At 46.6% G+C, this 70,061-nt stretch overlaps 2 protein-coding genes and 2 long non-coding RNA genes across 10 annotated transcripts; 2 read left to right on the top strand and 2 right to left on the bottom strand.

Annotated features, from left to right (window-relative positions):
* Nucleotides 1–9,419: 9,419 nt before the first annotated feature.
* Nucleotides 9,420–11,357, bottom strand: LOC135969382 (uncharacterized). The gene is made up of 3 exons (XR_010584608.2): nt 11,180–11,357; nt 10,343–10,460; nt 9,420–9,553 (listed from the first exon to the last, which is right to left on the bottom strand). It is a non-coding gene; the product is annotated as an uncharacterized lncRNA (long non-coding RNA).
* Nucleotides 11,358–11,412: 55 nt separating this feature from the next.
* COPG1 (COPI coat complex subunit gamma 1) lies at nt 11,413–38,999 on the top strand. Its single transcript, XM_005571734.4, has 24 exons — nt 11,413–11,559; nt 12,404–12,456; nt 13,230–13,310; nt 13,572–13,643; nt 13,825–13,904; nt 15,880–15,955; nt 16,196–16,288; nt 17,279–17,365; nt 18,674–18,831; nt 18,931–19,064; nt 21,563–21,630; nt 21,849–22,037; nt 25,719–25,814; nt 27,365–27,608; nt 29,057–29,132; nt 29,962–30,065; nt 30,521–30,646; nt 30,959–31,027; nt 32,704–32,846; nt 33,181–33,352; nt 33,740–33,837; nt 36,069–36,207; nt 36,425–36,523; nt 38,513–38,999. The coding sequence occupies exons 1-24, from the start codon at nt 11,523–11,525 to the stop codon at nt 38,641–38,643; spliced, it is 2,625 nt and encodes an 874-aa protein (XP_005571791.1). The 5' UTR covers nt 11,413–11,522; the 3' UTR covers nt 38,644–38,999.
* LOC123571788 (uncharacterized) lies at nt 38,826–39,969 on the bottom strand. The gene is made up of 2 exons (XR_006696017.2): nt 39,515–39,969; nt 38,826–39,380 (listed from the first exon to the last, which is right to left on the bottom strand). It is a non-coding gene; the product is annotated as an uncharacterized lncRNA (long non-coding RNA).
* Nucleotides 39,970–40,023: 54 nt separating this feature from the next.
* HMCES (5-hydroxymethylcytosine binding, ES cell specific) lies at nt 40,024–69,166 on the top strand. Of its 7 annotated transcripts, none has more exons than XM_005571731.4 (7): nt 40,024–40,137; nt 40,920–41,125; nt 51,279–51,422; nt 52,786–52,911; nt 61,726–61,907; nt 64,975–65,167; nt 67,625–69,166. In XM_005571731.4, the coding sequence occupies exons 2-7, from the start codon at nt 40,943–40,945 to the stop codon at nt 67,859–67,861; spliced, it is 1,065 nt and encodes a 354-aa protein (XP_005571788.3). In that variant the 5' UTR covers nt 40,024–40,137; nt 40,920–40,942; the 3' UTR covers nt 67,862–69,166. The 7 variants fall into 7 exon arrangements, with proteins under 7 accessions (XP_005571788.3, XP_065395128.1, XP_073889224.1 ...); XM_065539056.1 differs by having other exon boundaries at nt 51,261–51,422; XM_074033123.1 differs by having other exon boundaries at nt 40,024–40,275.
* Nucleotides 69,167–70,061: the final 895 nt, after the last annotated feature.

Genomic DNA, 70,061 nt, shown 5'->3' with positions numbered 1-70,061 from the left:
AAGCGATCCACCTTCAAAGTGCTGGGATTATAGGCATGAGCCACTGTGCCCAGCCTTATTTTTAAACTTAAAAAAAATTTTTTTATCAAGAGGGGTCTCAATATGTTGCCCAAGCTGGTCTCAAACTCCTGGCCTCAAGCCATGCTCCCAATTTGGCTTCCTAAAGTGCTGGGATTACAGGTGTGAGCCACCATGCCTGACCATTTCTTTTCTTTTCTTTTCTTTTCTTTTTTTTTGAGATGGAGTCTCGCTCTGTCGCCCAGGCTGGAGTGCAGTGGCATGATCTCCACTCACTGCAAGCTCTGCCTCCCAGGTTCATGCCATTCTCCTGCCTCAGCCTCCCGAGTAGCTGCGACTACAGGTGCATCCACCACGCCCGGCTAATTTTTTGTATTTTTAGTAGAGATGGGGTTTCACCATGTTAGCCAGGATGGTCTCAATCTCCTGACCTCATGATCTGCCCGCCTTGGCCTCCCAAAGTACTGGGATTACAGGCGTGAGCCACCGTGCCCAGCCCATCCCTGGTCATTTCTAACCATTTCTTTTCTTTTCTTTTTGAGACGGCATCTCGCTCTGTCACCCAGGCTGGAGTGCAGTGGCACAATCTCAGCTCACTACAACCTCCGCCTCCCAGGTTCAAGCGATTCTCCTGCCTCAGCCTCCCGAGTAGCTGGGACTACAGGCGCATGCCACCGCGCCCGGCTAATTTTTTGTATTTTTAGTAGAGATGGGGTTTCACCATGTTAGCCAGGATGGTCTTGATCTCCTGACCTCGTGATCTGCTGCCTCGGCCTCCCAAAGTGTTGGGATTACAGGCATAAGCAACTGCGCCTGGCCCATTTCTAACCATTTCCAAGAGTACACTTTGGCCACCCATGGGGGCTCAGGCCTGTAATCCCAGCACTTTGGGAGGCCAAGGCAGACGGATTGCTTGAGCCCAGGAGTTCAAGACCAGACTGGGCAATATAGCAAAAGCTTGTTTCTACAAAAGTAAATACGAAAATCAGCTTCACATGGTGACACAAACCTATAGTCCCAGCTACTTGGGAGGCTGAGGTGGAAGGATCACTTAGGCCCGGAGGCAGAGGGTGCAGTGAGCCGAGATCATGCCACTGCACTCCAATCTGGGTGATCAGAGTGAACTTTGTCTCAAAAAAAAAAAAAAAAAGTACACTTCAGCAGCATTAGCTATGTTCACATTGTGGTATAAGAGATCTTCAGAACTTTTTCATCTTGCAAACTGAAAGTATATACTCATTGTTCAACAATTTCCATTTCCCTCCCTAAGTCCCTGGTAACCACCATTCTGCTGTTTCTTTGAGTGTGACTACTTTATATACTCAAATAAATGGAATCATACAGTATTTGTCTTTTTATGGCTGGCTTATTTTTTTTTTTTTTTTTTTTTTGAGACGGAGTCTGGCTCTGTCACCCAGGCTGGAGTGCAGTGGCGCGATCTCGGCTCACTGCAAGCTCCGCCTCCCGGGTTTACGCCATTCTCCTGCCTCAGCCTCCCGAGTAGCTGGGACTACAGGCGCCCGCCACCTCGCCCGGCTAGTTTTTTTGTATTTTTTAGTAGAGACGGGGTTTCACCGTGTTAGCCAGGATGGTCTCGATCTCCTGACCTCGTGATCCGCCCGTCTCGGCCTCCCAAAGTGCTGGGATTACAGGCTTGAGCCACCGCGCCCGGCCTTATGGCTGGCTTATTAACATAACATCCTCAAGGTTCATCCATATTGTAGTATGTGAATGATTTCCTTCTTTTTAAGACTGAATAATATTTCATCATATGCCATATTTTTCTTATCTGTGTATCCTTCAATGGACACTTGTCTTGCTTCCACATTGTGGCTACTGTGAATAATATAACAATGAATGTGAGTATGCAAATATTCTCGTTGACATCCTGCTTTCCATTCTTTTGGGTATATATCCAGAAGTGGGATTGCTGCATTACATGATAATCCTATGTTTAATTTTTTGAGGAGCTGCCCTGCAATTTTCCAGAGCAGTTGTACCATTTTATATACCCTTCAACAGTGTAAAGGGAAGGCCAGGTGTGGTGGCTCACGCCTGTAATCCCAGCACTTTGGGAGGCTGAGGTGGGTGGATCACCTGAGGTCAGGAGTTTGAGACAAGCTTGGCCAACATGGTGAAACCCCATCTCTACTAAAATACAAAAAATTAGCCAAGCATGGTGGTGGGCACCTGTAATCCCAGCTACTCAGGAGGCTGAGGCATGAGAATCGCTTGAACCCAGGAGGTGGGTTGCAGTGAGCTGAGATCGTGCCTTTGCACTCCGGCCTGGGCAATAGAGTGAGACTCTGTCTCAAACAAAACAAAACAAAACAAAAAACAAAAAACAAAACAAAACAAAACAGTGTAAAGGGTTCCAATGTCTCTACATCCTCACTAACAATTGCTATCTTCTGTTTTTTTGGCAGTGACCATCCTAATGGGCATAAGGTAGCATCTCATTAAATGTGCGGGGATTTTTGTAGGGTCTATTTGTGTGTGTGTGTTTTTTTTGTTTTGTTTTTTTGTTTTTTTTTTTTTTTTTGAGGCAGGGTCTCTCTGTCTCCCAGGCTGGAGTGCAGTTGTACAATCATAGTTCACTGCAGTCTCTACCTCCTGGGCTCAAGCAGCCCTCCTGCCTCAGCTTCTTGAGTAGTTGGGACCATAGGCGTGCACCCCCCTGCCCAGCTAATTTTTTACATTTTTTCGTAGAGATGGGGTCTCACTATGTTGCCTGCTCTCAACTCCTGGGGTCAAGCGATTCTCCCTCTCATCTTGTCCCCACAAGCGCTGGGATTACAGGGATGAGCCACCACACCCAGCCCCAGCTTTCTCTTTCTGATGACTCCGGGGGAACTTTGTTTCACTTCTCTTGCTCAACCTTTCAGCAACATTTGAAACCAATGACCACACCCTTCTTGGAATTCACCAAAGGAAATGGTATGTTACTTATCTATTGCTACTTAAAAATGATCTCAAAACTTAGTTGCCTAAAACAACATATGGTTGGGCACATGGTTCATGCCTGTAATCCCAGCATTTTCAGGGGCCAGGGTGGGAGGATCAATTGAGCCCTGGAATTTGTGACCAGCCTGGGCAACATAGCAAGACCCCATCTCTACAAAAAATACAAAAATTAGCCGGGTATGGTGGTATGCGCCTGTGGTCCCAACTACTTGGGAGGCCGTGGTGGGAAGGTCACTTGAGCCTAGGAGCTGAGGTTGCAGTGAAACATGATTGAGTCACTGCCCTCTAGCCTGGGTGACAGATCCAGACCTTGTCTCAGTAAATAAATAAATAAGATAAAATACAAAAGAGAAGGCTGGGGACATTGGGCAGAGCAGATCCTAGTGGAGATGTGGGGATAGTGGCTGGCCTAGAAGAGGCAGAGACAGGGAGTGAGTAAGGGCTGCTCTTTTTAAGGAGCCATCCCTAGAATTTTTATAGGTTGTCTATATTCTTTCTTGTGAAGGAGAGAGAAATGAGGAGTAGAAGATAGTGAGAGAGAGGGTTTTGTTTTCTTTTTATTTTTATGATGGGAAAGAAACACCTCTGGCAAGGGCATGGACCACAACCCAGGCTGGATGGCTCCGGAGCTTGCACGTTACCCAGGATGCACTGTTAACTTCCCTAGTTCTGAAGCAAAATAACGACTAACATAAACCAGCAATATCCTGATATTTTTTCCTGATGGCTACTTTGAGTCTTTTTTGGGGAGTAAATATCAAATATTTAATTACTTCAAGTATTCTCCCTCCCTTCCTTGCTCTCTCGTCTTGGTTCCCCTGCTTCGCTGGGGTGCAAATACTTGTTTACTGTGTCTCTTGGGCAATCTAGCTCTGTGCCCTTCCTCCCGTACCCACTAACTCCTATTTAGGGCTCTTCCAGTCCCCAGTGACATGTTTTGCATGAGAAAACAGTCACCCAGTGGCTGCACTTCCTGGGGACTTCTAAGCTCAAGGCCCTTCCCAAATTGCTTCATAAACACCCTTCAGGGAGCTGATGGAATGGGATCGAAGTGGGCAGGCCTTGCACAACAAATGCACATTGCTTTATTCACACGAAGTGATTTGTGTACACTCCTGATGGAATGGCAGCGAAGTGGGCAGGCCTTGCACAACAAATGCACATTGCTTTATTCACATGAAGTGATTTGTGTACACTCCATGATATCAGGCAGATTTTAGCTATTATGGAAAAGCAGACTTGTTCCAGGAGATTTTGACTACAAAATGTATTGACCCAGGTACAACCCAATGTTTACTGTGTACGATGGTTTAAACAAGGAAGCGCTACTGAGGGGTTGGGGTGGGGGGCATAGGCCTGGAAGACCTTATCATAGACACTCCCTTTTGGTTTTTTGGACTGTCATTATTCTCAGTCTGCTGGTGGGTGGAGATGTTCCAAACCCTTCCTATTCATTGTCACCAGCTCCTGGTGAGTCACTAATAGCTATTCCACCACACCAGCCCTTCAGTCCTCCTGGAGGGTGGGGAGAGCTTGCAGACAGCTGCTTCTCCTACTCTACAGTGGCAGGAAAGCAGGTTCTTAGGAACCTTGAAGCTTTGCTGCAGCCTCTTCAGCTTACAGTCACACACTCAGAAGAGCAGGATGGTGTTAATTTCGTTGCTTCAGAACTTAGGATCCATAAGAAGCCGGGTAGGTAGAGTGCCCTCAGATCCCCACACCAGGGCTCTTTCAACTTTATCACATGAAAAGAAACTCAACCATTTGCACATAGATACTGATTAGACTTTACATGTCATATTATGTTTTTCTTCTTAGTAAAACTAAAGTGATCAATGTAAAGGAATTTCTGTTTTTTTTTGTTTTGTTTTTTTTTTAGAAAAAGGGTCTTATTTTGTCATTCAGGTTGCAGTGCAGCAGCAGGATCACAGTTTACTGCAGCCTTGAATTCCTAGGCTCAAGTGGTCCTCCCACCTCAGCCTCCCAAGTAGGTGGGACTACAGGCACATGCCACCACACTTGGCTAATTTTTAAAATTTTTGTATGAATGAGTTCTTGCCATTTTGCCTAGGCTTGTCTTGAACTCCTGGGCTCAAGCGATCCTCTTGCCTTGGCCCCCTCAAAGTGGTGGGATTATAGGTGTTAGCCACTGCAACCAGCCTGGAATTTCTTTTTTTTTTTTTTTTTTTTTTTTTTTTGAGACAGAGTCTCGCTGCGTCACCCAGGCTGGAGTGCAGTGGCGCAATCTTGGCTCACTGCAAGCTCCACCTCCCGGGTTCACGCCATTCTCCTGCTTCAGCCTCCCGAGTAGCTGGGACTATAAATGCCCGCCACCACGCTCGGCTAATTTTTTTTGTATTTTTAGTAGAGATGGGGTTTCATTGTGTTTGTCAGCATGGTCTCGATTTCGTGACCTCGTGATCTCCCCACCTCGGCCTCCCAAAGTGCTGGGATTACAGGCATTAGCCACCGTGCCTGGCCCCAGCCTGGAATTTCTTATTGCAGAAAAAGAATAAACCTGTAGTTGCTCAGACCACGGGGCTGGAATCTTGGTTCTGGCATTCATTCATTTAACTGATGTGTATTGAGTACCTATTTTGTGCCATGCCTTGTGGATACGCAGACAAGGAACTTACATTCCAAAGGTAAACAGAAGAAGATAAAAAACAAACACTGACTTTGGGAGGACAAGGCGGGTGGATCGCCTGAGGTCTGGAGTTTGAGACCAGTCTGACCAACATGGAGAAACCCCGTCTCTACTAAAATTAGCTGGGCATGGTGGCACATGCCTGTCATCCCAGCTAATCAGGAGGTTGAGGCAGATTTGCTTGAACCCGGGAGGCGGAGGTTGTGGTGAGCCAAGATCACACCATTGCACTCCAGCCTGGGCAACAAGAGAGAAACTCTGTTTCAAAATAATAATAATAATAATAATAATAATAATAATAATAAGTGGAGCATGATGGTGCGTGCCTGTAATACTGGGGAGGCTGAGGCATGAGAATCTCTTGAACTTGGGAGGTAGAGGTTGCAGTGAGCTGAGATGGGGCCACTGCACTCCAGCCTGGGTGACAGAATGAGACACCATCTCAAAAACAAACAAACAAAAAACAAGTGCAGTTAATTTTATGTGTCAACTTGCCTAGATATTTGATCAAACATTATTCAGGGCAGGGCATGGTGGCTCACGCCTGTAATCCCAGTATTTTGGGATGCCAAGGCGGGAGGATGGCTTGAGGCCAGGAGTTCAAGACCATCCTGGGCAACACAGCAAAATCCTGTCTTTACAAAAAAATGAAAACAAACAAACAAAAAAACTCGAACTCCTGACATCAGGTGATCCACCTGCCTTGGTCTCCCAAAGTGCTGGGATTACAGGCGTGAGCCACAGCGCCCAGGCCCCTGTCTCTATTTTAAAAAATAAATAAATAAGGCTGGGCGTGGTGGCTCATGCCTGTAATCCCAGCGCTTTTGGAGTCAGAGGCGGGCGGATCACGAGGTCAAGACCATACTGGCCAACCAACATGGTGAAACCCCATCTCTACTAAAAATACAAAAATTAGCTGGGTGTAGTGGCGCACACCTGTAGCCCCAGCTACTCAGGAGACTGAGGCAAGAGAATCGCTTGAACCCAGGAAGGCGGAGGTTGCAGTGAGCCGAGATCGTGCCACTGCACTCCAGCCAGGGCGACAGAGCGAGATTCTGTCTCAATAAATAAATAAATAAATAAATAAATGCATACATACATAAAAGGGGAAAAAAGAAAAATAGTGTAAGGAAAACATGTTTATGAGGCTGATGGGACCCCCCAGGTTGTCTAATAACCATGTGTCCAGGTCAAACCTTGATTTCACCCCGAGCTCTCCTTTTAGTTGATGGCTTGTGATTCAGGGTAAGTAGCATTCTGTGGAAACCCAAGAAACTGGTTTGATTCCCAGCTGTGTCATTCAGTTGGCATGTGTCCTTCATCAATGTACATAATGTCTCTGAGATTCAGGTTTGTGCCAGTGAAGTCAGCATGTTTACTTTGAACTTTCATTAGGTGGGCTCAGGATAAAATACATGAAGTGCTTCTCGTCTGGTGAGCCCTCGATAAACGCTAGCACTTGTATTGTGGTCCTCCTGCCCTAATAATGATCACACCTTAGCACAATGTTGCCCTTCACAGTTTGCAAAGGCGGGGGCGCTTATATTGATGATCTCATCCTAAAAAAGTTGAATTTTTGTTAACAACAGCTTATATGTATAGAGTACTTGCTATTTTTACAAGTATTATGTAACAGTGAGTGCTCAACAAATGCCGAATGAGCGAGGGCATGGTTTCAAAAGTGGGTGTGGGTGGAGAAAAAAACAGGTGACTGCTACTTTGACTAGAAAACTTATTTTATGAGGCTGGAAGCTGCCCCTAAAGCAAGAGTAGCCCTGAGTTTCCCTGTTATACTGAGGGAATGCTCAGGTTAGTCCCCGGACTCTGAAACTGCCCTGGGTCACTCTAGTGGACAGACAGAGCCTGGCATGGGGGCTTCAAGCCTCTTCCAGCTGTGCCGTCTCTAAAAAACTAGAGGTAAAAATAGAGAGTTGGTGCCACCTAGAGGGCAAGAGAGTGCATCTCAGAGGAGGGCTGGGGAAATCCTTAGAGTATGGAAGGTGGTGGTCATTGGAAAGTATCATAAAAATAATCTCTGCTGGCCTGGCATGGTGGCTCATGCCTGTGATCCCAACACTTTGGGAGGCCGAGACGGGAGGATCACTTGAGGTCAGGAGTTCAAGACCAGCCTTGCCAACACGGTGAAACCCCATCTCCACCAAAAATACAAAAATAAGCTGAGCCTGGTGGCATGCGCCTGTAGTCCCAGCTACTAGGAAGGCTGAGGGATGAGAATTGCTTGAACCTAGGAGGCAGACAGGTTGCAGTGAGCTGAGATTGCGCCACTGCACACCAGCCTGGGTGACAGAGCTACACTCTGGAAAAAAAAAAGGGGGTCTAGACTTAAATTACTCATACAACTCTAATAAAAAGATAAAATAATTTCAAAATGAGCAAGGGATATGAACAGATATTTTTTCAAAGAAGATGTACAAATGACCAATAAGCACATGAAAAGACGCTCAACATCAGTAGCCATCAGGAAAGTGCAAACTGAAACCTCTTCACACCCATTAGCATGGCTATAATAAAAAAGACAGTAACAAGTGTTGACAAGGATGTGAAGAAATTTTTTTTTTTTTTTTTTGAGACGGAGTCTCGCTCTGTCACCCAGGCTGGAGTGCGGTGGCCAGATCTCAGCTCACTGCAAGCTCCGCCTCCCGGGTTCACGCCATTCTCCTGCCTCAGCCTCCCAAGTAGCTGGGACTACAGGCGCCCGCCACCTCGCCCGGCTAGTTTTTTGTATTTTTTAGTAGAGACGGGGTTTCACCGTGTTAGCCAGGATGGTCTCGATCTCCTGACCTCGTGATCCGCCCGTCTCGGCCTCCCAAAGTGCTGGGATTACAGGCGTGAGCCACCGCGCCCGGCGGGATGTGAAGAAATTGAAACCCCCATACACTGCTGGTGGAAATGTAAAATGGTGCAGCTGCTTTGGAAAAGCAGTTAGGCAGTTCTCAAAAAGTTAAACATAGTTACCATATGACCTAGTAATTCCACTCTGAGGTATAGACCCAAGAGAAGTTAAAACATAGGGTCACACAAAACCTTGTATATTAATATTCCCAGCATTCACAGCTTTGTTCACAAGAGCTAGACTGGAAACCACCCAAATGTCCATCAACTGATTAACAAACAAAATATGGTAAATCCATAAAATGGAATATTATCCAGCTACAAAAAGAATGACTCATGCTATAACATGTCTTGAAAATATGCTAAATGAAAGAAGCAAAACACACAAAAGACTACATAGCATATGATTCTGTTTATATGAAATATCCAGAATATGCAAATCTATAGACAGAAAGTAGATTAGTGGTTGCCAGGGACTGGGCAGATGGGCAAATGGGGAGTGACTGCTAATGAACAGGTTTCTTTTTGGGGTGATGAAAATGTTCTCCAATTAGTGCGGACAGGTGCATAAACTTTTTTTAGTATACTAAAAGCCACTGAATTGTACACCTATGTGTGTGTGTGTGTGTGTGTGTGTGTGTGTATACATATTTTTTTTGAGACAGAGTCTTGCCCTGTCATGTAGGCTGGAGTGCAATGGCCCAATCTTGGCTCAGGGCAACCTGTGCCTCCAGGGTTCAAGCAATCCTCCTGCCTCAGCCTCCCGAGTAGCTGGGATTACAGGTGTCTGCCACCATGCCCAGCTAATTTTTGTATTTTTAGTAGAGATGGGGTTTCACCATGCTGGTCAGATTGGTCTCGAACTCTTGACCTCAGGTGATCCACCCTCCTCGGCCTCCTGAGTGCTGGGATTACAGGCATGAGCCACTGTGCCTGGTCATGCCTATATATTTTTTGAGACAGGGTCTTACTCTGTTGCCCAAGATGGAAGTACAGTGGCATGATAATGGCTCACTGCAGCCTTGACCTCCCAGGCTTAAGCGATCCTCCCATCTCAGGCTCCTGGAATAGCTGAGACAAGACAAAAATCAGAGTTTAGTCCTCAGATGTACCATAATTTCCTTAATCATCCCTTTATTGATAGACATTTAGGGTGTTTACAATTATTTTGCTGCAAACTGCATTTTCATTTTCTTTCTTTTTTTTTTTTTTTCAGATGGAGTGATGGAGTTTCGCTTTTGTTGCCTAGGCTCCAGGCTGGAGTGCAATGGCGTGATCTCAGTTCACTGCAATCTCTCTGCCTCCCAGGTTCAAGCGATTCTCTTGCCTCAGCCTCCCAAGTAGCTGCGATTACAGGCATGCACCATCACGCTGGGCTAAGTTTGTTGTGTTTTTTTGTATTTAGTAGAGACGGGGTTTCACCATGTTGGTGAGGCTGCTCTCGAACTCCTGACCTCAGGTGAGCCACCCACTTCAGCCTTCCAAAGTGCTGGGATTACAGGCTTGAGCCACCACACCCGGCCTCATTTTCTTCTTTTGAACAATTTTCTCCTGATTAGGGGTGGGGTTACTGATAAAAGATTTTGAACATCTTTCTGACTCTTGACAATTTTACATGTTGTAAGATCTGTTGTCCCTGGCCTTAGCCTCTGCAAAGCCAGACCCTAAAGGCTGGCCCCAGCAATATCTTCCCCTCCACCAGCTTTGTGGTCACCCTTTTCACCTGGGGCCTCTGTCTCAGCCCCCGGCCTCTCCTCTCCACAAGCCCACTCCTCCTGCCCACAGGGCTGCCAGCTTCCCCTCCCCAGATAAGCTTGGGCCGTGTCTCAGCACTTGTCTGGCTCCTTGGTATGCACTGACCTTAGCCTCAGGGTGTCCTGCATAGGTCCCCAGGAAGATAAACCCTGGGTGATGCTTCATTTACAGCCCTTCCATCTCCCCGCGTAGGCAGTGGATCTAGTTAGCACTCCATAAACATCTAAAGTATTTACAAAATAACGTTGAAGTTCCATGCTGTTTAGTTAGATCTCTTAAAGTTGATAACGTACAAGACAATTTGCATCAGGAGCAGACCAGATAGGGCAGATATAAATTAAAAATGCAATTTCATGCATTCATTCAATGAGAACTCACTGAGCAACTACTATGTGTCAACGTTATCCACTGAAGTGAATAAAAGACAAACCAAAAAACCCCAAAAGAGCAAGAAAGTTGCCGGGTGGCTCACCGCTGTAATCCCAGCACTTTGGAAGGTCGAGAAGGGAGGATCGCTTGAGCCCACGAGTTCAAGACCAGCCTGGGCAACATCATAGTGAGACCTCGTCTCTACCAAAGTTAAAAAATTAGTCGGGGGTGGTGCGCCCAGCTCTACTCGGGAGGCTGAGGTGGGAGGATCGCTTGAGCCAGGGAAGTGTAGGCTGCAGTGAGCCGAGATTGCACAATTGCACCACAGCCTGGGCAGCAGAACGAGACCCTGTTTCAAAATAAATAAAAACCAGAAAGCAAAAATAAAGTGTTAGATGGCGATTCGAGCTGAGAAGGAAATCAGGCAGGGGAAAGAAACTGAAAGCGAGGAGTGGCTGGCAAGGCTCCCTCGGAAGGTGGCAATAACAGTCATAGACCGGTCACATCAACTGGGTGTTTACTGCGGGCCAGTGTGTGCCACCAACCTCACATCCCAAAGCCACAAAGACTCACGCCACAGCGCAAAGAGGCAGGGGCTCCTCCTCCTCCCTTGGTACACGGAAAGAGGCGTAGAGAGCAGAGTGGGGACGCTCGTCAGTAGCCCCCGCACCTAGCCCTCGCCCCTCCCTCTGGCTTTCCCCACTCCCGCTGCGGCGGACGCCGGGTTAACTTTTGACGTGGCTGCGGCGACAGAAATGAGCGCAGGCGCAGAGCGCGGAAAGCGCCTGCGCAGAGCGCAGGGCGACGTGGCCAGCTGGGGCCCGGAAGTGGTCCCTGTAGAATCACTGTCGCCCCGCTGCTCCGTGCCGCGCCCGTCGAGCATTGCGTTGCTGCATTGCGCCCCACCGACTCCACTATGTTGAAGAAATTCGACAAGAAGGACGAGGAGTCAGGTGAGGGGGCCAGGCCTGGGTCTGAAGGAGGCCGGGCCCCCACCCGCCAAGCCTTCCTTGGGGTTCTCTGTCCTGACCCGGAGGCTGAGGCCCAGTGAGGGGCAGGGGCTTGTGCCAGGGTCCGCAGCTAGTCAGTGGCAGGCCTCGGAGAGCCCGAGCATGCTCGGCTGTCTCACGCTTGTAAGCTCGGACTGCAATTTTCTGGGTGACCTTGGGCGCGTCACCGCCTCCCCCCGGCCTCAATTTACTCATCTGTCAAAGGAGGGGACCAGGCCGAATGCTCTCTTGTTACTTTCTTCTTCCAACCTCTTGGGATTCGCTGGGGCTACGTTGGTGCTGGCCATACTGGGGCGTAATCCGCGGAGCCAGCGTCCTGTGACTGGAAACTCTGACCCCATCATTCATTTATTCAGCAAAGTATATTGAGCGGTTACTATACGCCGGGCACTGTACGGTGTCCTGGATACTGCAATAGAGCAAGTAGGACACTCAGTGCCTAAGCTGGGAATATTAGAATGGTTGCACCCACGGTGGAGGAGACAGACATCAACCACATAATCACACGTGTAATTATTTGCAAATGTGTCATCTGCTATGAAGGAACTAGTTACAGCCAGATGGTGGTCCCTGGCACATAGGGACTTAGTTAATTACAAGTTATATAAATGAACACAAGACATGGCACTATGAGAAGCACAGGACTGTACTAGGGCTGCTAGGAGATTGTGAGTGGTTTGGGGTAGAGTGGAGCCCGCCTAGAAAGGGACATCTTCCCTTTACTATGTCTGGGAGAGTTTTGAAGTTCACAGTCACAACCTACCTTCTCCATTGTCCTTGACTGTAGGTGGAGGCTCCAACCCATTCCAGCACCTCGAGAAGAGTGCCGTACTCCAGGAGGCAAGTGACATTTGCTCCCCTCTAGCTTCCATCATAAGTATTCACCATCAATGCCACTGAAATACCAACACATTCAAAATGTTGTTTTAAAGAGCAACACGGGAGAAAACTTGTGCCTGGAAGACAGGAAACCTTTGTTCCTGGAGAGAGAGAGTTATGCTTACTTCTTTTTTTTTTTTTTTTTTTTCGAGATCGAGTCTCACTGTTGTCGGCCTGGGCTGGAGTGCAATGGCATGATCTCGGCTGTCTGCAACCTCTGCCTCCCAGGTTCCAGCAATTCTCCTGCCTCAGCCTCTCGAGTAGCTGAGATTACAGGCACCCACCACCACGCCTGGCTAATTTTTGTATTTTTAATAGAGATGGGGTTTCACCATGTTGGCCAGGCTGGTCTTGAACTCCTGACCTCAGGTGATCCACTCCCCCCACCCCTGCCTCCCAAAGTGCTGGGATTACAGGCGTGAGCCACTGCATCCAGCTGCTGCTTTCTTGATTGTTGTCATTCATTGTTTCTGTTTCCAGTTAGTAGATGTTTGCTATCTATCTGCTAGTCAATAGGTTAGCACATCCCTAACTAATATTTACACGAGAGTTCAAGAATAATTAGTAGTTGAGTAAAGAAAAACAAACCCTTTCCTTATGAAAATAAGCTTGTTGCATACCCAGAAAGCCCTGTTTAGGCAAGTCAGTTTACCCTGAGACTTCTCAGACATTGAATATACTTGAAGGGAAATGAACTAGGCTAGAAGGTAACATCCTTGGTCACTTCTTCTTAGGCCCGTGTATTTAATGAAACTCCCATCAACCCTCGGAAATGTGCCCACATCCTCACCAAGATTCTTTACCTCATAAACCAGGTAACAGGGTGAAGCTTGGGGGTAGGGAGAATGGTGCTGGGGGATTGGAGGGGAGTGGACAAATCATGATCACTCTCAGGCTATTGGACAGCCTCTATGTGGTTGTAGACAACAGCTCAGCTCTGGGTCCCCTCAGCATCCAAGTCTCATATGTTGCCCTTGAGCCTCTTTAGGGTCTGGGGATCTGGTATGGGCTGATCCTGCAGGAATTGCTGTCTGACCCTCTGTCCCAAGCTGAGACTTCTTTCTTGATTAACACAGGGGGAGCACCTGGGGACCACGGAAGCGACCGAGGCCTTCTTTGCCATGACCAAGCTCTTTCAGTCCAATGATGTAAGTGCCTCGACCCAGCTTTCCTTGAGAGGTGGCAGCTGTGACAAGGTGGTGGGAGGGCCAAGGAGAGGTGGCCCCACCAGTTAGTGTGGGCTGCCTTTGTGGAGATAGGAGGTATCTTCTCCCAACTCTGGCCCTTGGTGAGCCCGGGCTGATAGGGCTTTTCCCACCTGTCTCCCAGCCCACACTCCGTCGGATGTGCTACTTGACCATCAAGGAGATGTCTTGCATCGCAGAGGATGTCATCATTGTCACCAGCAGGCAGGTCATGGGGTTGTGGGTGGCTCCTCTGATGGGTTCCATTGACAGACCATTTTTTCTTGTGTGTACCAGACAGACTTTTGGTTGCATATTGCCAGCTGCCCACCCCATGGCAGCTTCCCTGTTATTGCTGCCCACCCCGTGGCAGACACAAATGCTTCCTTTTCTTGATTTGTTTTAGTCAACCAAACCAGCTTAGAACTTTCCCAAAGACTTTCTTGAGTATAAAAAAAGAACACACAAAAAAAACAGAGTAGAAGCGGTATACTGCTTACTAAGTGACTGGTGTCTGCTTTAAGCTAAATGATTCAGGGACAGATGTGACTAAAGTGTAATCACTGCCCTTAAGAACTGGGGCTCAGTTCTCTTATTTCTTCCTGCCACAGTTTAGGGTGGGGGGGTCATACATTGATTTGTAGGTTCAGTTAGAAAATATTGTCTGTCAGTCCCTGTGTGTAGCTCTGGGGATGTAGCAGCAACAAAGATAGACATAGCCTCTGTAGCCCCAGAATTTATGGAGAAATAACCAGGCATCAGGCCATTAAGGTAGGGTGTAATATGGTTTATCACGGAAGTATTATGGGCTATGAGAGGAGACCAGAAGAGCATCCAGCTGGATTTGAATTAGGAAAGTCCTCCTAGGGGAATGATCCAAGTAGAGTCCTGAAGGATGAGTAAGAAGAAATAGGACAGGCCAGGCGCAGTGGCTGACACCTATAATCCCAACACTGTATCCACAGTGTAATCCATAGGCCGCAATGGGCGGATCACTTGAGGTCAGAAGTTTGACACCATCCCGGCAAACATGGTGAAACCCCGTCTCTACTGAAATAAAAATTAGCCAGGTGTGGTGGCGTGCACCTATAATCCCAGCTACTGGAGAGGCTGAGGCAGGAGAATTGCTTGAACTGGGGAGGTGGAGGTTGCAGTGAGCTGAGATTGTGCCACTACACTCCAGCCTGGGTGATAGAATGAGATTCCGTCTCAAAAAAAGAAGAAAAAAAGAAGCCCGGCACGATGGCTCATGCCTGTAAACCCAGCAGTTTGGGAGGCCGAGGTGGGTGGATCATGAAGTCAGGAGTTTGCCGGGTGCGGTGGCTCAAGCCTGTAATCCCAGCACTTTGGGAGGCCGAGGCGGGCGGATCACAAGGTCAGGAGATCGAGACCACAGTGAAACCCCGTCTCTACTAAAAATACAAAAAATTAGCCGGGCGCGGTGGCGGGCGCCTGTAGTCCCAGCTACTCAGGAGGCTGAGGCAGGAGAATGGCGGGAACCCGGGAGGCGGAGCTTGCAGTGAGCCGAGATCGCGCCACTGCACTCCAGCCTGGGCAACAGCGTGAGACTCCGTCTCAAAAAAAAAAAAAAAAAAAAGAAGTCAGGAGTTCAAGACCAGCCTGGCCAACACAGTGAAACCCTGTCTCTACTAAAAATACAAAAATTAGCCAGGTGTGGTGGCACACACCTATAATCCCAGCTACTGGGGAGGCTGAGGCAGTAGAGCTTGAGCCTGGGAGGCAGAGGTTGCAATGAGCCAAGACCGCGCCCCACTGCACTCCAGCCTGGGCGACAAAGTGAGACTCTGTCTCAAAAAAAAAATTAAAAAAAAAAAAAAAGAGTAGGACAGAGTGGAGGTGAGGGGTGAGGAGTGCTATAGGCTAAGGAAACAGCACATGCAAAGGCTGGAGAGGGGTGAGCATAGCCAGTTGGGGAAATTCAAGGAGTTACATTCAGGTCACTGGCAGTAGGAAGCTATGGAAACTTTTTAGCAAAAGCAGGGGGATGACCTGTTTGGTTTTGAGTTTTATGAAACTCCCTCCAGCAGCTGTGTGGAGTTAGACTTAGAGGGGCAAGAATAGAGGGAGAGCACTGGTTAGGAGGCTTGTGTAGTAATCTGGGCAAGGGTGGTGATGGGAGCTGGAGAGGAGTGAGCAGGCTCAGGCTTTCTGCATGCTGACAATGCCTTCTTCCTTGCAGCCTAACAAAAGACATGACTGGGAAAGAAGACAACTACCGGGGCCCAGCCGTGCGAGCCCTCTGCCAGATCACCGATGTGAGTCATGCCGGTCCTTCCCTGCTTCCTGGCCTCTCAGTTGAGGCTCTCGGCATCATCTTTTGCATGCTTTGGGGTGTCCCCTATCTCACTGAGCCAGGTGATGTGGGGTGGAGGTGGTGTGCAGGAGCACATGAGAAACACTTCCTCCTCATACTCCTATCTGCCCCCATTTCTGCACTCCTGAGAGCTGCCAAGGACTGACTGGATCTCCTTCCACCCTGCTTCTTTTGCCCACAGAGCACCATGCTGCAGGCTATTGAGCGCTACATGAAACAAGCCATTGTGGACAAGGTGCCCAGTGTCTCCAGCTCTGCCCTCGTGTCTTCCTTGGTGTGTAGCTGCTGCTGGAGCCCTGCTGGGGGTGGGGTAGAAAACTGAAGAAAATTTCAGAGTCACATTCCAGTAGGAAAAAAGAAAGTGTTTCCTTCTTTTTTATTTTATTTTATTTTTTTAACTGAGACAGAGTCTTACTCTCACCCAGGCTGAAGTGCAGTGGCACGCTCTCGGCTCACCAACCTCTACCGCCAGGGTTCAAGTGATTCTCCTGCCTCAGCCTCTCGAGTAGCTGGGATTATAGGCACCGGCCACTGTGCCCAGCTAATTTTTGTGTTTTTAGTAGAGACAGGGTTTCATCATCTTGACCAGGCTGGTCTTGAACTCTGGATCTCGTGATCCACCCACCCCCCTTGGCCTCCCAAAGTGCTGGGATTGCAGGCGTGAGCCACTGCTGCTGGCCTTTTTTTTTTTTTTTTTTTGAGACAGAGTCTCACTCTGTTGCCTAGGCTAGAGTGTAATGGCTTGATCTCAGCTCACTGCAACCTCTGCCTCCCTGGCTCAAGCCATTTGCATGCCTCAGCCACCTGAGTAGCTGGGATTGTAGGGGTGCACCACCACGCCCAGCTAATTTTTGTATTTTTGGTAGAGATGTGGTTTCACCATGTTGGCCAGGCTGGTCTTGAACTCCTGACCTCAGGTGATCCACCCGCCTTGCCTCCCAAAGTGCTGGATTACAAAGCATGAGCCACTGCACCTGGCCAAAATAAAGTATTTTTGTATCTGTAAGCCTGAGAGTCCCACCCTTCTCCGTGAAGAGAGCCAAGGAACTCTGGGGTGATTGAAGAGGGTCGTGGGTGGATGGCGTTGACCCATGCCTTGGGCAGGGACAATGAGGGTGGGAGCATCCTGAGTTTGTCCATGGTCTCTGAAGACCAGGACAGTGGCGAGCCCCTGAGCTATGTCTGAGGGAGGACCAGAACTGGGCCCAGAAGGTGTGATGGGGACACTTCCTACCTGCCCCTTAATGTGCCCTGTTGCCCACAGCACCTGCTGAAGTGCAGTTTTGATGTGGTCAAGCGCTGGGTGAATGAGGCTCAGGAGGCGGCATCCAGTGATAACATCATGGTCCAGGTGAGATGTGAGCAAGGGAGTGATATTTAAAACACTCAGGCAGGTGGTAAGGCACTGGCCGGTTGGCATGGCCACTTGCCACTGAGATCCTTGTGACTCCTGGCCATAGCAGGCTTTAATCTTTTTGTCATTGGATCATGGGAAGAATTGGGAGGTCCTGGGTTAGAGAATCCAGGGTACCACTTCGGGGGCTTGGGTTAGAGACTGCTTACCAGCTGGTGCTGAAATATTCAAGTGTTTTGATAACCAGTTGAGTATTGTTTTGGAGCAGATGATGTGGCAAACTTGGCCAAGGCAGGCAGAGGGCTGCCTAAATTTAGGCCTTTGCCAACTTGGCTTTGTTATGATGTGTGGAATTATCTTGATGAGGCTTTCATCCACTTTACTCTTCCTCGGTGACCTAGGCCAGCCGTTCCTTTTATCTCTCTGGGTCGTGATTTCCTTGTCTGTAAAATACAAATGAAGGTTACTGCCTCACAAAGCAGCAAGGATGAGCCGAGATCATGCATGTAACACATGACCCATCTGGGGCCTGCCTGTCGGCGCTCCCTGTGTGTTTATGTATTCCCTTCATCTCTCATCTGTCTTCTCATCCTTTGCATGAGTCTTGTCTTCAGGGCCAGCTGTGGCCCCTTAAAACACTTATGAGGGCCAGATAAGCTTCCCACATAGAAGGCATCCACAGCTGCCATAACTTCGCCCTCAAATGTCGCTTCTTTAGGAAACAAAGAGTATCGAGGACAGGAAATAACTATGAGACCTCACATCTTTAGAAAGGGAGTCCCTGGACTTCTGGCCCTCCAGACCTAGCTTTGTCAATACCAGCCAGGAGTCTTTGGGCAAGTCAGCAGAGATAAAACTGTCTACCTTCAGGGTTGTTGTGGGTAATGCAAGATTTCATGGCTAAGGTGTCCCACACAGTGACTTATAAAACATGACGGTGCTCGGGGTCTGGCTCCCACCTTCTCTCTCTCATTGTCTGATTGAAAGCACCAGGTCTCCCACATTGCTTTCATCTTTGTGCTGTTTGTTATCCCTTTCCATATTTGTATTTATGCTGCCTGTTAGGGCTCTTGCCGAAGTGGGGGTGGGAACAAGAACCACAGTTATAATTCTGTGGTTTGTGAAGCATTGTGCGGAGAGCTGTGTACAAAGAGTACCTGGGGCAATTGGCATAGCCGCTCTGTGTAGTAGCTGCTACGGTGCCCATCTTAGAAAAGAGAAGGCTGAAGGACCCACCCAAGGCCACACGGCCAGTATACCCAAAACTGATACATTTGTACTCTGTTGCTGTCTCCTGTCCTATAGTACCACGCATTAGGGCTCCTGTACCATGTGCGTAAGAATGACCGCCTGGCTGTCAATAAGATGATCAGCAAGGTCACACGGCATGGCCTTAAGTCTCCCTTTGCCTACTGCATGATGATCCGGGTGGCCAGCAAGCAGCTGGAAGAGGAGGATGGCAGGTAACGGCTCTCATCTCTCACCAGCTAGATGATGCCTCACTCATCCTACCATGCTGGGCCATCCCCAACATTTTATTGCCGTGCTATGTTCTTTTGTAGCCGTGACAGCCCACTCTTTGACTTCATCGAGAGCTGCTTGCGCAACAAGCACGAGATGGTGGTATATGAAGCTGCCTCGGCCATCGTCAATCTGCCAGGCTGCAGTGCCAAAGAGCTGGCCCCGGCTGTGTCAGGTCACTGGGCGTTCCTTCACCCAGCCTCCCATGTTTATGCTTGCTGGGAACTAGGCCTGGGTCAGGGGCTAGGGGAAAGAAAGAAAATGCTCTCAAATAAGCCACACACTGGTGTTAAGGAGTCCATACCTAGGAAGCACCTGCCCTAGACACTATGCTGGGGCCCCACTTGTGTCACGTTTTGGGGGTGGGCTGCTGTTAGTTCACCTGACCGCTGAAGAGGCTAAGGTAAGGCTCAGGTCCACTCTGGAGTCTGTTGGGTTGGCTGGCCATAGGAGGAGGCCTGGTGGAGGAACCCAGGATCTATGAAACTGGTGCATGTGAACTGGGGCTGAGCTTTTCCAAGTGAAGGAGAGAATAGTATAGAGGGTCGTTCTGAGCCTCTAGCTCTAGCACTGGAGCAGGGCAGCCTGGGATAGAGCCCTGGCTCTGCCCCTTACCAGCTGGGCAAGCCTGGCAAGGCCACCCATTCTCTCCATGCCTTCCTTTTCTTTTCTCAGATGTGGATGATAGATCATGCCTATTACATAGGGTTATATAGCCAGAAAATGTGTGATCTAGACAAATTGCTTAGAAGGCAACATGTTTGTTGTTTGCTGTTTGCTGTTTTTTGTTTTTGCTTTTTGAGGTGGAGTCTCGCTATGTCGCCCAGGCTGGAGTGCAGTGGCGCAATCTCAGCTCACTGCAACCTCTGCCTCCTGGGTTCAAGCGATTCTCCTGCCTCAGCCTCTTGAGTAGCTGGGACTACAGGCGCCCGCCACCACGCTTGGCTAATTTTTATATTTTTAGAGAGACAGGGGTTTCACCATATTGGCCAGGCTGGTCTCGAACTCCTGACCTTGTGATCCGCCCTCCTTGGCCTCCCAAAGTGCTAGGATTACAGGTGTGAGCCACTGCGCCCAGCCGTTGTTTGCTGTTATTAAGGGGAAGCCAGCAGCCTTGAGTCCTGGAGTCTTTGGTGTCTCTGTTCAGGGCCCTGCTCCCGGTGTGGGAATCCCCCTGTCAGGGAGGAGAAAGCCTGTGAAGAGGTGCAAAGTGGTTGGTACTGGAAAGTGGGTATGCTGAGAGGCTAGAAAAGGAGAGGCACTCAGGGTGAGAAACCTGGATTCAGAGTGGAAGAGAATCTCCCTGGTGGTCTAGTGGCTAGGATTCGGCACTTTCAAAGTGGAAGAGAAGTGGGGAGTGTTTTAGAACAGGCCAATGGAAAGCAAAGATGTTGTGGCAGGAGAGTTAGATTTCCAGGTTTTGAGAAATGATTGGGCCTCCTGTTTTTCTATTATTCTCTACTATAACAGTGTAAACTTGGTCAGGGAAACAGATGGAGTTCATGTTTGGAGAGAGAAGTCTCCCTTCCTCTTTAGAAATGAAGAAAGAATGAACTGCTAGGCACAGTGGCTCACGCCTATAATCCCAGCACTTTGGGAGGCCAAGGTGGGCAGATCACCAGGTCAGGAGTCTGAGACCAGCCTGACCAACATGGTGAAACCCATCTCTACTAAAAATACAAAAATTAGCCGGGTGTGGTGGCACACATCTGTAATCCCAGCTACTCAGGAGGCTGAGGCAGGAGGATCACTTGAACCTGGGAGGCGGAGATTGCAGTGAGCCGAGATTGCACCACTGCACTCTAGCCTGGGCAACAGAGGGAGACTCTATCTCCAAAAAAAAGAAAAAAGAATTAATGAATTCACTCACTGATTTGGGTATTCATTCATTCTTATTATATCCCCCATATTTCCAGAGTAATGAAAGATATAAATAAAGTAGGGTTTTCAAAATAAACATTACGAAAAAAAATTTTTTTAAGTATTAGAGAATAAAAGCCAAGTTATGAAGAAATGAACATAGATATTCCAGAAAACAGTAGTCATCTTCGCTCCTGTGATTGAGTGCCAAATTTAGCTCTGAGCTTCCTGGCAGCCAGGGCAAGGGAGGGATATGGTACCCGAATGGCTGTCATGTAGTTAAAGGAAATAAACCATTTGTTTAAGAGAGGACTTAGTGCCGAGGGAGAAGTTCTGTTGGATCCTGTAGACACAATAGGAGACAGGTGTAGAATGTTACTTCACAGAGGTTAAGTGCTCAGGCTGCAGGTGCAGGCAGTCTTAGAATTTAATCTTGGTTCTGCCACTTACTGGCTGCCAACCTAAAGTTTGCTTTCCCCTTTGTACCTCAGTCTCCTTACCTGTAAAGTGGGCTAGTGGTGGCTGCAAGCTATAGAAGTGAGGCATGTCCACTGTATAGCACAGCACCTGGCACACAGCAGATGCCCAGTGAATAACAGCCCTCACGGGAACCCCTGGGCACTCACAGACATTATGGCCTCTGTCCATGGCTCAGGTGCATAGGGTGAGGGGAGCTCTCTGTCTTAGGTCGGGATGGGGGTGTCAGCAGGGAAATGAACTGAGCAGAGGATTTGAGTCAGAACAGCTGCCCCTGGTTTTCCCAGCTGTCCAGCAGTGAAGGCAGCCTGACATGTGGCATCCATCTCCCCACAGTGCTCCAGCTTTTCTGCAGCTCACCCAAGGCTGCTCTCCGCTATGCTGCTGTTCGTACCCTCAATAAGGTAAGAGTCCAGGTTGGGGATTGGAGGAAGCTGTCTGATCCAACTGGAGGTGTGTCCTAGCCTCTGACCTGGCTGGGAAGGATAATAGCCCTGGTCACAGTTACTTTCTTCTGGATGGTGAGATGATCTCATCCAAAGGACTTCTGACTGGGCCAAACCATCAAATGTAGTGACAGCATTGGGGTCCTGCCCTCTCTGTCACTGTCCTCCCAAAACAGGTTGCCATGAAGCATCCGTCAGCTGTGACAGCTTGTAATCTGGATCTGGAGAACCTGGTCACAGATTCAAACCGCAGCATTGCCACGCTGGCCATCACCACCCTCCTTAAGACGGGCAGCGAGAGCAGCATCGACCGCCTCATGAAGCAGATCTCCTCCTTCATGTCAGAGATCTCGGATGAATTCAAGGTACCTGCTACTCCCGGGACACCCATGGCCTCCAGAGAAAGGAGCTCTATCCCTGTTCTCTGTGGCCACAGCCTTCCTGCCAGGACTGATCTGAGGGGCTGGTCAGCCTTGAGGACTCAAGAGGAGGCCAGCACATTGCTTGGCCTTCAGAGAAATGTGTGTAGTCCTGCCTCCAGGCCTTCATCCATATCGTCCCCTTGTACTGAAAGAACAGTAGTTTCCAGGCCAGTTAAGGGTTCCTTGATTTGTTGTCCAAGTATTTCTTGAGCACTTGCTGTCTGCTATGTAGAGTGACAAGAGGGGAACATAGCAGTGAACAAGGCAGGTGCCTGCCCTTCTGGAGCTTCCTTTCAGGGGATGGGAGAGGAACAGTAAACAGGTTAAGAAAGGAGTAGATGAGATCATCTCAGGCATGGGTATTGCAGTTAAGAGTGTAGAAATACAGCAGGGATGATCCTAGGAGGAACATGGTCTGGGAAGGCCGTTCTGGAGGGTGACATTTGAGCTCAAACCTGGATCAGTGCAAAGAACCAGGAGGAAAGGCAGGAACGAGTCAAGGAGAGAGAAGGCCAGTGGGCGGAAGAGCTGTGGGGCCAGTGCAGGTGACAAAGTCAGAATATACAGGGCTCAATCATGTAAGGCCCATGGTCAGGTAAAGGGTTTTGATTGCAAGGAAGACATTGGAAAGGTGTTCTTTTGGGACAGGGAAGGATGTATTTTTTGAGCTTATATTTTGAAATAATTCGGCCGGGCACAGTGGCTCATGCCTGTAATCCCAGCACTTTGGGAGGCCGAGATGGGCAGATCACAAGGTCAGGAGATCGAGACCATCCTGGCTAACACGGTGAAACCCCATCTCTACTAAAAATACAAAAAATTAGCCGGGTGTGGTGGCGGGCACCTGTAGTCCCAGCTACTCTGGAGGCTGAGGCAGGAGAATGGCGTGAACCCGGGAGGCGGAGCTTGCAGTGAGCCGAGATCGCGCCCCTGCACTCCAGCCTGGGTGACAGAGCAAGACTCTGTCTCAAAAAAAAAAAAAAAGAAAGAAAGAATTCATAGGAAGTTACAAAGAAATATACTGAGAAGTCCTATGCACCCCTCCATCAACCCTGTCCTACAGTGCCAGCATCCCATGCTAGCACAGGACAATGTCAACCAGGAAAGTGACACTGGCATGATCCATAGACCTCATTCAGATTTCACCAGCTACACAGGCAACTCCTTTGTGTGTATATATATGAAGTTCTTTGCAAGCTGTCACGTGGAGACTTTCAAAATTGCCACCACAGTGAAGACACTCAGCTATCATCTCCACAAGACTCTCATGTTACCTCTTCATAACCACGCCCATTCCCACCTCTCTATCCCTAACCCCTGGCAGCCATTAATTTGTTCTCAATTTCTGTAATTCTGTTATTTCACAATTTTTAATTAATAGAACATGTAGTATGTCACCAGAGAGTTTTAGTCAGAGCAGACAATAATATGCATATATTGAGGTAAATTCTGTAGTGTGGATTATGCAAAGTAGGCAGCAGTCTACTCTGCCTGTGGGTTACAAGAATACTTTGCAGGCTGAAATGACACAGTGAGACTTGAATATTAGATCCTTCTGGGACTGGGCACGGTGGCTTGTGCTTGTAATCTCAGTGCTTTGGGAGGCCAAGGAGGAAGGATCACTTGAGGCCTGAATTTTCAGACCAGTCTGGACAACGTAGCAAGACCTCATCTCTACAAATTTTTTTTGTTATTTTTTTTTGAGTTGGAGTCTTGCTCTGTTGCCCAGGCTGGAGTGCAGTGGTGCGACCTCAGCTCACTGCAAGCTCCACCTCCTGGGTTCATGCCATTCTCCTGCCTCAGCCTCCTGAGTATCTGGGACCACAGGCGCCCACCACCACGCCCAGCTAATTTTTTGTACTTTTTGTAGAGACGGAGTTTCACCGTGTTAGCCAGGATGGTCTCAATCTACCTGACCTCGTGATCTGCCTGCCCCAGCCTCCCAAAGTGCTGGGATTACAGATATGAGCCACTGCACCCGACCTACAAAAATTTTTTAAAAAAATTAGCCATATGTGGTGATGCCAGGTAGTTCCAGCTACTTGGGAGGCTGAGGTGTGAGGATCACTTGAGACCAGGAGTTCGAGGCTGCAGTGAGCCATGATCATGCCACTGCCACTCCAGCCTGGGTGACAGAGTGAGACCTTGTCTCAAAAAAAAAAGGCCGGGCGCGGTGGCTCAAGCTTGTAATCCCAGCACTTTGGGAGGCCGAGACGTGTGGATCACGAGGTCAGGAGATCGAGACCATCTTGGCTAACGTGCACGGTGAAACCCCGTCTCTACTAAAAAATGCAAAAAACTAGCTGGGCGAGGTGGCAGGCGCCTGTAGTTCCAGCTACTCGGGAGGCTGAGGCAGGAGAATGGCATAAACCCGGGAGGCGGAGCTTGCAGTGAGCTGAGATCCGGCCACTGCACCCCAGCCTGGGCGACAGAATGAGATTCCGTCTCAAAAAAAAAAAAAAAAAAATTGGCTGGGCGCGGTGGCTTACACCTGTAATCACAGCACTTTGGGAGGCTGAAGTCGGCAGATCACTTGAGATCAGCAGTTTGAGATCAGCCTGGCCAACATGGTGAAACCCTGTCTCTACTAAAAAAGTACAAAAATTAGCCAGCATAGTGGCTCACACCTGTAGTCCCAGCTACTCCGGAGACTGAGGTAGGAGAATTGCTTGACCTGGCTGGGAAGTGGAGGTTGCAGTAAGCTGAGATTGTGCCACTGCACTCCAGACAGAGCAAGACTCTGTCCCCAAAAAAAAAAAAAAAAAGTGCTTCCGGAGCAGAGTGGAGGGGTGACTGGGCAAAGAGACTGTTGGAGTAATTCAGAAGGAGAGGATGGCGCCTGAACCAGCGGGAGTAGGAGAGGAGGGACAGCACAAGAGCTTTTTGAGGAATAATGCCTATTGGCAGGGTTGGTATGAGGGTTGAGGGGTGGATGTCAACAGAGATGATGCTATTTTCTACTTTGAGCTGACAGTGGTGCTCTTGACTAGTTTGTGGGAGGAGGAAAAGATGGGGTATTGGATGAGGGAAGGGGAAGGAGATGGAGATGATTGTGGTTGCAGACATGTGGAGTTTGAAGTGCTATGGGTACGAGGTTGAGTTGTCTTGCAGGCAGTTGGAAATGGCAGGTCTTGAGCTCAGACAGGAAATAAATATTGGGAGTCAGTGGCATATAAGAGGTGGTTAAAGCCATGGGAGGGGATAAGATTGCCGAAGAGACTGTGAGAAGAGAAGCAGCCAAGGACAGAATACCCCAGAGACAGGCTTAACCAAAGAGGAACCAGAGGAGATGATGGGTGGGAACCATCAGTGGGGGCCAGTGGTAGGGAGAGAAGCAGGACAGGTTGGGTGGAGGGGACTCGGAGACTTAAGAAGCCTGAGTAGAAGAGCAGAGTTTGGGGGACCCAGAGTCTGAGTCTGACACTGGGGTTGTTGGCACTGCCCTGGGTGGGCTCAGGAATTGTGCCCTTACAAGCGTGGAGTTGAGTTCCTCTGGTCTCCTTGCCCTTGTGTCATGCCCAAGGCCTGGCCTTACCAAAGGAAGGACTCAGTGGGCACTCAGGGCACTGAGTCACCCCATCTTGGTGTCAGGGCCTGCTGCTCATGCATGTTTATTTCATTCAGGTGGTGGTTGTCCAGGCCATCAGTGCCCTGTGTCAGAAATATCCTCGCAAACATGCAGTCCTCATGAACTTCCTGTTCACCATGCTGCGGGAAGAGGTAAGAGTCAGGGCATTTGGGGGATGCCAGGTCTCTTGGTGCAGGGAGTGACCTGACCACTGGCTCCATGCTCAACTTTGTGCGTGTGCTCATGTTAGCCTGTTGACCAACTGGTTTTCATGGTGCCTGCAACCCTTTAAACTTCTTGTGGACATGTAAACATGTACCAGTTGCTAGTAATTACAGTAATAACTATGACTCACCAGCCTGACTTTAAAAACTGGATGTCCTGAGGTGATGCTTGTGCAGAAGATGGGAAAATGCATATTCTTTTCTCGTGGACTCTAGTGCAGAAATATTCCGGACCATTCCAGGAGCTCGAGGGGTGGTTTCTTGTGAAACTGGTGCTAATAATGCGACATTGGTTCTATTTCTGTTCCTGATGTGAATTCTGATTCACGTATGCCACCTTTTTTGGATGTCTCAACAAAACGGGTTAATTCTTAGGAGCAATAGCAAATGTTCATGGAGTAGATTTGTTCCTCAGATACATGGTACCCCTTTCACCGAGCCCCAGAGTGGCCCATGGACTGGGCAGTAGAGGAGCCATTGCCTTGAGTGTCTTTGCGTTTCCCAAGAATGTTATAGAAGGCACTAATGTTTAGTGAGTCGTCAGCTAATGGGCCGGGCACTTTGGTGATTGTGTTTGCTTTTTTTAAGTAGAGATGGGGTCTTGCTGGGTTGTCCAGGCTGGTCTCGAACTCCTGGCTGTAAGTGGTCTTCCCACCTTAGCCACCTGAGTGCTGGGATTACAGGTGTGAGCCATCATGCCTGGCCAGGCCTAGCACTTTGGAGACACTATGCATGATAGCAGTTTTTTTTGTTTTTGTTTTTTCTTTTGAGTAGGAGTCTTGTTCTGCTGTCCAGGCTGGAGTGCAGTGGCACGGTCTTGGCTCACTGCAACCTCCACCTCCTGGGTTCAAGCGATTCTCCTGCCTCAGCCTCCTGAGTAGCTGGGACTATAGGTGCCTGCTACTATGCCCGGCTAAGTTTTTATATTTAGTAGAGACGGGGTTTTACCATGTTGGCCAGGCTGGTCTCAAACTCTTGACCTCAGGTGATCCACTTACCTCGGCCTCCCAAAGTGCTGGGATTACAGACGTGAGCCACTGGTGCCCGACCTCGATCTGTCACCCAGGCTGGAGTGTGGTGGCATGATCACGGCTTACTGCAGCCTAAACCTCCTGGGATCAAGCAATCGTCTCACCTCAGACCCCCAAGCAGCTGGAATTACAGGAATGCACCACCATGCCTAACTAATTTTTCTATTTTTTGTAGAGATGGGGTCTCTCCATGTTGCCCAGGCTGATTTCGAACTCCTGAGCTCAAGTGGTCCACCCACCTCAGCCTCTCAAAGTGCTGGGATTATAGGTGCGAGCCATTGTGCCTGACCAGCCTTTTGTTTGACAGGAAAGAGTGATAGAGGCCCAGAGAACCAAGTGCCCTGTCTCCAAGTTCTATGTTTGGACAACTGTACTTGGTCCAGCTCAGGTCTTCAGCTCTTTTCTGGAGAGAGCAGGCTCCTTGCTCAGCTCAGCTTCTCTCTGCAGGGTGGCTTTGAGTACAAGCGCGCCATTGTGGACTGCATCATCAGCATCATTGAGGAGAACTCAGAGAGCAAGGAGACAGGGCTGTCACATCTGTGCGAGTTCATCGAGGACTGCGAGTTCACAGTGCTGGCCACCCGTATTCTACATCTCCTGGGCCAGGAGGGTCCCAAGACCACCAACCCCTCAAAGTACATCCGCTTCATCTATAACCGAGTGGTCTTGGAGCATGAGGAGGTCCGGGCAGGTAGGTCTGAGCCAGGGCTGAACTTGGAAACTTAACTGCCCTTGAATAAATGTCCCAGCAAAGGGACCTGAGCCTCCAGTGGGGACTTGTGCACTCACTGTTCTTGCTGCACAAGCTGTTTTTCATAATATCGTAGGCAGGACCTTACATGTCATCTAGTTGAATGGTTCTTTGTTTTTTTTTGTTTTTTTTTTTTGAGATGGAGTCTCCCTCTGTCACCAGATTGGAATGCAGTGGTGTGATCTCGGCTCACTGCAACCTGCGCCTCCCGGGTTTGAGCGATTCTCCTGCCTCAGCCTCCCGAGTAGCTGGGACTACAGGTGCACGCCATCATGCCCAGCTAATTTTTGTATTTTTAGTAGAGATGGGGTTTCACCATGTTGTCCAGGCTGGTCTCGATCTCTTGACCTCGTCATCTGCCTGCCTTGGCCTCCCAAAAGTGCTGGGATTACAGGTGTGAGCCACCGTGCTCAGCCATGGTTCTTAACCCCTATAATTTGTTGTGTTTTTTGTTTTTTTTTTAAGTATTTTTTTAATTGAGACTGGGTCTTGCTATGTTGTCCAGGCTGGTCACAAACTCCTGAGCTCAAGCAATCCTCCTGCCTCAGTCTCTGAAAGTGCTGGGATTACAAAACCACTGTGCCTTGCCTTAAGTGGTTTTTTTTTTTTTTAACTTTCACTATATGTTGATGTTTAGCTTAAAAAAAAAGAAAGCTGGCTGGGCGTGGTGGCTCACGCCTGTAATCCCAGCACTTTGGGAGGCCGAGGCGGGCAGATCATGAGGTCAGGAGATTGAGACCATCCTGGCTAACACGGTGAAACTCCGTCTCTACTGAAAAATATAAACTATTAGCCGGGTGTGGTGGCGGGCACCTGTAGTCCCAGCTACTCCTTCTCAAAAAAAAAAAAAAGCTTTGTTGAGGTGTAATTCACATGCCATAAAATTCACGCATTTATGTAAGTTTACAGTTCAGTAAGCCACCGTCCTATTCTTTATTTTTAATTTCTTTTCATGCCCCCACTGGACAGATTTTCTTCTTTCAACAATTGATAATCTTTAAGTAATTTTTCCCTTTCTCATTTATATTATTCTGAGCCTTAACTGCAAATTGACGCCATTTGGATATGGAAGGTGAGGAGCTTTACGTTATAGCCAGCTTCTGTGACCTCATCATGGTTAATTTGAAAATAGCTCCTGGAACCTTAGAATGGGAGCTACTGATCCCATCTGGCTCCCTTCTCCATTAAATAGATAAGGAAGTTGAGGACTGGCGTGGTGCCAAGATCCACCCAAAGCCACTCACTGTGTTGATAGTGACTTTGGGCCTTCTGGCTTGAGACTTCTTGCCTCTGGGGCTCTTCTGCCTGAAGACCCATTCTGAGTGCTGGAATTGCCCAGTGAGTTGTCAGGGTGCATTGGGTAAATCACATTCGCTTCCTAAACACAGGTGCTGTGAGTGCTCTGGCCAAGTTTGGAGCCCAGAATGAAGAGATGTTACCCAGTATCTTGGTGTTGCTGAAGAGGTGAGTCTAGGCCCAGGGGCCCTCATGGGAACAATATTCCCTTAGACTCAAGCAGCTTTCCTTTGTCTTTATTTTTTTTAACTGAGAAGGGAGAGAAAAGTTACAGCTACTGATTGTAGAAAAAAATGAGAAAGCATAGAAAAGCATGAAAAACAATGCTGTACAAATCGCACCAACAAGATGTGACAATTGGTAACTTAAATTATTTTGCCCACTTAAAAAAAATAGCTCTATTGAGGCTGGGTGCAGTAGCTCAGTAATCCCAGCACTTCGGGAGGCTGAGGCAGGTGGATCACGAGGTCAGATTGAGACCATCCTGGCTAACATGGTGAAATCCCGTCTCTACTAAAAATACAAAAAATTAGCCGGGCGTGGTGGCGAGCGCCTGTAGTCCCAGGTACTTGGGAGGCTGAGGCAGGAGAATGGTGTGAACCCGGGAGACGGAGCTCGCAGTGAGCCGAGATCGCACCACTGCACTCCAGCCTGGGTGACAGAGCGAGACTCCATCTCAAAAAAAAAAAAAAATCTATTGAGATATAATTCACATACCATACAATTTACCCATTTAAGATGTGTAGTTTGATGGGTTTTAGCATATTCACAGAGTTATGGAGCCATCACCACAACCTGGGTTTAAAACATTTCATCATCCCAAAAAGGAACTCAATGTTCATGAATGTGGCCTCTCCTCACTCCCTCCACCCTCAGCCTGGGGCCACCACTAGTCTACTTGTTATCCCTATGGACTTGCCTCTAATGAAGCCCTGCAGGATCCCTCCTGCCATCCCTGCTGGGCCCCAGTCAGGACCACCTTGTGTCCCGGCTGCAGGTGTGTGATGGATGATGACAATGAAGTAAGGGACCGAGCCACCTTCTACTTAAATGTCCTGGAGCAGAAGCAGAAGGCCCTCAATGCAGGCTATATCCTAAATGGTGAGTCATTCCCTAGCTACCTTGGACTCAGCACCTTACTGGAGCTGTGGTTCTTCTCATCACTCCCTGGGCAGGGGAAATCCGAGGCAAGATGCTCGTGGCTGGACTTGCCTGGTAACCACATGGCATCATGGTGACCTCAGGAGGTCCTGGGTCATTCAGGTCACACCAGTGTGGGTGGAAATTGTCCAGTGAATTCAAACTCTCATCATTAATAAAAACTTTATTTTTACAGTACTTTACCCTTTACAAGTCACTTCGTATGTATGTTTATTCCTCACACCTACCCTGTAAGGGAGGATGTATCTGAGAATGAAGAGGCTTAGAGAATAAAGTGATTTTCTCAGGGTCGTACCACTTAGGACTTGTAACTTCGGGACCCAGGGCCTCCATGGTGGTCCCTGGTGCGCATTTTGCTCTGTCTGCCAGACATGGTGACCTCTCTTCGCCTCTAGGTCTGACTGTGTCCATCCCTGGTCTGGAGAGGGCTCTGCAGCAGTACACTCTAGAACCATCAGAAAAACCTTTTGACCTCAAGTCTGTACCCCTGGCCACAGCGCCCATGGCAGAGCAGAGAACAGGTAACACCTATACTCCTCCCAGAGGCCATCAAGGCCAGGCCTCTGTCAGAGGGTCTGCATTGGCTGCAAAGCCACTAAACCTAACTGGGACGGGTGGGAGTTATGCTGGGAGGAGGAAATGATCCTTTCCGCCTCTGGCTCCCAAAAATAGAGACACACATACACACAGATGTGTGCTCTCTCACATGTCCTGTGCTTTCCACTCTCAGGAGGGTTAGTATTCATAATCCCTGAGTAACAGCGCTGGGGTCACCACCACACTGCCCCATGACTGCAGCCGTTGGTCATCATGTGTATAATTTGCTCCTGCAGAAAGCACCCCCATCACAGCAGTCAAACAGCCTGAGAAAGTGGCAGCTACCAGGCAGGAGATCTTCCAGGGTGAGTCACAGTGGTTGGGGGGTGCTTGGGACCTGGGCTCAGTTTCCTCAGGGGGATCAAGAGTAAGAACTGTCATTTATTGGTCTCTCCTGAGTGCTGGGCCCTTGAGATGCTTTAGACCTAGTATCACATTTGACCCTCAGATGGTGGTTGTTAGTTTCCTTCAATATCTGAGGAATTGAAAGTTCAGAGAGAGAAAGTGGTAGGAGCGGCTGGAATTAAGATCCAGATCAAACTGGCTCAGTGCCAAGAACTTTCCTAGATCTTGATATTTATTGCCTCATTTGTCTTTACAACAACACTGTGATCAAGATAATTGTATCAGTTTTATTGAAGAAGAGTCTGAAACCCTATCAACAGAATCCCCCAGGTAGTAAGTATCAGGCCAAAACTCTGACTCCCAAGAAAATAAATAGCAATAGAAAAGCACTTTGGTGGTTGATGGTCATGGTGGCCCAAAAGTTGCTCCTAATATCTAGCCTAGATTGTTCTGGGATTTTTATTGCCTGCGCGTTCATTAGATTCAGTCTTCAGGCTGCAGAGGGCTGAAGCAGTCGCATAGGCCGACTTTTTGTGGAGGAAAAAAGCAAAATAATAACAATAAGGCCCACCTTTCTCTATGTCTGAAATGTGAATTGAGTACCTTCTAAGTACAGGGAAAAATATCAGATCCCTGGCCTCAAAGCACAATTCCTGTTCTAATGGAGTTCAATTAATTGGGAAGACAAGTTGAGAATCTTAGAGCAGTGGTCTTCAAATATCAGTATATATTGGAATAATCTGAGGAAACATATTATAAATGCAAATTCCTTGATCCTGAAACCAGAGATTCTGATGTAGTAGATTTGGGATGGAATCTGAGTTTTTAGCAAGCTCTACCGCCAACCCCTAGTAATTCTGATACAGGTGATCCATGGTCATAGTGCGAGGAATCCTGCCATAGAATAGGTGCAAGAGTGGTAGCTGTAGCCATTATAGGTGGACACCATGTGCACACATCTACCAGATGCCTCATTCACTTGGGTTATTCCCTTTAGTCTGCAAGGAATGCCAGGACCAGCCAGGGTGGGGTCCCATGGGCCTGTGCTTAAATCCAGTGCTTGAACCTGGCCATAGGGTGTAGGCATAGGTCTTAACCAGACACAGACCATTCTAAGTTGGGTTTTCTGCAACGCTCTCATTCCGAAACATCTCTTTATTGGCCATTTGTCTTAACTGACAAATATATAGGACCAGTTTGTTACTTTGTCTGATTTTGTAGCTATAGTAGTATCGATCTTATTTTCCTAATTGATCTTATTTTCCTAATTGTCACCTTCTTTTAAGAATCCTTGCTGAGCTAGGGGGTGGAAATCCTTGCTAAGCTTCTAAAACCGGGGGAATCTCCAATTAGGTCTAGGATTTTGTGGTCTCATATCAGTGTTTTGCTTCTGAGGTCTTTCATGGTACAGAGATGGGGAGAGTATTTGTTGGGGGTTGTATCACATGAGCAAAGTCAGGGAGATGAGAAAATGCATGGATATATTCAGGAAATAATGAGTAGCCAGGTGGGTAAACATATTTATCCATCTAAGGTAGGTGGAACACCTTGCGAATGGTCATGGGAATTTATTAGAAACCATCACAAGTTGGTCTGGGGATTTAGAAGCTGAGTGAATGTGGCCTGTGGATTTCAGAGCAGTTGGCGGCGGTGCCAGAGTTCCGGGGACTTGGGCCCCTCTTCAAGTCCTCGCCTGAGCCCGTGGCCCTCACTGAGTCAGAGACGGAGTATGTCATCCGCTGCACCAAACACACCTTCACCAACCACATGGTTTTTCAGGTGAGCAAGGTGGGCTGAGGCCCTGCTGGGGCATGCGCCCAGGGAGTTGTCCCAGGTCTGGCAGGTCCTGTAGGGACATGGGTCCCCACACTGTGTTGGTTGGGAGCCCAACTTGATGACAGAATCTGTCCCCAACATGCCTGTCTCACATATCTGTTGACCCAGGGCCTCCATGGCTCCTGATTATCAGCATGGAGACAGGGAGCCTGGGGCAGGGGGACTGGGATGGGAATCACCTTGGTCAACAGGAAAGAGGTGGGACCTCCTGGCTCTTCCTCTGCAGCATGGCTCAGACCTAGAGCAATGTTTAAGCTCCCCTCTCTTCCCTGTTCAGTTTGACTGCACAAACACACTCAATGACCAGACCTTGGAGAATGTCACAGTGCAGATGGAGCCCACTGAGGCCTATGAGGTGCTCTGTTATGTGCCTGCCCGGAGCCTGCCCTACAACCAGCCTGGGACCTGCTACACACTGGTGGCACTGCCCAAAGAAGACCCCACAGCTGGTGAGACCCTCTCCAGATACCACCCTATCCTTATGGGAGCTCATGGGATCAGGAGGTGGGCGACTGGGCACTAGTTGTTTGCCTTTTATTAGAGCTTCAGCTCCTTGATTTCAGTCCCAAGAAGAATAGCTGAGTCCCAAATGCTCTTCTTTAAAAAATTTTTTTAAAGAGACAGGATCTCACTAGAACTCATGACTTGACTTTCCTGTCCTACAAGGTGGCGCCCTCTGTCCAGCTTTGTAGGATTGTATGGCTTGTTGCTGCTACTAATAACATAGCAGGGGCCTAGAAAGCAGGCTGTGACCCCTGCCTGCTTGTTCCCTGCAGGAGGAGCCCGTCCCCTGCAGTCTGGGGACTTCCTAACTACCCAGTCTCTCTTCCCCACAGTGGCCTGCACATTCAGCTGCATGATGAAGTTCACTGTCAAGGACTGTGATCCCACCACTGGGGAGACCGATGACGAAGGCTATGAGGATGAGTATGTGGTAAGAGCCTGGTGTCAGGAAGCTCAGTTTTGTGCTGAGGCTGCAAAGCAACTCCCTTCAGAAACTGACAGACAGACTGGAGCTGTTTTTGACTTTTTAGCTCTTTAAAATTTTATTTTATTATTTTATTTTTTGAGATGAAGTTTCTCTCTTGTTACCCAGGCTGGAGTGCAATGGCACGATCTCGGCTCACTGCAACCTCTGCCTCCCAAGTCCAAGTGATTCTTTTTTTTTTTTTTTTTTTTTTTTTTGAGACGGAGTCTCGCTCTGTCGCCCAGGCTGGAGTGCAGTGGCCTGATCTCAGCTCACTGCAAGCTCCGCCTCCCGGGTTCACGCCATTCTCCTGCCTCAGCCTCCCGAGTAGCTGGGACCACAGGCGCCCGCCAGCTCGCCCGGCTAGTTTTTTGTATTTTTTAGTAGTGACGGGGTTTCACTGTGTTAGCCAGGATGGTCTCGATCTCCTGACCTTGTGATCCACCCGTCTCGGCCTCCCAAAGTGCTGGGATTACAGGCTTGAGCCACCGCGCCCGGCCCCAAGTGATTCTTTTGCCTCAGCCTCCCGAGTAGCTGGTATTACAGGCGCCCGCCACCATGCCTGCCTAATTTTTTGTATTTTTAGTAGAGACAGGGTTTCACCATGTTGGCTAGGCTGGTTTCGAACTCCTCGCCTCAGGTGATACACCTACCTTGGCCTCCCAAAGTGTTGGGATTACAGGCGTGAGCCACTGCGCCTGGCCTAAAATAACTTTTTAAACTTATGGAAATACATGTTCATGTGTAAAAAGAAAACTTGGGAAATACAAAAACAAAATACAAAACAAAAGTATGAACAACAGGAAAACATTACTCATAATCTTCAGAGTTACTTTTGGGGGGCAGTGGTATAATTGGAATCATTCTTATAATGTAGACCTTGCTATTTTAAAACCATAGTGTATTTTCCAGTGTCATTACAAATACTTCATAAACACAATTTTTTTAGTGGATTTAAAATACTGTTATATACTATGTCAAAACTTGATTGACCTTTCACTCCTTGAATGTTGGGCATTTGGGTTTCCATATTTTCACTATTTATAATGCTGCACTAAATATCCCTTTAGATACAAATTTTTATCTGCATTTTAGATTATTTCTTTAGGATAGATTCCTAGAAGGAGAATAATTGGGTCAAAGGGTAAGCATGATTTTAAGACATTTTGATTCCTTTTGTCAAATGCTTTCTGGATACATTTGACCTGTTTGCCGTGCTGGGCAGTCCTTTCATGCACTGGAATAGCCCTTCTAAATTCTCCTATCTTAGCTCGATGGAACTAAGTACAGGATCCTTCTGGGGTCTGACCTTGGGGCAGTGGCTCAGGGCCTTCTGAGTGCAGACCACTACGCTCAGCCTGTGGATGGGGATTGTTAGAACTCCTCCTGACTAGAGGGACAGTCATGGTGGAATACAGCTGACATTCACCATTGTGTCATCCTAGAGTCACAGTTGAGGATGGATGGACCTTCCTTAAGCTGGAAATGACCCTGAGGCAGGAGCTGCTTTAAGACCAAGTGAGCTCCTTGAGAGAGCTGGGTCTGTTTGAGCCCACCCAGAGATGATAGAAAAAAAAAAAAAAAAGAGCTGGGTCGAAGTTGTATTTATATACACTGTAAACATCCACAGGAGTAGGGCCTCAGTGAAAATCTGATGGGAGAACGAATGGGGAACCTTCATGTGGACTCAGTGGGAGTATTATGTGTCAAGTTCAGAGAAGACACAGCTGAAATGGAGACAGAGATTCAGGATCTGTCAAATCCAGAGGACACAGCTGGGGTAGGAGGTTTCTGCTGAACTAGAAACAGCTGCTGCTCCTGAAGAGCTCATCATCCCCTAGAAATGACAGGCATAGGAAGCAGACCTCTGAGAATGCTATGTAATTCCCTGTATGCCAGATCCTGGAAGCACTGACACTAGGCAGGCTTAAAAGAGATGTGATCTCACAGCAGGCAGCTCTAGGATGAGTTAGTAGATTGGTACTTGGGATTAGGGCATTTTCTGTTGAAGGGATACCACTTGCCTGTGGGCACCTCAAGGATAGGTACCTGGTCAAGTTGTTCTGTGTCCCCAGAGTCTAGCACAGTCCTCAGTGCCGAGCAAGCACCTGCAGAAAGAGTTGGCAGGAAGGGATGTGTGGATGAGTTCAGAGCAGAGTGTGTGGATGGGTGCTTGATTTCTATCTCCATCTCTCCAGCTGGAAGATTTGGAAGTTACTGTAGCTGATCACATTCAAAAGGTCATGAAACTGAACTTCGAAGCAGCCTGGGATGAGGTAGGGGATGAATTTGAGAAGGAGGAAACATTCACCTTGTCTACCATCAAGACACTTGAAGGTAAAATCCTGGGAATGCCACCTCTGGCCTACTTGCCGTTCAAGATCTTTGGGTACTGTTGAAGTGCTTATACCTTTTCTCTCCAAGGATCCAGGGCCATGTCTGGGGCACATATGTCAAATGCCATTTCATTAAAAGCCCTTCAGAACATGGGGGAGTGGTGGTGGCACAAAGGGCAGACAAGATGGCTTAACAATATTGGGATTTCTCACTATAGAGGCTGTGGGTAATATTGTGAAGTTCTTGGGAATGCACCCTTGTGAGAGGTCAGACAAAGTGCCGGATAACAAGAATACCCACACGTTGCTTCTGGCTGGTAAGTGGCATTTCCAGGTGGGGAGGGCCTGGATAGCTTACAGCCTGGATGTCCACTGGATCCTGGGCTAAGGACTTAACTGTAAATACGGGGAGTCAAAATTCACAGCATTTAAAATTCGCAAACTATAAAATAATCTGCAGCGAAATGTTTCCACCTTACCTTGGCTGCCAGCCATTGAGATTCCCTTCCAAGAAACGACCAGTGTTACTATTACAAACAATGCCTGTATAACCTTGCAGTTATTTTATTGCTATAAAGGAACACATTTCCTTTTTTTAACTCAAATGTTTATGTACAAATGGTATATTGTCCTGCAATTTGCTTTTCACTTTACGATGCATCTTAAGAGATCTTTCCTGCCAATATGTAGAGCTTCCTCATTCTTTTTCTTTTAATTGTGGTAAAATATACATAAAATTCACCATTTCAGCCATTTTCAAGTGTGTGGTTCAGCGGCATTAAGTACATTCACACTATTGTAAAACTATGACCACTATCCATCTCCAGAACTTTTTTCATCCCAAACTGAATCCTTTTTTTTTTTTTTTTTTTTTTTTTTATAGCTGCTTAGTATTCCATTGTGTGGATGCACCACATATTCTGTGGAACAGCCGCTACTGATGAACATTTAGTTTGATTTCAATCTGTTGCTATTACAGATGTTACAGTAAATAATCGTGTACACACACACACAATTTACTTTGCATGTGTACACTGAGAATATCTGTAGGATAAATTTTCCAAGGCATCACCAGGTCAAAGTGATTTGTGTTTCTCATCTTGATAAATAACTCCAAGTTGCCTTTCATAGAATTGTATACCTTTTTTCCTACACTGTGGACAACACAATATGTTACCACACTTTATGATCTTTGCCAGTCTGTGTGGACAATGATATCTTAGTGTAGTTTTTGTATTTTCATTGAAGTTAAGTATCTTCTCAAATGTTGAGGCATTTGTATTTCCTTTTCTGATCACTGTCTTCATATCCTTTGTCTTATTTTCTACAGGGTTGGCTGAGTGTACCTGCACTCATTCTCCTTCCCAGATTACTTACTAGCAAACTCCAGAAATAGCATTTTATATGTAAATTCTTCTGTATCTTTATGTTTCTCTAAGAGATAATGACCCCTGCCCTTTTTTAAAGGACAATACAATTATCATACCTAAAACAGTTAACAAAAGGAAATGGGATGATTTTTTTTTGGCTAAGTGTTTATAAACAGGGTTGAAAGGAGGCTCTGCTTCAGTACCCTGTCTACAGCTGACAGTTTGTAGCCACATTGAAACAACCCAGTCCCCTGGGTCTTGCAGACACCTGCCCTGTGGTTTTCTCGTGGTGGGGCTGTCCCCTTCATTTGTGCTGTCAGATTCAGCCAACATGCAAGAGCCTATGTGACGTCAGATACGAGCCTTTTATGTCCATCAATTCATTTGAACTTAGCAGAAGCCTGAATATGGTATTATCATCCCCGCCATTTTGTAGTTGAGGATACTGAAGCCCAGAGAGACAGTGACTTTTTTTTTTTTTTTTGAGACGGAGTCTAGCTGTGTCACCCAGGTTGGAGTGCAGTGGCACAATCTCTGCTCACTGCAACCTCCGCCTCCCGGGTTCAAGTGATTCTCCTGCCTCAGCCTCCCGAGTAGCTGGGATTTCAGGCGCCCACCACCATGCCCAGCTAATTTTTGTATTTTTAGTAGAGATGGGGTTTCACTGTGTTGGCCAGGCTGGTCTCAAACTCCTGACCTCATGATCCACCCACCTCGGCCCCCCAAAGTGCTGGAATTACAAGTGTGAGCCACCGTGCCCAGCCGAGAGTCAGTGACTTTCACAGTGAAATCCCTCACTCAGGGATTTCAGCCCAGCTCTCCTGCCCATTTCACTATACCACAGCTGTCTTGATGGGCTGCTGCAAATGCCATCCTTAGCCTGCCCTGTACAATCCCTTCTGCTGTATATACCTGTACTTCTGTCTTCCCTTCTAGGTGTGTTCCGGGGTGGTCATGACATCCTGGTGCGTTCCCGGCTGCTGCTTTTGGACACAGTGACAATGCAGGTGACAGCCAGAAGTTTGGAGGAGCTGCCAGTAGACATCATCTTGGCATCTGTGGGATAAGCAGCCAGCCTGCATAGGACCTTATGCCCTTCCCCCCCAACACTACCTGGAAGTTGTGCCTTCCTCATGAAACTGGCGGAAACCCCTTCCCAAGCTTCTGTATTCAAAAACAATTAGGAATCATTGCAGATTTTTTTTTTTATTCTGCCCTTACCCCCCACCCGGGACTACTTGGGGGTGCCTTTTTTTTTTTTTTTTTTTTTTAATAGGGAATGATTTTAGCTTGTCCTAAATCTTGCTATCCTTCCTTCCAGGAAAGGGACATTGTAAATGAATAAAACATTCTCGACTCCTCTTGAATTTATCCCCCAAGAAACCATCTTATCCCTCTAATAAATCAGCATGTATTTATTGAATGATTGCTACACCTTCCCCTTCAAGGCCTCCCCCAAGAGGCAGAACACGTGCCCTGTCCCCCTTGTACCCACAGCCCTTTGGCTGTTTTAATCCTGTGAGGCAGGACCCTCTCCCCGTCATCGCTGTCCCAGCACCAAGCCCAGGGGTGGGAGCGGTACAGGTTAGTTGAGTGAATCAGCTAACAGGCACTGAGTTCCCACTCCCTCCCACTCGTGCTTCTTCGCAACGCATCCTCCTCTGGTAGTCGATAAACGGAGGCTCCAAAGGGCTTGGGTCCTGTGGCCGTTCCAGCATCAGGTCCTATGTGGAGTGTGCCCTGGGGTTTCTGCTACCTGTTCAGCGAATCAGCATAGGCGAAGAACAGCCCTCTAGAGTATTCTCTGTTGGTTGCAGATAAAGAAATCTCCGGTTTAGGTCCCAAGGGGAGCAGGCTTTTAAACTCAAGCCAGGTTATTTTACCAACTTTGAGAACAAAGTACACCCGTAAGGACTGTTTTAAAAATTTGGGCCTCACCCTTAGAGATTCAGCTGGCGGGCTGGGGTGCGGGGACAGAAAAGGCTCATTCTAGTGTACACCATCGTTTGAGGGCTAAGTGCGCGATTCCTGAAAGTTCTCCAGACTTCCATTTATTCAGTGTTCCTCCATTTTTGCCTCGCACTGTGAGGCGGCTGGCACGACTGTGAAGTAAGGAGTGGAGTTTCCTGGTTTCCCGCCTTCGATGACCCTGTGCCCTAGACTCAGGGCGGCGGGAACCTTCCCCGCCGGCGGCCCTGAGGCGCGCTGGGGGCGGGGAGGAAGGTTAACCCCGCCAGGGAACGGCCAATATGGAAGAAAGTGGAGTCCCGAGAAGCTTGGGATGGATGCATTCCCCAAGGCAGTCACTGTCTCCTGGGGAAACGAGAAAAGATTCATCCCAAACCGGAAGGGAGAAGACGCCGCCTCCGGTGCCCGAGGGCGCAGAGAGAACCAAGGGCCCCCTCCCCCAGGGGGCGGGGCCTAGCGCCGGGAGCGCGGGCTGAGGCGGGGCTGACGTGCGGGGCGGTGAGGCGAGCGGCCAGAAGGGAGCTGAGAAGCGGTGAGGAGAGCCAAAGGAGGTGACGCGAGCTGAGGGAGGTGAAGCGTGCTGCCGGGGCGAGGTGAGGGGAGGGAAGGCGACGCGGGCGGCCGGGGTGTGGGGAGGGGAGAGGAGGGGTAAGGACGCGACGCGGGTTGACAGAGGGGAGCGGAGGCCCGAGCGGACGCGAGGCGACGCGGAGAGGGCGGCCTGGGCCGAAGTGAGGCAACTCGGGGCGGTGGAGTCTGAGGGCCGGAGCGGAGGGGAGGGGCGAGGGATTGCGGCCGGTGGCTGGGGGCCACCTGCTCCCCGAGAACCGGCCCCCGCTCCGGGGAGCAGTGTCCGGAGCGGGATCCGCGGCCCAGTTTCGCGGGTCGGGCCCGGGGACGCTGCGGGCGAGAGGCGGAGATTCTGCACCCCGGCCCCGGGCCGTCCAGTGGCCGCCCTCGAGGTAAGCGGGTGCTGGCAGGCGTGGGGCGCTGACCCCAGCGGGGACTCGGGGGAAGGACCGGGAGTTGGGGGCACCGAGTCACCCGGAGGAGGCGACCCCTGCTAGCTGCGCTTGCCCTGCTTGGTTGGACCGTGAAGCCCCCTCCGCTGCGGCTCTTCCCTGCGCTCAGGCAGGCTTTTGCAGAGCTCCTCTGGGGACTTGCCTCAGTGCCCTGCACGGAGTTGGGCAGTGAGCTCAGGGAGCGAAGCAAATGGGCACATCCTTGTCCTTGTGGAACTTCTTGGGGAAGACTTTAGACTGTGGTCACGGAGGGGCACGGCCCTGTGGGAACGGAAAGAGAAGGCGGGGACTCAAGGAATAAGACCTAATATTTGAGATATGTAAGCCTTTTCCTTACCTTTTGTAATTTAAAGGTTGCGAGGGACGGTGTTGAAGAATGTGTGGGCGAACATCCTGTCACTTACCTAGAGATGTTCTCACGAGAGCTTGCGCCTACCAGGATCGGCGGGGCCAGCAGCGGCTCCCGGAATGGAGGGACCCTGATAAGTACTGCCCCTCTTACAACAAGAGTCCTCAGTCCAACAGCCCAGTGCTTCTGTCTCGACTGCACTTTGAGAAGGTAACCAGCTTTGCACCATGCTAGCCGCTCACCCAGCCTCGCGATGGTTATCTCCTATTTGGTTTGGTGTGTGCTCAGCCTCTTGGGATGATATTAAAAACCAGCGTTTACTGCTATATTCTGACTTTCCGTTGAGAACCTCTCTAGACCTCATGAAAGAAGTTTTATCAATGGCTTCTAACACTGGTAAAGACGTATTTTTCGGCATTTTTCAGGCTCAATTTAAATGCCTTTGCTATACATGGCATACTAGCCTTAATATATGCCAAATTTATGCCAAATTTATATGAGCTTTGTGTTTTAAAATAGCAGCTTTCACTGATCATCAGGGTCATTGGAATATCTTTAAAAAATAGTAATAAAAAAATTTAAGGCCAGGCGCCCTGGCTCATGCCTGTAACCCCAGCACTTTCTGAAGCCGAGGTGGGAGGATCACTTGAGCTTAGGAGTTTGAGACCAGCCTGGGCAACATAGGGAGACCCCATCTCTACAAAAAATAAAAAAATGAGGTGGGAAGATCACTTGAGCTGTGAAGGTCGAGGCTTCATAAGCCATGGTTGTACCACTGCACTCCCACCTAGGTGACAGATCAAGACCCTGCCTAAAGAAAAAATAAAAAATTTAAGAATATTTCTATGCCCCTTACCAGGCCAGCTTAATCAGACTTTCTAGGCCCAGGACAGGCTTAAGATCAGTTAATTTAAAACACTTCTAATGTTTCTTGAACATTGAAAAGTTTTATTCTTTCTGCTTGTGTTTTCAATATTTTTATGTTTGTCTTTTACTAAAGCTAGAAACATGTATTTGGTTTGGTTATCTGAAGTTTAATTGCATTCATTGTGTTTATAGTATTTATCCCTGTAGTGTTGGAATTACCAGTCACTTACGTTCATGTTTTAGTTCTTTGCCTTATCTCCTGAAAGTGTGTGTGTCTGTGTATGTGTGCGTAATAAAAATGCTTCATTCTAGAAAGTAATAGTTTCTCTATGTCTTAAATATTTTAAATGACCTTGACATGTTTTTTAAAATCATGATTGTTCGCTGGGTGCGGTGGCCCATGCCTATAATCCCAGCACTTTGGGAGGCCAAGGCGGGCAGATCACGAGGTCAAGAGATCGAGACCATCCTGGCCAACATGGTGAAACCCTGTCGCTACTAAAAATACAAAAATTAGCTGAGTATGATGGCACGCACCTGTAGTCCCAGCTACTTGGGAGGCTGAGGTAGGAGAATCACTTGAACCCGGGAGGCGGAGTTTGCAGTGAGCTGAGATCGTGCCACTGCACTCCAGCCTGGCAACAGAGTGAGACTCCATCTCAAAAAAAAAAAATTGTGATTGTTTCCTTCCTGAATTTTGACCCTATTTGATCCATAATGCCAAAATCACTTTATAAAGTTGGTTATACCTCTGGTACATACTCTTTAAACTTTTGTGATAATATGGTAGTCAAAAAGGACTCATTTCTGCATTATAGGGTATCACATCATTTTGAAATAAAGATAACAGGCTGGGCATGGTGGCTCAGGCCTGTAATCCCAGCACTTTGGGAGGCCAAGACGGGTGATCACCTGAGGTCAGGAGTTCGAGACCAGCCTGGCTAACATGGTGAAACCCCGTTTCTACTAAAAATACAAAAATTAGCTGGGTCTGGTGGCGGGCCCCTGTAATCTCAGCTACTCGGGAGGCTGAGGCAGGAGAATCGCTTGAACCCAGGAGGCGAAGGTTGGGGTGAGCCGAGATTACGCCACTGTACTCTGTCCGGCCTGGGCAACAGAGTGAGACTCTGTCTCAAAAAGAAATAAAGATAACAAATAACGTCTGGGTGTGGTAGCTCACGCCTGTAATCCCAGCATTTTGGGAGGCTGAGGCCGGGGGGATCTCTTGAGGTCAGAAGTTCGAGGTCAGCCTGGGCAAAATGATGAAACTCTGTCTATACTTAAAAAAAAAAAAAAAACTGTGGAGATTGCAGTGAGTCAAGAATGTGCCACTGCACTCCAGGCTAGGTGATTCAGTCTCAAAAAAAAAAAAAAAAAGGATATCAAATAACATTAATGTTCTTGGTTGAATAAAGCCATTTATATGAAATAGTTATTTTTGTGTCATTTTTAGAGGATGCATACTTCCGTATTGAAACTTTTTGTTTTAAATGAGAGGGGAATCAAAATAAAATATCCTGGAGAACCTTGAAGGGGAAAAGAGAACATAAAACATATTTCAAAGGAAAGCATAATTTAGAGTGAGAATAGAGAGCAGGATTAAGTGTATGAGCCTGACTGGGCCTAGTGGCTCATGCCTGTAATCCTAGCACTTTGGGGAGGCTGAGGCCAGAGGATTGCTTGAGGCCAGAATTTCAAGACACCAGCCTGAGCAAATGAGACCCTGTTTTTAACAACAACAACAACAAAAAGAGCCTTAGTCATTTATATGACCTCTTTAGAATTATAGAAAGTTAGCTGGAAGAAAAATTTGTGTAACACATGTAAAGATAGAAGTATAGAAAGATTATGACTTGTCCTAGGTTACCTAATCAGTGAGGGACAGAACTAGAAGTGAGATCCAGACCACTGTCCCCACTCCAGTGGATGCATCCTGGAACCAGGAATGGGGAAGGTGTGGAGCTCCTAGCAAATACAGCCCTCAGTTGGGCCAGTGGTATGAATTTGCTGATATAGTATTTGATTTCACATCTCTAACAAGTTTTGTTAAGATTGCTAGGGTTTCTTAATTTTGATAATATTAGGTATCTAATTTTTCTCAAACCTATAAATTATAAAGCAAACTTAGAACCATTTTAGCAGTTCATTCAAATCATCAACAGCCTGCATATATATATAGATTGCAACATTTTCATTTGAAACCACAGATTTGCAAATTACTTCCTCTTTCGTTTATCCACCTCAGTGCTACCAGCTGTTCTGTTCAGAAGTCCAAAAGGGTAGATAGAGGAAAGATGACTAATACTGAGCAATGGTTTTAGTATTTTGGCTTTTCAACTACTTTCTATTCGTCGTTCTCAAATTCGGGTTTGGTTTACAGTTGTCAAGTGTACACTTTAAAAGATGATCAGTGGAATTTGTGAGAGCAGAATTCTCAACCTTGACACTATTGACAGTTTTGGCCAGGGTAATTTTTTGTTGTAGGGAGCTATTCTGGGCATTGTAGAGCGTTTAGCAACATCCTATACGTGCTAGATGTCAGTAGCATCCCCCACAGTAGCATCCCCCAGATCAGAACAACCAAAGATATCTCCAGATACCACCAGAAGTCTGGATGATGGGGAGGGGTGTGTCAGAGTTGTCCCGTACCGAGAACCACAGATTTTTCCATATTGTTATCCTGCAAATTTCTGATGAAAGATCATTTAGTTGACCATTGTGTAATGTTGTCTCTTATTCTCATTTATGCACTGAGCTGGGGGTCCTTCTGCTTGGAAGACTTTTTTTTTTTTTTTTTTTTTGAGACAGGGACTTGCTGTGTTGCACAGGCTGGAGTGCAGTGGTGCAATCATTGTTGCGGGAAGTCAGGGACCCCAAATGGAGGGACTGGCTGAAGCCGCAGCAGAAGAACATAAATTGTGAAGATTTCATGGACATTTATTAGTTCCCCAAATTAATACTTTTATAATTTCTTACACCTGTCTTTACTGTAATCTCTGAACATAAATTGTGAAGATTTCATGGACACTTACCACTTCTCCAGTGAATATCCTTGTGATTTCCTATGCCTGTCTTTACTTTAATCACTTAATCCCATCATCTTTGTAAACTGAGGAGTATGAATGTCGCCTCAGGACCCTGTGATTGTATCAGCTGCACAAATTCTAGAGCATGTGTGTTTGAACAATATGAAATCTGGGCATCTTAAAAAAAAAACCAGGATAACAGTGATGTTCAGGGAACAAGAGAGGTAACTTTGAACTGGCCGCCGGTGAGCCAGATGGAACAGAGCTATATTTCTCCTCTTTCATAAGCAAATAGGAGAAATATCGCTGAATTCTTTTTCTCAGCAAGGAACATCCCTGAGAAAGAGAATGCACCCTGAAGGTAGGCCTATGGACGGCCTTGGCCCCTTTTTAAGGCGTCCCATCTTTTATGGTCGAAGCCGAAGGGATGAAATAAGCCCCGGTCTCCTATAGTGCTCCCAGGCTTATTAGGATGAGAAAATTCCCACCTAATAAATTGTGGTCAGACAGGTTATCTTCTCTCAAACGCTGTTTCTTGATAAGATGTTATCAATGACAATGCATACCCGAAACTTCATTAGCAATTTTAATTTCACCTCATCCGGTGGTCCTGTAATCTCCCCCTGCCTCCATTTGCTTTGTGATATTTTACCTTGTGAAGTACTTTTACAAGGTACATACTTTTACCTTGTGAAGTATGTGATCTCTGTGACCCACACCCTATTCGTGCACTCCGTCCCCTTTTGAAAATAGCTAATAAAAACTTGCTGGTTTTACGGCTCGGGAAACATCTCGGATCCTGCCGACATGTGATGTCTCCCCCGGACACCCAGCTTTAAATTTCTCTCTCTTGTGCTCTTTCCCTTTATTTCTCAACCCAGCCGAAACACTTAGGAAATAGAAAAGAACCCACGTTAAACATCGGGAGCCGGTTCTCCCAATAAATCATGGCTCACTGCAACCTTGACCTCCTGGGCTTAAGCAATCCTGCTGCCTCAACCTCCCCAACAGCTGGGATCACAGGCTTTGCCTTTTGGCAGTTTGAGGGGGAAGTTCTCACTATGTTGCTCAAGTTGGTCTCAAGACTCTGGGAGGCTGAGGCGGGTGGATTGCTTGCAGTCGGGAGTTCAAGACCAGCCTTACCAACATGGAGAAACCTGGTCTCTACTAAAAATACAAAATTAGCCGGGCGTGGTGGTGCATGCCTGTAATCCCAGCTGCTTGGGAGGCTGAGGCAGGAGAATCGCTTGAACCTGGGAGGCGGAGGTTGCAGTGAGCCAAGATCGCTCCATTGCACTCCAGCCTGGACAACAAGAGCGAAACTCCATCTCAATAAAGAAAAAACAACTCTTGAGCTCAAGGGATCCTCCCGCCTTGGCCTCCCAGAGTGCCAGGATTATAGGCTTGAGCTGCTGCCACTGGCCAGAAGGCAAATTTGATTCTGGAAGAGAAAGAGGATACTCTTCTTTCTCACAAACACACACAAATGGTCCTCATTATTCTTAGATTCCATATTTCCAAATTCACCTACTCACTAAAATTTATTTGTAACCCCTAAATTCATACTCACTTTGCTTTTGCAATCATTGGTGCACATACAGAGAGGTGATAAATTTGAGTAGCTTCATGTTTCCAGCTGAGGTTGATTGAGGCAAAGCTCTGCCTTCTTGTTTCATCTCTTATGTTATAAACAAGTGTCTTCTTTGCAGCCAGTTTAGTGCCATGTGTAATTTCACTGTTTAAAATGACCCCAAGCATAGTGCTAAAGTGCTGGCTGGTATTCCCAAGCTAAAGAAGGCTGTGATATGTCTTACAGAGAAAATGTATTGGATAAACTTTAGTCAGGCATGAGTTATAGTGCTCTTGGTCTTAAATTTGGTGTAAACGAATCAAGAGTAAGATTAAATTAGATGTCTTTAAACAGAAACACACATAAAACAAGGTCATACATTGATCAGTTGATGAAAGTGTTGTCACCAGAGGCTGTTAGAAACATAACCTTGCATTTCCCTAAGAGCAGCAGTTCAATACTCAAAGCAACTTTATGAAATATAACTACTGCAAATAATGAGAATCAACTGTTTGTGTGTATATATATGAAAAGACAGTTGACCGGTGCAGTGGCTCACGCCTGTAATCCCAGCATTTTGGGAGGCCGAGACAGGCAGATCACTTGAGGTCAGGAGTTCGAGACCAGCTTGACCAACATGGTGAAACCCTGTCTCTACTAAAAATATAAAATTAGCCAGGCGTGGTGGCACATGTCTGTAATCCCAGCTACTTCGGAGGTGGAGGCAAGAGAATCGCTTGAACCTGGGAGGCAGAGGTTGCATTGAGCCGAGATCGTGCCGCTGCACTCCAGCCTGGGCAACAGAGTGAGACTCCATCTCAAAAAAAAAAAAAGAATTAATGGATACAGCAGGCAGGATTCTGGAAGAAGCAGGACTGGATTTTATCAGGAGCACTGTGGAGGGATTAGCTTTTAAACAAAAGGAAGCCCTTCTCCTGAGACTGCCACTACCTATGATTCCTTTCTTCAGATTCCATCCTCTTCTGACTTTCTTCATTCTACTTTTATCTTAGTAGGTACTTTTACTTGGAACTCTGCCTTTACCCTAATTTCTTCTTTTAACAAAAATTTTTGTACCCCCTGGTTAAATCCTGTGCATTATATACTTTCTAAGAAACTTTATCTTCATGGCATTAATAGTCATTTCTTTATAGACAATTTTATGATTTGTTTTTAATCCTTACCTCAGAAAAAATTATACTACAATTGAGTGCCTACTCCATGCCACCCATTTTAACTATATTATCTTTCATTCTTGAAAATTATCCTACAAGGTAATTATTGTTTGTTCTATTTTTTGGATAAGGAAAGTTGAGGGCCCAAGAAATTGAGACTAGTCCAACCTCATAAGTAGCAGAGAAAGGTTGTTTGTTTGTTTGTTTGTTTGTTTTCTGCATCACAGAGTCATAGAGTGCAGTGGCACAATCTCAGCTCAATGCAACCTGCACCTCCCGAGCTCAAGTGATTCTCATGCCTCAGACTCCTGAGTAACTGGGATTACAGGCACACGCCACCACGCCCAGCTACTTTTTGTGTTTTTAGGAAAGATGGGGTTTCGCCACATTGGCCAGGCTGGTCTCAAACTCCTGACTTCAGGTAATCCGCCCACCTCAGCCTCCCAAAGTGCTGGGATTACAGGCGTGAGCCACCATGCCTGGCTCAGAGTAAGGATTTTTGAACCAAGATCTCCTTACAAAGACCTTGCTCTTTCCTCTATACCAGAGATTGGCAATCTATGGTCCTCAGACCAAACCTGGCCTGCTGCCTGTTTGTATAAAGTCTTATTAGACCACAGCTGCTATGGTTTGAATGTTTGTGTCCTTGAAAAATGTGTATGTTGAAATCCTAACCCCCAAGATGATGGTATTAGGAGGTAGGGCCTTTGGGAATCAGAGCCTTCATGATTGGGATTAGTGCCCTTATACAAGACACCCCAGAGAGCTAGCTCACGCCTTCCTCCGTGTGATGACATAGTGAGAAGGCACCATCTGTGAAGCAAAAAGTGGGCCCTCACCAGACACCAAATCTGCTGGCACCTTAATCCCAGCTTTCATAACTATGAGATAAATCATATAGTATCACTTGTGCCACATTCTGTTGGTTACAAGCCCGTCCAGATTCAGGGAATGAACATAGATTTCCAACTCTCAATGGGAGGAGTGTCAGATTTTACAACCATTTTTTGAAAACTGCCACAGACTTCTCACTAGTATCAGAAATTTAACACATGATCTTCATAAAACCTTTCATCAGCATTTTTTCTTCTCTGTTCAGTAGTACCATCATTATTTCACTCTTCTGGGCTCGAAAACTTAATCATCCTGCTTTTTTTTCATCCAAATCCATTTGTACTACAATTTCTTTCTTTTTTTTGTTTATCTTTTGGATGTCACTGTTTTTCTTACTGCCATCACCAGACCCCTGAACCATTGTAGTAACACCCCAAAATGCACTCTCTGCTCACTGGTCTCTCCCAACCCAGAGTGTACTGTGCCATGAAGAATAATGTGTATGTGCTTCTTAATCTGTAGATTTCATCAAATTATCAAGGGGCCCATTACTTTAAAAAAATTTGACAACCATGCGTTGGGAGTCCCCAAGACTGCCCCCATATTTAGAGATTCATTAGAAGGACTAAGCATATAAGGCATATTGTGTATAAGGTTTATTAGTAAAAGGACACAGAATAGAATCAGCCAAGGGAAAAGACACTAGTAGAAATCTGGAAAAAGTCATGCACAGGTTTCCTTATGTTCTCCTTCCTGTGGGAGGATACTCCAAGCATGTCATTTTCTCCAGCAACGAAAAATGTAGTAACGTATGTACAGTGTTTTTTTTGTTTTGTTTTGTTTTTTGGTTTTTTTTTTTGAGAGAAGGTCTTGCTGTATGGTCCAGGTCCTGGAGTGCAGTGGCTCAATCACAGCTCACTAGCAGCCTCAACTTCCCAGGCTCAGTGGTCCTCCTACCTCTGCCTTCTAAGTAGCTAGAACTACAGATGCACGCCACCACACCCGGATAATTTTTTTTTGGTAGGAACAGGAGTTTGCCATGTTGCCCAGGTTGGTATGTACAATGTTTATGCCCAGAGAAACCCATTAGAAACTCAGGGTCCAAGGTTTTTACTGGAGGCTGATCATGTAGGCACTCTGCCTAGCAGGTACCAAAATTTCAGACTCCCAGAAGGAAAACAGGTGTTTGGCATAAACTTTATTGTTTACATAGACTAGGCAGAATAAACCACCCTTATGAGTTGGGGAAAGGTGAGAACACTCTCAAAATCTAGTTCTGAGATGTTAATCAAGGGCCAACCTTGTATATAGGTTTTCCTAAAAATAGCATCCTCCAGTGCTTTGAGAGACCGAGGCAGGAAAATCGCTTGAGCCTAAGAGTTCGAGACCACACCAGGCACAGTGACTCATGCCTGTAATCACAGCACTTTGGGAGGCTGAGGTGGTTGGATCACAAGGTCAGGAGCTTAATACCAGCCTGGCCAGTATGGTGAAACCCTGTCTTTAGTAAAAATGCAAAAATTAGCCAGGCGTGGTGGTGGTAGCCTGTAGTCCCAGCTACTCGGGAGGCTGAGGCAGGAGAATTGCTTGAACCCAGGAGGCAGAGGTTGCAGTGAGCCGAGATCATGCCACTGCACTCCAGCCTGGGCAACAAAGACTCCATCTCAAAAAAAAAAAAAATTCGAGACCTGCCTGAGGAACAAAGTAAGACCTCATCTCTACAAAATAGCTGAGCATGGTGGTGTGCACCTGTAGTCCCAGCTACTTGGGAGGCTGAAGCAGGAGGATCACCTGAGCCCAGGAGTTCAACGTTGCAGTGAGCTGTGATTATGCCACTGCACTCCAGGCTGGGCAACAAAGTGAAACCTGTCTCTAAAAAACAAAAAAGTTTAAAGAAACTAAACCTCTTTGCATCCCTCTGCCTTATTCAAGCAGAATGTCTTATGTTCCAGTAAATATGAATGCTAAAAAACTCAAGTTACCTACATCATGATAAATCATTAAATTGTTTTTGGTTGGTTGTGGTGGCTCACAGCTGTAATTCCAACACTTTGGGAGGCCAAGGTGGGCAAATCACTTGAGCCCAGGAGTTCAAGACCAGCCTGGGCAACATAGTGAAACCCCCTCTCTATAAACAATACAAAAATTAGCTGGGTATGGTAGCGTGTGTCTGTAGTCCCAGCTACTTGGCAAATCACTTGAGCCCAGGAGTTCAAGACCAGCCTGGGCAACATAGCAAAACCCCATCTCTATAAACAATACAAAAATTAGCTGGGTATGGTGGCATGTGTCTGTAGTCCCACCTACTTGGGAGGCTGAGGTGGGAGGATGACTTGAGCCCAGAAGGTAGAGGTTGCATTGAGCCAAGATTGCGTCACTGCACTCTAGCCTGGATGACAGAGCCAGACCTTATCTCAAAAACAGTAAAAAAATTGTTTTCAAGTAGATTCCCTTTTTAAAAATAATCTTGAATTCTTTTTTTTTTTTTTTTTTTTTTTGAGACTGAGTCTTGCTCTGTAGCCCAGGCTGGAGTGCAGTAGCCGGATCTCAGCTCACTGCAAGCTCCACCTGCCGGGTTCACACCATTCTCCTGCCTCAGCCTCCCGAGTAGCTGGGACTACAGGCGTCCGCCACCTCACCCGGCTAGGTTTTTTTTGTATTTTGTAGTAGAGACGGGGTTTCACCGTGTTAGCCAGGATGGTCTCGATCTCCTGACCTCGTGATCCGCCCGTCTCGGCCTCCCAAAGTGCTGGGATGACAGGCTTGAGCCACCGCGCCTGGCCATAATCTTGAATTCTTTATATTTCAATACTACTAAATAATGTAATAAATACGTATGTTAAATTAGAATTTCATTATGATCTCCTCACTAGATCTTCTTTCCGTGGCAGGATGCAGACTCATCTGAGCGTATCATTGCTCCCATGCGCTGGGGCTTGGTGCCTTCTTGGTTCAAAGAAAGTGATCCTTCCAAGCTGCAGTTCAATACTACCAACTGTCGTAGTGATACCATAATGGAGAAACGGTCATTTAAGGTAGGTGGCTGGTAGCTATTAGTGCCCTGTATACCTGAGAAATAAGGCTCCAAAGGGTGTTTCCATCCTAGCCTACAGAGGACAACCAAAAATAAATAACATAAAAAAGAATGTTCCCCGTTGTTAATGTGGAATGCTATTTTGTTACTACATAACAAACCACACCAGAGAGTAGTGTGAAACAAAATGATAAACATTATCTCTATATTCTCTGGGTTGACTGGGCTCATCTGGGCAGTTTTCACTTGGAAGTTCTCATGTTGCAATTAGATGGCAGCTGAGGCTGCTTGTCCAAGATGACTTCTTCACCCACATCTGACACTTCAGCTGGGATGACTAGAACAACTAGAAGGCTTTCCACATGCCTAACTCGAGGGTGTCAGGGTAGCCAGGCTTCTGTCATGGTGACTCATTTATCCCAGAGCTCATGATCCAACAGAGCAGGACAGAAGATACAAGTCTTTGTCTGAAAGCATCACTTAATCTTGGCAGTCATACGGCATTACTTATGCTGTATTCTTTTATTATTGTTATTATTATTATTATTATTTTTAATAGAAACAAAGTCTGGCTATGTTGCCTAGGCTGGTCTCAAACTCCTGGACTCAAGTGATTCTCCTGTCTGGGCCTCCCAAAGTGCTGGGATTATAGGTGTGAGCTAGCATCCTGGCCTACTTCTGTTGCATTCAATGGGTTACACAGAGCCAGCCCAAATTCAGTGTGGGAGGTGTCTATGAAATGTGAATACTGGGAAGCATGCTTCATTGGGAAGGCGCCTTTGAAGACTAGCTATCACAAGTACCTATTTGTTAGAAAAGAGGTGATTGCTTTTATGTACATTATTTAATCTTTTCAACATCTGTGTGAGTTATAACTTTCTTTATACATAAGAGAGGTACAGAGAAATTAAATAACTGTTTTAAGGTCATACATTGGCAGACCTCAGATTTTATGTATTTATTTGTTTGTTTTTTTTATTTATTTTGAGATGGAGTCTCATTCTTTCACCCAGGCTGGAGTGCAGTGGCACGATCTTGGCTCACTGCTACCTCTGCCTCCCAAGTTCAAGTGATTCTCGTGCTTCAGCCTCCCAAGTAGCTGGGACTACAGGTGTGCACCACCATGCCCAGCTAATTTTTATATTTTTAATAGAAATGGGGTTTCACCTTGTTGGCCAGACTGGTCTCAAACTCCTGACCTCAAGTGATCCTCCCATCTCGGCCTCCCAAAGTGTTGGGATTACAGCCGTGAGCCACCGCGCCTGGCCCAAACCTCAGATTTTAACTCAAGTTCGCCAAGTAATGGCAGTCTATGAAACATTATTGTATTACTAAGACCATATCTTGCTCACATTTTCCCTCAGGTGCCTCTGGGAAAGGGAAGACGCTGTGTCGTTTTAGCAGATGGATTCTATGAGTGGCAGCGATGTCAAGGAACAAACCAGAGGCAGCCATACTTCATCTATTTTCCTCAAATCAAGACAGAGAAGGTATCATTATCAGCATTCACAATATATATTTGGAAAGGCACAGGGAAACAAATTAATCAAAGGACATTTTTTTTTCCTTCGTAGTTTTATTTATTTGTTTTAAAATAACAGCTTTAGCCCAGTGCGGTGACTCATGCCTGTGATCCCAGCACTTTGGGAGCCCAAGATGGGAAGATTGCTTGAGCCCAGGAGTTTGAGACCAGCCTGGTCAACATGGCGAAACCCCGTTTCTACAAACAATACAAAACTAGCTGGGCATGGTGGCGTGCACCTGTAGTCCCAGCTACTTGGAAGGCTGAGGTGGGAGGATCGCTTGAACCCATGAGATAGAGGCTGCAATGAGCTATGGTCACACCACTGCACTGGGTGACAGAGAAAGAGTCTGTCAAAATAAAGTGAAATGAAATGAGCTCATTGAGAGATAATTTACCATAAAATTCACCTTTTTAAAATGTGCAATTCAGGAATGTTTTAGTATATTCAAAGTATGCAATTATTACCTCTATTTTTAGAATATTTTTGTCTCTAGAAGGAAACTCCATATCCATTAGCAATCACTCTTCATTCTCCACTATGCCCAGCCCCTGTCAAACACCAATCTACTTTCCATGTCTATGGATTTGCCTATTTTGGACATTACATAAAAATGGAATCATAGACTGTGTGGTCTTTTGTGACTGGCTTCTTTGATTTAGCATAATGTTTTCAAGATTCATCCATGTTTGGCATGGATCAGCACTTCATTCCTTTTTGTAAAGATATACCACATTTTGTTAATTCATTCATCAGTTGATAGACACTTGGATTATTTCTACTTTTTGGTTATTATGAATAATGCTGCTATGAACATTCATTTACAAGTTTTTGCATGGATACATGTTTTCATCTCTCTTGGATAGATGCCTAGGAGTGGAATTGCTAGGTCATATCATAACTCTACGTTTCCCTCATAAAACTTTCACTGTAGCTGGGCGCAGTGGTTCAGGCCAGGCAGGTGGCTCATGCCTGTAATCCCAGCACTTTAGGAGGCCAAAGCAGGTGGATTGCTTGAGCTCAGGAGTTCAAGATCAATCTGGGCAACATGGCTAAAACCCATCTCTACTGGCTGGGCGCGGTGGCTCACGCCTGTAATCCCAGCACTTTGGGAGGCCGAGGCGGGCGGATCACAAGGTCAGGAGATCGAGACCACGGTGAAACCCCGTCTCTACTAAAAATACAAAAAATTAGCCGGGCGCGGTGGCGGGCGCCTGTAGTCCCAGCTACTCAGGAGGCTGAGGCAGGAGAATGGCGTAAACCCAGGAGGCGGAGCTTGCAGTGAGCCGAGATCGCGCCACTGCACTCCAGCCTGGGCGACAGAGCGAGACTCCGTCTCAAAAAACAAAAAACAAACAAACAAAAAAAAACCCATCTCTACCAAAAATACAAAAACTTAGCTGGGCATGGTCTCAGCTACTTGGGAGGCTGAGGTGGGAAGATGACTTGAGCCCAGGAGGTGGAGGTTGCAGTGAGCCAAGATCGTGCCACTGTACTCCAGCCTGAGTGACAGAGTGAGACACCATCTCAAAAACAAAACAAAAACTCTTTCATTGTAAGATATAATTTGAGCTATTCATGTTAAAACATTATCAGGAGATTGCAAACAAATCAGACATGCCAACCTCATGTTTTATTTTTAATTAGATTATTTAGTCTGACACTGCTGAAACACCTGAGTTCTTAGCAGTTTGCTTGTTAAAATTGGGAATTGTTTGTTCACCTGTCATCTCATTTTGAGGACTGGAAATAGTGTTACCGAGTAAAAGGGACTTGCTACCCAATGTGCTAGAAGCCAATACCATGACACTGAGTAGCTGGTCCCAGCTACTTGGCAGGCTGAGGTGAGATGATAGCTTGAGCCTGGGGTAGCAGGTGGAGGTTGCAGTGAGCTGAGATTGCACCACTGCACTCCAGCCTGGATAACAGAGAAAAGTTTTTTTGTTTTGTTTTGTTTTTGTTTTTTTTTGTTTTGAGACGGAGTCTCACTCTGTTGCCCAGGCTGGTGTGCAGTGGCTGGATCTCAGCTCACTGCAAGCTCCGCCTCCCGGGTTTACGCCATTCTCCTGCCTCAGCCTCCCGCGTAGCTGGGACTACAGGCGCCCGCCACCTCGCCCAGCTAGTTTTTTTGTACTTTTTAGTAGAGACGGGGTTTCACCGTGTTCGCCAGGATGCTCTTGATCTCCTGACCTTGTGATCCACCCGTCTCAGCCTCCCAAAGTGCTGGGATTACAGGCTTGAGCCACCGCGCCCCGCCAGAAAAGTTTTTTATTGCAAGTCGACTAACAAGAAGATAGGAGTCCAGCTCCTCTCTGTCTCCCTTGCTGGCTTTAAGGCAGTACTTTTATTAAAAGGTTTAGGGAATGGATTCTAGGCTTAGTAGGTGATTGGTGGAAGGAAAAGGGAGGCCTGGAAAGTCTTCAGGTATGTGCAGTTATCTCTTCCTGCCTCCATATAGGTCTCATGTGCAAATTCAGGGGGAGTTAGTATGAAACGTGGTGGAAATTCAGGCTGTGATATAAGCAAGCTTGTTTTGCATATACTCTAGTCAGTTACATTGGTTCCAACCAATTCAGCGAGTTTTGTTATCTTACAGGCGGAGGGAGTTGCACTGTTTCAGCAAGTTGTTTCTTTTCTCATGTGCTATCCTATAAGCCCAAGAATTTAGTCATTGGTGTTTTTTTGTTGTTGTTGTTTGTTTGTTTGTTTTTAACTCCTGGGGCACAGTTTCAGTAGTCAAGAGAGTTTGCTTCACCCTCAGAAAATCCTCTATCAGTGATGGGTACACCAAAATCTCAGAAGTCACCACTGAAGAATTTATTCATATAACCAGATACCACCTGTTCCCCAGAAACCTATTGAAATGTAAATTAAAAAAGAAAATCCCGGCCGGGCGCGGTGGCTCAAGCCTGTAATCTCAGCACTTTGGGAGGCCGAGACGGGCGGATCACAAGGTCAGGAGATCGAGACCATCCTGGCTAACATGGTGAAACTCCGTCTCTACTAAAAAAATACAAAAAACTAGCCGGGCGAGGTGGCGGGCGCCTGTAGTCCCAGCTACTAGGGAGGCTGAGGCAGGAGAATGGCATGAACCCGGGAGGTGGAGCTTGCAGTGAGCTGAGATCTGGCCACTGCACTCTAGCTTGGGTGACAGAGCGAGACTCCGTCTCAAAAAAAAAAGAAAAAAAAGAAAAAAAAGAAAATCCCCTGTCTAGCCAATCTAGTAACACACAAATGATTTGGTACAAGACAAGATTAATTTATAAAAACATCTGTCAATTATAATAGCAAATATTGGCCGGGCGCGGTGGCTCAAGCCTGTAATCCCAGCACTTTGGGAGGCCGAGAGGGGCGGATCCCGAGGTCAGGAGATCGAGACCATCCTGGCTGACACGGTGAAACCCCGTCTCTACTAAAAAATACAAAAAAAACTTAGCCGGGCGCAGTGGCGGGCGCCTGTAGTCCCAGCTACTCCGGAGGCTGAGGCAGGAGAATGGCGTAAACCCGGGAGGCGGAGTTTGCAGTGAGCTGAGATCCGGCCACTGCACTCCAGCCTGGGCGACAGAGCGAGACTCCGTCTCAAAAAAAAAAAAAAAAAGGCCGGGCGTGGTGGCTCACGCCTGTAATCCCAGCACTTTGGGAGGCCGAGGTGGGCGGATCACAAGGTCAGGAGATCGAGACCATGGTGAAACCCCGTCTCTACTAAAAATAGAAAAAATTAGCCGGGCGCAGGGGCGGGCGCCTGTAGTCCCAGCTACTCGGGAGGCTGAGGCAGGAGAATGGCGTGAACCCGGGAGGCGGAGCTTGCAGTGAGCCGAGATTGCGCCACTGCACTCCAGCCTGGGCGACAGAGCGAGACTCCGTCTCAAAAAAAAAAAAAAAAAAAAATTATAATAGCAAATATTAAGCACTTACTACAAGTCAGTTACTCTGTTTAGGAACTTAATGTATATTAGCTTAATATACATTAATTCTTTTTTTTTTTTTTTTTTTTGAGACAGAGTTTCACTCTTGTTGCCCAGGATGGAGTGCAATGGTGTGGTCTCAGCTCACTGCAACCTCCACCTCCTGGGTTCAAGTGATTCTGCCTCGGCCTCCCGAATAGCTGGGATTACAGGTGCGCACCACCTTGCCCGGCTAATTTTTGTATTTTTAGTAGAGGCAGGGTTTCACCATGTTAACCAGGCTGTTCTCTAACTCCTGACCTCAGGTGATCCACCTGCCTCAGCACCCACCAAGTGCTGGGATTACAGGCATGGGCCACTGTGCCTGACCGTGAACTTAATTTTTACACTACAGATAGTTGGGTTTTCCTTTTTGATTCAGTCTGACAATCATTCTTTTAATTTGTGTTTAGAACATTTAATTTAATGTGTAATTATTGATGTGATTGGGTTAAAATCCATTGTTTTGCTAGTTTTCTATTTGTTCCATCAACTCTTTGTTCCTTTTCTCCTGATCTTTCTGTTTTTGGAATAATCTTTTATAATTGCATTTCGTCTCCATTATTGGCTTATTATTTTTACCTCTTTTTTTTTTTTTTTTTTTTGAGACGGAGTCTCGCTCTGTAGCCCAGGCTGGAGTGCAGTGGCCGGATCTCAGCTCACTGCAAGCTCCGCCTCCCGGGTTTACGCCATTCTCCTGCCTCAGCCTCCCGAGTATCTGGGACTACAGGCGCCCGCCACCTCGCCCAGCTAGTTTTTTTGTATTTTTTAGTAGAGTTGGGGTTTCTTTTTTTTTTTTTGAGACGGAGTCTCGCTCTGTCGCCCAGGCTGGAGTGCAGTGGCGCGATCTCGGCTCACTGCAAGCTCTGCTTCTCGGGTTCACGCCATTCTCCTGCCTCAGTCTCCTGAGTAGCTGGGACTACAGGCACCCGCCACCGTGCCCGGCTAATTTTTTGTATTTTTAGTAGAGACGGGGTTTCACTGTGGTCTCGATCTCCTGACCTTGTGATCCGCCCGCCTCGGCCTCCCAAAGTGCTGGGATTACAGGCGTGAGCCATAGAGTTGGGGTTTCACCATGTTAGCCAGGTTGGTCTCGATTTCCTGGCCTTGTGATCCGCCCGTCTCGGCCTCCCAAAGTGCTGGGATTACAGGCTTGAGCCACCGCGCCCGGCCTATTTTTACCTATTAAAAATGTTTTTAGTAGTTGCCTTACAGCTTACAGTATACATTTTAAGTTAATAATATTCTGTCTTTATACACTACACTACCATTGAAAAGACCTTACAACAGTATTCTCCCAGTTCCTCCTGTCTTTTGGGCTACTGTTATGCATTTTATTTTTACATATGCTATAAACTTACAATACATTGCTATTATTTTGCTGTAGATGGTCAGTTATGTTTTAGAGTGGTAAAAAATAAAAGTCTTTGTACATGTACCTTCATTTTAGCCATTTTCATGGATCTTCACTTATTTGTATAGATGCAGTTTTCTCTCTGGTATTACAGTCCTTCTGCCTGAAGGACTTTAAGTTTTCTTGTGGTGTGGATCTGCTGGTAATGAATTCTGATTTTTTTTTTTTTGTTTGAAAAAGTATCTATTTTTAAAAAGTCATCATGATGCTTTTTATTGAGATATAATTCACATATAATAAAATTCACCCTTTTAAAATGTACAGCGGTTTTTAGTATATTCAAAACCTTGGCCAGGCATGGTGGGTCACACCTGTAAAATTAGCCATGCATGGTGGCTCATGCCTGTGGTCCCAGCTACTTGGGAGACTGAGGTGGGAATATCACATGCGCTTAGGAGGTCGAAGTTGCAGTGAGCAGAGATCACACCACTACACTCCACCCTGGGTGACAGAGCGAGACCCTGTCAAAAAAAAAAAAAAAAACCCACAAAATGTTTTGCAGCCATCATCACTAATTCCACAATACTGTTATCAACCCCAAATAAAACCATACCCATTAGTAGTCACTTTCCATACCTCCCTGTCTTTAACCTTTGGCAACCACTGTCTTTGTTTTTGAGAGGTATTTTTCACTGTGTATAAGATTCTGGGTTAGTGGTGTTTCGTTTTCTTTCAGTCCTGCAAAAAAATACACTTCATTGTCTCTGGCTCTCATAGTTTCTTTTGAGAAGTCTAGTGTATAACTGTCTTTTTTCTTTTGTATGTAATGCATAAATGTGTGCTTCTCTCACCGCCTTCCCCTCCACCCCTGCCTTTAAGATTTTCTCTTAGGGCAGCTGTTTGAATACATTGTGTGTACATGTTTTGGCCTATTCTCTTTGCTGCTTGGATCTGCAGTTTGATATCTTTCATAATTTATGGAAATTTATTGGCTTTTTCTTCTTCAAATATTTCTTCTGCCTGATTTTCTCTTTCTGGGATTCTAATGACACATGTTAGATGATTTTATTGTCCCATCGTTCTTGGATATTCTCTCCATTTTTCTTTCTTTTTTTCTCTGTTTCAGTTTGGCTAATTTTCATTGACTTTTTTTTTTTTTTTTTTTTTTGAGATGAAGTCTCGCTCTATCACCCAAGCTGGAGTACAGTGGTGCAATCTTGGCTCACTGCAACCCCTGCTTCCCAGGCTCATAAATTCTGCCTCAGCCTCCCAAGTAGCTGGGATTACAGGCACGCACCACCATGCCTGGCTAATTTTTTTTTTTTTTTTTTGTATTTTTAGTAGAGACGGGGTTTCATCCTGTTGGCCAGGCGGGTCTTGAATGCCTGACCTCCCAGAGTGCTGGGATTACAGGCATGAGCCACTGCGCCTGGCCATTATTGACCTATCTTTAAGTTCACTGAGTCTTTCTTATAGTTTCTATCTCTCTGCTAAAATTCCTTATCTGTTCATGTATGTTGTCCACCTTTTCCACAAGAGTCTTTGACATTAATTTTACTTCAAGTTCTCTGATAATTTTAGCATCTGGGAAATGTAACCTCTTGAATCTGGTTCTATTAGTTTGTATGTCTCTTGGTGGTTGATTGCTTTAGCTTTTTTTGTGTGTCTTGTAATTTTTTATTGTTGCCAGAGATGATATGTAGGACAGAGACTGAGATTAATAATATGTCTGGAAATTCTTCTATTAGGCCATTACTATATGAGGTTAAGTCAGTCTTGTCAGGAATTGAACTGGGTTTGGGCTTTGTTGTCATTACAGTGCCTTTGTTTGATCACAGGCTTTCAAGGGCTCTGGTGTTACCTATTGTTTAGGGTAAGGATTGACTTTCCAGAGGGTTTCTCAGCAGCCCTGCTCTCTTCAGTTGTTGGATTTTCCTGTGATCCTGTGCCTTAGACAGGGTCTTTCTTGTGCCCTTTTCCCTCTTCCAGAAGTAGACTGCTTCTGCTTGTCACTTAATGTTTGTCATCTAAACAGAGGTGGAGGCAGCTCTCCGTTCAGTCTGTCTTAGGCAGACCTGGCTCTGTGACTTAGTCTTCCCCAGGGCGTAGGGGGCTTTTTCTTTCTCTCCTTCCCCAGCCTCTGTGGGTCTTTTTTTTTTTTTTTTTTGAGACGGAGTGTCGCTCTGTCGCCCAGGCTGGAGTGCAGTGGCCGCATCTCAGCTCACTGCAAGCTCCGCCTCCCGGGTCTACGCCATTCTCCTGCCCCAGCCTCCTGAGTAGCTGGGACTACAGACGCCCGCCACCTCACCCGGCTAGTTTTTTTTGTATTTTTTAGTAGAGACGGGGTTTCACCGTATTAGCCAGGCTGGTCTCGATCTCCTGACCTTGTGATCCGCCCGTCTCGGCCTCCCAAAGTGCTGGGATTACAGGCTTGAGCCACCGCGCCCGGCCGCCTCTGTGGGTCTTTACCTGTATCCGCGCCCGGCCGCCTCTGTGGGTCTTTACCTGTATCCTAGACGTGAAAGGGATTATTACCCTTTCCCTGGCAGCTTAAGACTTTTGCTCCTTAGTTCCGGAAAAGTGATTAGGTGAGGCAAGGGAGCTTGACTTTAAAGTATGCAACAGTGAGGATGGCTTCCTCCAGGCTCCTGCCCTGTCCCCAGTCTTTTTCGAGCACTGGCAACGTCCAAGAAGAAGAGCCTGTGAGCTGGTGCAGACTCCTCTGAGGTTTGCAGCTCCCGGGGATTCTGTACTATCCTACCAGCCCATACGCTGCTTGTAGAAATGTGATAATAACATTATCTGAATTCTTACCTGCTTGTATGAAGGCTTGTGTCTTCCTCCTGTTGCTGCCAATAAGCCAGTACTTATGTCCCATTGCCCCTTGGAGGACCCTGTCTTTTCTTAAATTTCAGGGAAATTAATCGACCTCACCTCTCTGATGAATTTAAGAAAAGTTATGATTTTGCATATTATCCAGCTTTTTTCTTATTGTTAGAATAGAAGTGATGTTCTTTCCAGCTTTCTACCTTTTAGGCCTTGAATTGAGTTTTGAACGGCAAGTAGGAATTGGCATGAAATTCAATTCAATTAAGAAAGGGTGGGAAGGACATTTTGGGCAGAGGAAGATTGCTTCAGCAAGACACAGGAGCATGAAATTTCATGAGAGCTTCATTTACCAACAGCTGGTTTGGGTTCAAATTAACAATATGAGTGATAGCTAGAATGGTGGGTCAGTTCACGGAAGGCCTAAATGTCCAGTGAAGGTGTTAAATTCTGAAAGTATTAAAGAGCCATGAATCTATAGCTTCAGTTGGCATTTGCCACCAACCTTCTTTGCTTTGGTGACAGAGGGGTTAGTAAGACATGGGCTGAATTACTTTTAAAATGATTTCCATGCTCTTGAGTCTGAAGTAGTACCCAACCTGCATGTAGAAGAAGTCTGCTGAGTGCATCTAATCTGCCCATATATTTTGCTTCCAGTCAGGTAGCACTGGTGCTGCAGATAGTCCTGAGAACTGGGAGAAAGTCTGGGACAACTGGAGGCTGCTGACAATGGCTGGGATCTTTGACTGCTGGGAGCCCCCAGAGGGAGGAGATGTCCTGTATTCCTATACCATCATCACAGTGGATTCTTGCAAAGGCTTGAGTGACATCCACCACAGGCAAGTCATACTTCTTACCCCTGGATCCAAAAGGATCCAAAGGAGAGTTTGTCCTCTGCTTTTAGGTAGCTTTAGAGAGTAGGAAACCAAGTCGTTTTACCAGGTAAAGTTACAATCAGTTTGACTTTAACATGACATACATTCCTAAAAATCACTGTACTATGTAAAAGGATAGAATAAAAACCACATAACTTAAGGAGAAAATGGGGTTGAGACAACACTTAAAATGTTGTCAGTGACACATTAAAAATAATGGAAACCTAATAAAACAGTAACACTGCTTTATTCATGTTAAGTGGTTAAGAAATAAATAAATACTACAGGCAGGGCACAGTGGCTCACGCCTGTAATCCCAGCACTTTGGGAGGCTGAGGTGGGTGGGTCACGAGGTCAGGAGATTGAGACCATCCTGGCTAACACAGTGAAACCCTGTCTTTACTAAAAATACAAAAACTAAATTAGCTGGGCGTGGTGGCGGGTGCCTGTGCCCCCAGCTACTTGGGAGACTGAGGTGAGAGAACGGCATGAACCTAGGAGGTGGAGCTTGCAGTGAGCTGAGCTTGTTCCACTGGACCCCAGCCTGGGCGACAGAATGAGATTCCATCTCAAAAAATAAGTAAATAAATACATAAATACATACTACAATAAATACGGCACTTTACCTTGACAAGACCTGAAGTTTGCTTGTGGAAGTGGGTGTTGGAAGAAATGCATCTCATGAGTTACTGTGAAGTTGTGGAAGGAAGGTTATGTAAAATTTTTTATCTTTTGCAGTCTTAAATCCTGGGGCACATTTTTTCTCCTTTGAACGTATTTCCTTTGAGGCATGCATTTGTAATAGATACTGTTTAATCGAAATTGAATATTTGATTCAATGTATAGCCTTCTTCAATTAACTTCTGTATCACTGCTAGAAATTCTTTAGCGGCATTTTCATCTGTACTTGTGGCTTCTCCCAATAGCAGAAAGCTTTGAAAATTGTCGCCATGTTCGAAACCAGTGAACTAACCACCACTAGCACTAAAAGGAGCCACTTGTGGTATTTAAGGTTTTATTTATATATAGGTCTTATTTATATATTTTTTGTATAAACCTTATAGGTGCTTTTTTTTTTTTTTGAGATGGAGTCTCACTTTTGTCGCCCAGGCTGGAATGCAATAGTGTGATCTCTGCTCGTGCAACCTCCACCTCCCGAGTTCAGGCAATGATTCTCCTGCCTCAGCCTCCTGAGAAACTGGGATTACAGGCATGCACCACCATGCCTGGCTAATTAGGTGCTTATTTTTATATTTATTTTTTCAGTCACTGAGCAGAGGTCAAATATAGATGCTTGTTTATATATAAATAAGTGCTTTCTCTCTCTTTTTTTTTTTCCTTGAGACAGAGTTCTGCTCTTGTGCCCCAGGCTAGAGCACAATGGTGCAATCTCAGCTCACTGCAACCTCCGCCTCCCAGGTTCAAGTGATTCTCCTTCCTCAACCTCCCGAGTAGCTGGGATTATAGGCATGTGCCACCATGCCCGGCTAATTTTGTATTTTATTTTTTAGTAGAGACGGGGTTTCACCGTGTTAGCCAGGATGGTCTCGATCTCCTGACCTCGTGATCCACCCATCTCGGCCTCCCAAAGTGCTGGGATTACAGGCTTGAGCCACTGCGCCTGGCCCAGAGTACTTCTTGAAGTTGTTCCAGCCATGGTCATTTTGATTTATTTTTTTGTAGCATTATCACTGATGTGGACTCCTTGATATCCTTTGCTCGGGAAATAATCACGTTCTGATTTTTATTCCAGGATTCTTTACTATTTCAAGCTTCTCTTCAATATTTAAAATGTTTCCATTCACATGCACTGCCTACCATGTTTTGAGCCAGGAAGCTTAGACATGTTTGAGATGTTAAATGTGTGTCTTTTTATATATATAGAAAAGTTCAGAAAGGCAAAAGAAGAGCAAAACACAATTTTGTGAAATAGTATGTAGTGAGCCAAAGTAGCAGTCAGTGTTTGAGATGTATGCACTTTGTGTATTTCTACAAGGCTCAGTTCAGCTGGGTGCAGTGTTCTGTATTCACCTTGTGTTTCTCACAGATGAAACTGCATAAGCAAACACAAAATTTGCATTGTGCTCCAATTACTCTCTAATATATCAGTGGCACTGGAACAGATTTGCATTTTAAACATAAGCATTGGCAGAACTGACTATACGTGTATTCTACCTTTATAATTTCTGCCAGAGCTGAGTACTCCCTGAAGTGATTTTTTGGAGTTCTCCTGAAAAGAATGCAGTGTGACATCTGTCAGGATTACCTGCTTTAGCCTTGTTGTAGGTTATATCTGTGAAAATATGCTTTCATGTGATATAGTTCTCTTGTAGTAATTAACCTTTAAAAATTACATTTCATTTAATCTAAATCACCATTCATTTTAAAATGTACCATTGTTTTATGTTACAGTGTTTAACATTATTTTATATGTTATATATATGTTTAGGAGACAAATGAACATTTGTCTGTATATGAATCAACTGTACCACCCAATAAAGTGTGTGCCACACTTTGCATTGACTGGGACATAAAACTGGAAGCTAAACCTAGTATATTTTCCTTACGTCCTCTGGGTACCCAGGAGTCATGTTTCACACCTTCTCTGCTTTTCTGACACATCATTTCCTTTTGTTCACAATTTTCTTAGTGTAAGTCTTTGAGAGGTGGTGAGGCTTGAGATTACTTTTGATAGACAAGTTTTCAAGAACTATTTTCCCTGCATTCTAGGCTGGAGTGTCATAGAAAGTTTACCAATTTGCTAGAGTGGACACTGGAGTACCCTAGACCAGTCATAGTACTCATCACTGTCTTTGCCATGAAACTTTATAATGTGGCTGTCCAGGTGTTGAATCTGGTGCCCTGTCACCCTGTGCTCAGGGAACACATGGCAGCAATCAGCATGTGAAGCGCAGAGGGAGGGCAGGCTCCCCTTGTGATATCTGAGCTATCAGCTGACTCAAGTCTCTCTCCCTTCTCTCCTTATTCTCACGCTACCTCTCCCAACCATTGTCTTGACTTCCCTGGCCAGGATGCCTGCCATATTAGATGGAGAGGAGGCAGTTTCTAAATGGCTTGACTTTGGTGAAGTCTCAACTCAGGAAGCTCTGAAATTAATCCACTCGACAGAGAACATCACCTTCCATGCAGTCTCTTCTGTGGTGAACAACTCGCGAAACAATACTCCTGAGTGTCTGGCTCCTGTCGACTTGGTGGTCAAAAAGGTAGGGGCCTGTGACTGGTACAGTCCTTTTTGAGCTTTCTGTCTTCTGTCAGTGTGCCTTTCTTTTAGGATGTGGCCTTTTATGATCAGCCCTTTAATTTGGACCATCAAAAGCTCTCATGCCCCTTGTACACGGCAAGGTAGTGTAGAGCAGCGATTCTCAAACCTGGCTATGACTCAGAGTTCCCAGGAGAAGAACTGTTTCAAAATGTAAATGCTAGACCCTATCCAGACATCCTGAATCAACATTTAGAGCTAGGCTTGGGCTTTTGTATAATTAAGAAGCTTCAGGCCGGGCACAGTGGCTCACACCTGTAATCCCAGCACTTTGGGAGGCTGAGGCGGGCGGATCACGAGGTCGAGATCGAGACCATTCTGGCCAACATGGTGAAACCCAGTCTCTACTAAAAATATAAAAATTAACTGGGCATGGTGGCCCACGCCTGTAATCGCAACTACTTGGGAGGCTGAGGCAGGAGAATCACTTGAACCCGGGAAGTGGAGGTTGCAGTGAGCTGAGATCGGGCCACTGCACTCCAGCTTGGTGACAGAGTGAGACTCCGTTTCAAAAAAAAAAAAGCTTCAGCTGGGTGCAGTGGCTCATGCCTGTAATCCCAGCACTTAGAAGGCAGAGGTAGGAGGGTAGCTTTACCCCAGGAGTTCCAGACCTGCCTGGGCAATATAGTGAGACCCCGTTCTCCACAAAAAGGAAAACAAAAAAAAAAGCTTCTTTGATGAAATGAGTCTGATAAACCAAGTTTGAGGACTTCTAATCTAGACAGTGATTGTGAGAAAGACAAAGGAGCCAGCCCTTGACCATATTGTGTCTCCATCCCCAACCAGCTGTGATTTTTGGTGTCTCTTTTCTGTATCTTTGCTTTCTGAACTACAAGTTGGAGGAGCTCCAGTCCTTAGTCTCCTTCAGGAGGATTTGAGAGCATTCCTACCGTGAACCTTAACTTCTTAGAATCAGCAAGGATCCAGAGGGTGTATTTTAGGGAGGGAAGGCAAACAAGCAGAAGGCCTGCAGTGGGGAGAGAAGTTTCAGAGCAAAAAGCTGGTCCCCACTGACATTTGTGGGTAAGGGTTTAGGAGTAGCGATTGTTTTTAGGTGGCATGGAGGGACTTAAAGTAGGACATACTTGGAATGTTCCAAGAATAGACATTTTAGAATGCCGTGTTAAGGATGATTGTTAGAATAGCTAGCTGTCCCCTCTCTATTTTTCTTAAAGTTTTTTCCATACCCACAGTCAGTGTCATCTTTTTTTCTTTTGTCATGATTCTGATAAACTCCTGCAACTGTGGCACTTTTTAAAAATTAGGTAACTCTAAAACTAATTCTATATACAGGTTGAATATCCCTATCCAAAATGCTTGGGAACAGAAGTGTTTTAGATTTTGAATTTTTTCAAATTTTGGAATATTTGCATTATATACTTACTAGCTGAATATCCCAAATCTGAAATGTACCAACAAGCATTTCCCTTCAAAGTCATGTAAGCACTTAAAAAGTTTAGGATTTTGAAGCATTTTGGATCTTGGATTTTCAGGGTTAGGATGCTCAACCTGTATTCATTTTGGACTAGACACTGCCCATTTCTGCCATGATCTATTTTTTTTTCTTTTTCCTTTTTAGAGACAGGGTCACGCTCTGTTGCCCAGGTTAGACTGCAGTGGCATGATCATAGTTCACTGTAGCCTCGAACTCCTGGGCTAAAACGATCCTCCCACCTCAGCCTCCCAGGTAGCTCAGCCTACAAGCGTACACCACCATGCCTGACTCATTTTTTAAATTTTTTATAGAGATGGGGTCTTCCTATGTTTCCTAGGCTGTTCTCAAACTCCTGGGCTTGATTTTCCCACCTCAGCCTCCGAAAGTGCTGGGATTACAGGCATGCACCACTGCACCTAACCCTGCCATGGTGTTTACTCCAAAAGATGTCACATTCTGGAGAGGTGGCATTGTGCCAATTCAGAACCTTTCAGTTCAGGGTTGGGGTGTGATGTAAAGCAAGCCAATAGGGAGTAGTGACAGTCAAGCAGAGGTTGTACAGATTGTCTGCACAAAGAGGAAACAATGTAGCCATATCACAGTGGCTGTTAGAAATTCTTCTGTATCTCTCCAGTCTCATTTTCCAACACTCCCCCCGGTCATGCTGAATTACATTCTTTTCCCTGAGAATGCTTCATTCTCTGCACATTTGGAATGCCTTTCAGTTCTCTTCTCTGGCTGGTCCCACACAATCCTCTGTGAAACCTTCTCTAAGAGCTGCTTTCCTGCCCCTTAGAGCACACTCCTCTCTTTCCACTCTTTACTGGTGGGCCCCAGCTGGCCCTTAGTAACATTTTCCAAGCCTGGGTAAGTACCTAATGCCTCTTCCCCTTTTTCTTCCCTGGGACTTGGCCTTTTCCCAAAAGCTTGAGCTGAATGGTTTGAGCTTTTCCCTCTTTCTCCTAGGAGCTCAAGGCAAGTGGCAGTAGCCAGAGGATGTTGCAGTGGCTGGCCACAAAGTCACCCAAAAAAGAAGACTCAAAAACACCTCAAAAGGAAGAGTCAGATGTTCCCCAGTGGTCCAGTCAGTTCCTGCAGAAGAGTTCACTCCCCACGAAGAGAGGCACTGCAGGACTCCTAGAGCAATGGCTGAAGCGAGAGAAGGAAGAGGAACCTGTGGCCAAGCGTCCTTACAGCCAGTGACACAGGACTTTCAGAGACCAAGGCCAGGGTCTGCCTCACTGCTGTTCTGATAATAGGTTCTTACATTGTATGTGTGTGTGTTTGCTTTGGGAGGAGGTGGCACTGTGTTGACAGTTGTGGGCTCATGGGGAAGTAGCCTTTTTGGCCATGAGTAGGAGCCCCTAGTGGGGCTGGTGGACAGCTTTGGAAGAGGTGTCCTGTTGCTGTCACCAGCCATGTGGGCCCCATAGGGACACTGTGCCTGCTGCCCTTTTCCTGGCAGGGCTGGTGGAGTCTTCCCTCAAAGCATGCTTTACCCAGTTGGGAAGTGTCTGCCCTGATCTGGTACTCCTTGTAGTAAGCTATTTTCTGCTCAGCTACTGGGCTCTTTCAGTTTTTTAGAATAAGTTCTTAAAATGTATTTTTTTCCTGAATAAATTATGTTTGGTAAACTTCTGCCTACATTTTGGAAAATGATGCTGGTGGGGAAAGTTCTGGATCTTACTTGTTTTTCTTCTACAATCAGTCCTCAGGAATGGGTTTTGTCACAAACGGGGCATGGGGGCTTTCTGAGGAAATAACTACAAGTCTTGGTGGTGGGCTCCTTGTTATGTTTCTTTTTATTTCAGTCTTGATACTTGCAAGTTGTCTGAATCCTTTAGCTTCAAACCAGCCTGAGTTGAGTGCTTGACACAGCAGAACCTGTCCTTACCACAGGTGGGAAGGAAAGGACCAGTTTCTAGCCGTGTCGGGCTACTCCTCTTTTAAGCATCTAGAAGGGAGGCATTCACAAAAGCTGCCCCAACAGCTTTCGAAATGACCAGGAGGACTGGGCGGCGCCGAGCCCAGAACGCTCCTCGCGCAGCCTTGGCTGCGGGCGACCGGACCGATTACTACTAGTGCGGTGGTGGTGCAGGCCCTAGCCTGTATGCAAATCAGGGATCAGACGATCGGAATTTCCACCAATCAGCGGGAAGCCTCGGCCCCGTAACTGTTAATGGGAGACAGCAGCGCCACGCCACAGGCTTTTCCGCTGGAAGGGTGGGGGGCCAGGTGGGGCTCTCGCCCCGACCCTTCCCCGAGGCCCGCCCTCCTCGCCTTTTCTCTAAATTCCTCTTTTGAGTGCCCTCCCTTCCGGTTGAGAGGTGGGGGTTGGCCCGTAGTTACACACTCAGTCACCCCGCACTGTGAAGACGGGGCCTCCCTTGTGAACTGATTTGCGTGGGATTTGGTTGTTTTATTAAGAGATTTTAAAAATTTAGATGACTTACTAGTATGACTGTTTTGTCGTATTTGCTTCCAGTTTAATAAATGACAAAAATGAAATTCCCTTTGTTTTTCATTACCATCTCCCCACTGTTTCTCATGGTTGCAAATTAGTTTGGTGAGGTATTTCCATTTTAACATGAAAGAATATAATGCCTGCAGGGGCTCGTTTCCTTTTCATTCAGGTTTTTATACTTTCATATAAATGTGATGTTAGAAACAAATCCTGGCCGGGCGAGGTGGCTCACTCCTGTAATCCTAGCACTTTGGGAGGCCAAGGTAGGTGGATCACCTGAGGCCAGGAGTTCAAGACCAGCCTGGCCAACATGGTGAAACCCTGTCTCTACTAAAATACAAAAATTAGCCGAGCATGACGGTGGGTGCCTGTAATCCCAGCTACCTGGGAGACTGAGACAGGAGAATCGCTTGAACCCGGGAGATGGTGGTTGTAGTGAGCCGAGATCATGCCACTGCACTCCAGCCTGGGCAGCTGAGCAGGACTCCATCTGAGGAAAAAAAAAAAAAAAGCAAGTCCTTACATCTGAGAGCATGCAGTATCATTTTATGAGTTTCAGGTTTACATAAACTGAAGGGCATTCTGCAACTTCTTTTTCTCTTAAGTCATCGGCTTTACTAGGTATTGCCAAATTGCTCTCCAAATTTTCATGTATTTCAGGGGCATAAAAATCCTTCATTTTCCCACCTTGCCAACATTGAATCCTGCTTACTAGAGCAATGGAGCATCTTCCCCTGTCTTCCGTTCTTAGTCAAATCTCAGGGACCAAACAGGGTAGTTCCTACCTGCCTGTCTGGGTGTGGCCAGGTAGAGCCAGGCCCTCTACCATTCTCTGGAGCAGGTGGGGGCAGGCCTAGGATGTGGCCATCTGGCCCCTCTGCATGGCTCCCAGATAGCAGTCCTTCCCATCTCCCTCCCTTTCACCCTCTAGCAGTGACC

This window comes from Macaca fascicularis, chromosome 2, assembly GCF_037993035.2.
Source record: "Macaca fascicularis isolate 582-1 chromosome 2, T2T-MFA8v1.1".
NCBI classification, from domain to species: domain Eukaryota; kingdom Metazoa; phylum Chordata; class Mammalia; order Primates; family Cercopithecidae; genus Macaca; species Macaca fascicularis.
Note: the sequence above shows the minus strand (reverse complement) of the source record. Positions and strands in the feature narration are given on the sequence as shown.

Excerpts from the sequence above, each read along its gene's own strand:
- COPG1 (XM_005571734.4), top strand. The coding sequence starts at position 11,523 with ATGTTGAAGAAATTCGACAAGAAGGACGAGGAGTCAG. Across the intron at positions 13,644-13,824 it reads AGCTCTTTCAGTCCAATGAT|CCCACACTCCGTCGGATGTG; the intron begins GTAAGTGCCTCG and ends CCTGTCTCCCAG. Across the intron at positions 15,956-16,195 it reads CCCTCTGCCAGATCACCGAT|AGCACCATGCTGCAGGCTAT; the intron begins GTGAGTCATGCC and ends TTTTGCCCACAG.
- HMCES (XM_065539056.1), top strand. The coding sequence starts at position 40,943 with ATGTGTGGGCGAACATCCTGTCACTTACCTAGAGATGTTCTCACGAGA. Across the intron at positions 61,908-64,974 it reads TTGAGTGACATCCACCACAG|GATGCCTGCCATATTAGATG; the intron begins GCAAGTCATACT and ends TTCCCTGGCCAG. Across the intron at positions 65,168-67,624 it reads TCGACTTGGTGGTCAAAAAG|GAGCTCAAGGCAAGTGGCAG; the intron begins GTAGGGGCCTGT and ends TCTTTCTCCTAG.